This window comes from Ranitomeya imitator, chromosome 9, assembly GCF_032444005.1.
Source record: "Ranitomeya imitator isolate aRanImi1 chromosome 9, aRanImi1.pri, whole genome shotgun sequence".
Lineage (NCBI taxonomy): Eukaryota > Metazoa > Chordata > Amphibia > Anura > Dendrobatidae > Ranitomeya > Ranitomeya imitator.
The window spans coordinates 150427168-150491833 of record NC_091290.1 but is presented as its reverse complement, the minus strand read 5'-3'; the positions used below and the strand labels follow the sequence as shown (position 1 = coordinate 150491833).

General features: G+C 48.5%; 1 protein-coding gene across 1 annotated transcript; it reads right to left on the bottom strand.

The window, feature by feature from the left end:
* Window positions 1–9101: 9101 nt before the first annotated feature.
* On the bottom strand, window positions 9102–43696 carry CA5A (carbonic anhydrase 5A). Its single transcript, XM_069739405.1, has 7 exons — window positions 43460–43696; window positions 40136–40333; window positions 19805–19923; window positions 19499–19594; window positions 19357–19419; window positions 18429–18584; window positions 9102–12687 (listed from the first exon to the last, which is right to left on the bottom strand). The coding sequence occupies exons 1-7, from the start codon at window positions 43605–43607 to the stop codon at window positions 12520–12522; spliced, it is 948 nt and encodes a 315-aa protein (XP_069595506.1). The 5' UTR covers window positions 43608–43696; the 3' UTR covers window positions 9102–12519.
* Between the last annotated feature and the right edge of the window lie 20970 nt (window positions 43697–64666).

Genomic DNA, 64666 nt, shown 5'->3' with positions numbered 1-64666 from the left:
CAGGGAGGACCGCACAGGAAAACCGCACAGGGGAGGACCGCACAGGGAAAACCGCACAGGGGAGGACCGCACAGGGAAAACCGCACAGCGCCGACAGGTGAGGATGGGAGTACGGCACAGCTGGAGCCGGGGGGAACCGCGCAGGGAGAACCGCACAGGAAAACCGCACAGGGAGGACCGCACAGGGAGAACCGCACAGGGAGAACCGCACAGGGAGAACCGCACAGGGGAAACCGCACAGGGGAAAACCAACAGGGAGAACCGCACAGGGAAAACCGCACAGGGGAAACCGCACAGGGGAAAACCTCACAGGGGAAAACCTCATAGGGGAAAACCGCACAGGGAGAACCGCACAGGAAGAACCGCACAGGGGAAACCGCACAGGGAGGACCGCACAGGGAGAACCGCACAGGGGAAACCGCACAGGAAAACCGCAAAGGGAAAACCGCACAGGGAGGACCGCACAGGGAGAACCGCACAGGGGAAACCGCACAGGAAAACCGCACAGGGAAAACCGCACAGGGGAAAACCAACAGGGAGAACCGCACAGGGGAAAACCTCACAGGGGAGAACCGCACAGGGAGAACCGCACAGGGGAAAACCAACAGGGAGAACCGCACAGGGGAAAACCAACAGGGAGAACCACACAGGAAGAACCGCACAGGGGAAAACCAACAGGGAGAACCGCTCAGGAAGAACCGCACAGGGAGAACCGCACAGGAAGTACCGCACAGGAAGAACCGCACAGGGAGAACCGCACAGGGGAAACCACACAGGGAGAACCACACAGGGGAAAACCAACAGGGAGAACCACACAGGAAGAACCGCACAGGGAAAAACCAACAGGGAGAACCGCACAGGGAGAACCGCACAGGAAGTACCGCACAGGGAGAACCGCACAGGGAGAACCGCACAGGGAGAACCGCACAGGGGAAACCACACAGGGAGAACCACACAGGGAGAACCACACAGGGAGAACCACACAGGGGAAAACCTCACAGGGGAGAACCACACAGGGGAAACCGCACAGGGAGAACCGCACAGGGGAAAACCTCACAGGGGAGAACCGCACAGGGAGAACCGCACAGGAAGTACCGCACAGGGAGAACCGCACAGGGGAAACCGCACAGGGAGAACCGCACAGGGGAAAACCTCACAGGGGAGAACCGCACAGGGGAAACCGCACAGGGAGAACCTCACAGGGGAAAACCTCACAGGGGAGAACCGCACAGGGAGAACCGCACAGGAAGTACCGCACAGGAAAAACCGCACAGGGGAAACCGCACAGGGAGAACCGCACAGGGAGAACCGCACAGGGGAAAACCGCACAGGGAGAACCGCACAGGGGATAACCGCACAGGGGAAACCGCACAGGGAAAACCGCACAGGGGAAAACCAACACGGAGAACCGCACAGGGGAAAACCAACAGGGAGAACCGCACAGGAAGAACCGCACAGGGGAAAACCAACAGGGAGAACCGCACAGGGAGAACCGCACAGGAAGTACCGCACAGGAAGAACCGCACAGGGAGAACCGCACAGGGAGAACTGCACAGGGGAAACCACACAGGGAGAACCGCACAGGGGAAAACCTCACAGGGGAGAACCGCACAGGGGAAACCGCACAGGGGAAAACCTCACAGGGGAGAACCGCACAGGGAGAACCGCACAGGGGAAAACCAACAGGGAGAACCGCACAGGAAGAACCGCACAGGGAAAAACCAACAGGGAGAACCGCACAGGAAGAACCGCACAGGGGAAAACCAACAGGGAGAACCGCACAGGAAGTACCGCACAGGAAGAACCGCACAGGGAGAACCGCACAGGGGAAATACGCACACGGGAGAAGTCGGGCCTCGTTCACACTCAGTGTGCGGTCAGTGTTCTGCTTGTACAAGGCAAAACCAGGAGAGCAACTTACAGAGAAGAACCATAATGGAGAATTCAGCCTGGTCTGTTTTGGAGACATCCTGGTGTGAATAAGGCTCAGCTACACAGTGGTGTGTACACTGGAGGAGTGCATCTGCACACTGGGGGCTCTTATGGGGTGTTCCCGGTATACGGCAGGTCTTGTGGGGTGTTCCCGGTATACGGCAGGTCTTGTGGGGTGTTCCCGGTATATGTGGGTCTTGTGGGGTGTTCCCGGTATACGGCAGATCTTATAGGCTGTTCCCTGTATACGGCAGGTCTTGTGGGGTGTTCCCGGTATACGGCAGGTCTTGTGGGGTGTTCCCGGTATACGGCAGGTCTTGTGGGATGTTCCCGGTATACGGCGGGTCTTGTGGGCTGTTCTCGGTATACGGCAGGTCTCGTGGGGTGTTCCCGGTATACGGCAGGTCTCGTGGGGTGTTCCTGGTATACGGCAGGTCTTGTGGGGTGTTCCCTGTATACGGCAGGTCTTGTGGGGTGTTCCCGGTATAGGGCGGGTCTTGTGGGGTGTTCCCAGTATACGGTGGGTCTTATGGGCTGTTCCCTGTATACGGCAAGTCTTGTGGGATGTTCCCGGTATACGGCAGGTCTTATGGGCTGTTCCCTGTATACGGCAGGTCTTATGGGCTGTTCCCTGTATACGGCGGGTCTTGTGGGCTGTTCTCGGTATACGGCAGGTCTCGTGGGGTGTTCCCGGTATACGGCAGGTCTCGTGGGGTGTTCCCGGTATACGGCAGGTCTTGTGGGGTGTTCCTGGTATACGGCAGGTCTTGTGGGGTGTTCCTGGTATACGGCAGGTCTTGTGGGGTGTTCCTGGTATACGGCAGGTCTCGTGGGGTGTTCCCGGTATACGGCAGGTCTCGTGGGGTGTTCCCGGTATACGGCGGGTCTTGTGGGCTGTTCTCGGTATACGGCAGGTCTCGTGGGGTGTTCCCGGTATACGGCAGGTCTCGTGGGGTGTTCCCGGTATACGGCAGGTCTTGTGGGGTGTTCCTGGTATACGGCAGGTCTTGTGGGGTGTTCCTGGTATACGGCAGGTCTTGTGGGGTGTTCCTGGTATACGGCAGGTCTCGTGGGGTGTTCCCGGTATACGGCAGGTCTCGTGGGGTGTTCCCGGTATACGGCAGGTCTTGTGGGGTGTTCCCGGTATACGGCAGGTCTTGTGGGGTGTTTCTGGTATACGGCAGGTCTTGTGGGGTGTTCCTGGTATACGGCAGGTCTTGTGGGGTGTTCCCGGTATACAGCAGGTCTTGTGGGGTGTTCCTGGTATACGGCAGGTCTTGTGGGGTGTTCCCTGTATACGGTGGGTCTTGTGGGGTGTTCCCGGTATACGGCGGGTCTTGTGGGGTGTTCCTGGTATACGGCGGGTCTTGTGGGGTGTTCCTGGTATATGGGGGGTCTTGTGGGGTGTTCCCAGTATACAGCAGGTCTTGTGGGGTGTTCCCGGTATACGGCGGGTCTTGTGGGGGTTCCCGGTATATGACAGGTTTTGTGGGGTGTTCCTGGTATACGGTGGGTCTTGTGGGATGTTCCTGGTATACGGCAGGTCTTGTGGGGTGCTCCTGGTATACGGCAGGTCTTGTGGGGTGTTCCCGGTATACGGCGGGTCTTGTGGGGGTTCCCGATATACGGCGGGTGTTGTGGGGTGCTCCCGGTATACAGTGGTCTTGTGGGGTGCTCCTGGTATACGGCGGGTCTTGTGGGGGTTCCCGGTATATGACAGGTCTTGTGGGGTGTTCCTGGTATACTGCGGGTCTTGTGGGGTGTTCCTGGTATACGGCAGGTCTTGTGGGGTGTTCCCGGTATACGGCGGGTCTTGTGGGGTGTTCCTGGTATATGGCGGGTCTTGTGGGGGTTCCCGGTATATGACAGGTGTTGTGGGGTGTTCCTGGTATACTGCGGGTCTTGTGGGGTGTTCCTGGTATATGGCGGGTCTTGTGGGGGTTCCCGGTATATGACAGGTGTTGTGGGGTGTTCCTGGTATACGGCGGGTCTTGTGGGGGTTCCCGGTATATGACAGGTGTTGTGGGGTGTTCCTGGTATACTGCGGGTCTTGTGGGGTGTTCCTGGTATACGGCAGGTCTTGTGGGGTGTTCCCGGTATACGGCAGGTCTTGTGGGGTGTTCCTGGTATACTGCGGGTCTTGTGGGATGTTCCCGGTATACGGCAGGTCTTGTGGGGGTTCCCGGTATACGGAGGGTCCTGTGGGGTGTTCCCGGTATACGGCAGGTCTTGTGGGGTGCTCTTGGTATATGGCAGGTCTTGTGGGGTGTTCCCGGTATACGGCGGGTCTTGTGGGGGTTCCCGGTATATGACAGGTCTTGTGGGGTGCTCCCGGTATATGGTGGTCTTGTGGGGGGCTCCTGGTATACGGCGGGTCTTGTGGGGGTTCCCGGTATACGGAGGGTCCTGTGGGGTGTTCCTGGTATACGGCAGGTCTTGTGGGGTGTTCCTGGTATATGACAGGTCTTGTGGGGTGTTCCTGGTATACTGCGGGTCTTGTGGGATGTTCCCGGTATACGGCAGGTCTTGTGGGGTGCTCCTGGTATACGGCGGGTCTTGTGGGGGTTCCCGGTATACGGAGGGTCCTGTGGGGTGTTCCCGGTATACGGCAGGTCTTGTGGGGTGCTCTTGGTATATGGCAGGTCTTGTGGGGTGTTCCCGGTATACGGCGGGTCTTGTGGGGGTTCCCGGTATATGACAGGTCTTGTGGGGTGCTCCCGGTATATGGTGGTCTTGTGGGGGGCTCCTGGTATACGGCGGGTCTTGTGGGGGTTCCCGGTATACGGAGGGTCCTGTGGGGTGTTCCTGGTATACGGCAGGTCTTGTGGGGTGCTCTTGGTATATGGCAGGTCTTGTGGGGTGTTCCCGGTATACGGCGGGTCTTGTGGGGGTTCCCGGTATATGACAGGTCTTGTGGGGTGCTCCTGGTATATGGTGGTCTTGTGGGGTGCTCATGGTATACGGCGGGTACAGAAGAGTGACTGTTCCCCCATGACTGACTGGTTATGAGGGGACGGTGTGGGGGAGTCACATAAGTTGTCGCAGGTTTGATTTTAACCATCTCTCCCGTCCACTGTACACCCAGTGATCTCTGCAGCTCCTGTGGGACATCAGGGGTTAATCGTCGGGCTCTCGGGTGACGTTCACCCTGATTATACAGGGGACATTGTATAAATAATCGTATCATAATAAGCTGCGGTGACGTTCGGGCGCAGAGCAGATGGTGTGGGGAGCGCCCCCTGCAGGGAGAAGCCGGGACTCTAAAGGTGATAAGTAAGTAAAGGTTCTTTCAATATTATATCTGTTAAATTCCTTGTGCTGATGTTCCGGCTACACGTGACCACTGCAGGCAATCACTGACGTCCCTCATCTGCATCCATCACTGCACAGGCACCTGACTTCCTATATCTGTGCCTGCGGGGCCGGCGTCCCCACCAGGCAAGTGCCGGGTACCTGAGCTAGCGGGGGGCCCACTCGCCGTCGGGGACACCTGCACACTATGGGGCCCCCCATTGTTTAACCCCTTCACTACTGGAGGTATTTTCATTTTTGTGTTTTTGTTTTTCGCTCCCCTTCTTCTCAGAGCCATAACTTTTTTTTTTCGGTCAATATGGCCATGTGAGGGCTTGTTTTTAGCGGGACGAGTTGCACTTTTGAATGACAACATTAGTTTTTAACATGTCGTGTAATAGAAAATGGGAAAAAAAATTCCAAGTGTGGTGAAATTGCAAAAAAGTCCAATACCACAGTTTTTTTTTTACCATGTTCACTAAATGCTAACACTGCCCTGCCCCTATGATTCTCCGGGTCATTATGAGGTTGTAGATCCCAAACATGGGTAGGTTCTTTTCTATTTATCTATTACGCCCGATGTTGGACTCCCTCCCTTTGATGTGGGCTCTGGCACTGAGCCCACATCTTTCCCGGCACAGCCGCAGGTGGAATGCGATCAACCCACAACTATTAACTAGTTAAATGCCGCTGTCAATCTCTTTCAACGGCATTTAACGCACACTTCCAGGAAGCGCGCCAGAAATCCCGCCCGTCGGTGACCCTGTCACGTAATCACAGGTAACCGATGGGTTGGCGATCTTTTGATCACCCGTTATTGCAATGTCGCGGCGACCAAAAAAATGTAATTATGGCGATTTGATTTTTTTTCCGTTACGCCGTTTAGCGATCAGACTAATTCATTTTTTATATTGATAGATCGGGCAATTCTGAACTCTGCGAAACCAAACATGTGTACGGTATATTTGATTTTTGTTTTTTGCTTTTATTTTGAATGGGGCGAAACGGGGGTGATTTGAACTTTTTACAAATATTTTTTTAAAACATTTTTATTTTACTTTTCACTTCCTTCAATAGTATCCATTGGAAACTAGAAGCTGCACTACTTCGATCACATGTGCTATACACAGGTGATGATCAGATCTATTCTGCATGAAGCATTGTCTGGAGCCCATTATATTGTATGGAGCATTATATGGGGCCCATTATACTGTATGGAGCAATATATGGGGCCCATTATACTGTATGGAGCATTATATGGAGCCCGTTATACTGTATGGAGCATTATATGGGGCCCATTATACTGTATGGAGCATTATATGGGGCCCATTATACTGTATGGAGCATTATATGGAGCCCGTCATACTGTATTTTGCAATATATGTTGCCCTTTATACTGTTTGGAGCAATATATGGTGTCCATTATACTGTATGGGGCATTCTATGGGGCGCATTATACTGTATGGAGCATTATATTGAGCCCATTATACTGTATGGAGCATTATATGGGACCATTATACTGTATGGATCAATATATGGGACTCATACTGTATGGAGCAATACATGGAGCCTATTATTCTGTATGGAGCAAAATATGGGCCCCATTATAATGTATGGAGCATTACATAGAGCCCATTATACTGTATGGAGCAATATATAGAGCTTATTATACTGTATGGAGCATTATATGGGGCCCTTTATACTATATGGAGCATTATATGGGGCCCATTATACTGTATGGAGCAATATATGGGGCTCATTATTCTGTATGGAGCAATATATGGGGCCCTTTATACTATATGGAGAATTATATGGGCCCATTATACTGTATGGATCAATATATGGAGCCCATTATACTGTATGGAGCAATATATGGGCCCATTATACTATATAGAGCAATATATGGGGTCATTATTTTGTATAGAGCATTGTATGGGGCCCAATATACTGTATGGAGCAATATATGAAACCAATTATACTGTATGGAGCATTATATGGGGTCCGTTATAATGTATGGAGCATTATATGGGGCCCGTTATACTGTATGGAGCATTATATGGGGCTCGTTATACTGTATGGAGCATTATATGGGGCTCGTTATACTGTATGGAGCATTATATGGGGCCCATTATACTGTATGGAGCATTATATGGGGCCCATTATACTGTATGGAGCATTATATGGAGCCCATCATACTGTATTTTGCAATATATGTTGCCCTTTATACTGTTTGGAGCAATATATGGTGTCCATTATACTGTATGGGGCATTCTATGGGGCGCATTATACTGTATGGAGCATTATATTGAGCCCATTATACTGTATGGAGCATTATATGGGACCATTATACTGTATGGATCAATATATGGGACTCATACTGTATGGAGCAATACATGGAGCCTATTATTCTGTATGGAGCAAAATATGGGCCCCATTATAATGTATGGAGCATTACATAGAGCCCATTATACTGTATGGAGCAATATATAGAGCTTATTATACTGTATGGAGCATTATATGGGGCCCTTTATACTATATGGAGCATTATATGGGGCCCATTATACTGTATGGAGCAATATATGGGGCTCATTATTCTGTATGGAGCAATATATGGGGCCCTTTATACTATATGGAGCATTATATGGGCCCATTATACTGTATGGATCAATATATGGAGCCCATTATACTGTATGGAGCAATATATGGGCCCATTATACTATATAGAGCAATATATGGGGTCATTATTTTGTATAGAGCATTGCATAGGGCCCAATATACTGTATGGAGCAATATATGAAACCAATTATACTGTATGGAGCATTATATGGGGTCCGTTATAATGTATGGAGCATTATATGGGGCCCGTTATACTGTATGGAGCATTATATGAGGCTCGTTATACTGTATGGAGCATTATATGGGGTCCGTTATAATGTATGGAGCATTATATGGGGCCCGTTATACTGTATGGAGCATTATATGAGGCTCGTTATACTGTATGGAGCATTATATGGGGCCCGTTATACTGTCTGGTCTATATTGGACAACATCTGCAAGGAGTTTGTATGTTCTCCCCATGTTTGCATGGGTTTCCTCTGGGTTCTCCAGTTTCCTCCCACACTCCAAAGACATAGTGATAGGGAATGTAGATTGTGAGCCCCATTGAGGACAGCGATGATAATGTGTGAAACCTGTAAAGCGCTGCGGAATATGTTAGCGCGATATAAAAATAAAGATTATTATTATTATTATATTGATAAGTTTACAGTCGCACTGCGCTGTGTGGATTCACCGGGGTCTGAGCCATTGTAGAATTTACAACAGATATCACTTACATAATGTAATTAGTGAATCATGTTAAAGGGGCCACGGAGACTCTTTTGCCTGTAGTCCAGGAAAATCTGGAGCCGGCCCTGCGTGCCTGTACAGAACGTGACCCGTTACTGCCCAGCGCAGGAGTGGATGCAGCCACGAAAGTAAGGAGTGTGTCCGCCGCCATCTTTGGTCAGACGCGAGACTGACTACTTGGAGCCCGTCCGCAGGCAGCGGGGTCTTCAGCCACAGGGTGGGGAGTTCTGGCCATTATTATGTGGTCGACTCTTCAACGTTTTCCTCCTTCCTTTGGGGTCCAGACACGACGCTGAGCGTTACTTCTTGTGGCGCAGGGATAATATTTGTCTGTTATATGGAATGTGAGCGACTACTTCAAAGCCCCACGTGCACGGCGCCCCCGGGAAGTTCCAACCACAAGATTACATCATAAAAAGTGATGAAATAATCCAACTGTCTCCATGAGGGTTAGTAGCGGGCATCGCAGCCTCGTACCCACACGTGGGGGGCGCGAGACATCGGAGACAGAAGCAGCGGACACCACCATCTCATAACGTACAGTTTATTTCCGAATGTTAGACAGAATCCACATTTATATTGTATCACTATGATATTAAAAATCATTACACAGAGAACAGCAGACACGGGAAAGTGCAGAAAACATGAAAATCCTGCAGAACCGGGAACAAAAGACACAAAGTTCCAGAGACAAAGGCAAAAGGTTACAAAGTGGCACCAATGTCTTAGAGAGAAATCGCACCAAAAATAACTCGGCAGCCCTGCGCTAGTCAGATCCTCTGTCTCCAGAGATCCCAGGATCCGGTGGGGCGAGAGCTGTGCTGAGCTCCATGGTCCCTTCACCAGCAGATCCCAACCAAAGGGATGGGTGAGGACGAGGCATGTTGGAGATCAGCGGCATCAGACCTGTCTAGCAGCCCCTGATCCCGCCTGTGAAGTAGCGGTTATTTTATGTGGATGGACGACATTAGCCTCCAGCAGACGAAGGGTTAACCACGGTCAGCATTACGGGAAGAATAGATTCTTCCCCCACCCCGTCACATTCAGGTCTGTTCAGATCACACAGGGCAATAATTAGAATAACAATGACGTGCCTACGTCGGACCCCAGGAACAGGCGGCCCCTTTATGGCCATCCTATGGGAACCAGTGGTCAACCGGGAACTGCTGCAGAACAGATTGTGATCGGCGAGATTCTGCTGCAGGAATTTCCAGCTCCGTCAGCACAACAGGACGGCCCGGACAATGCCCCCTGTGACGCCCCTGTGTGTCCGAGCCCTGCAGGCATGGTCACTAATATTCCCAGACTTCTGGACGCATTGCTCCAAATGGGCAAGAGGCTCTGCAGCAGCTGTGCCAAGAGCCATTGTGCACCAGGACCTGTTGTGTACTGACAACCTCCATGGGGAAGAGGACCCCACCATGTCATTAACCAAACCCCCCAATCTCATTGGCCGCCCGATTCCCCCAGAAATAACTTTATTTATAATCTGCATTAACCCCTTTCTCCCTGGTCAGTCCATGAACTAACGACCCCGGTAATTGGCTCATAAGTGGCAGTGGGTCCGGGATCGCTCTATAGACCCTACGGCAGGGTCCGCCGCGGCTCCACGGTCCCCTCTAATTATCTCCTCGTGAAATAAAAGCCGGAGGAAGCGGCTAATCCTCGCCGGGAGAACACTGAATGGCCGAATTGTTACAAGGGAACAAACAAGCCGGATTGTCTGGTGTATGGGAACCGGGGGCTGCGCCTCGTGGGATTGTGAGCGGAAAGGTCTACTTAAAGGGACGGCGCACCTTGGTCGCTCTGCACCTGTTCTATGGAGGATAAGCGCCCACCGGACAAGTCTGAGCCGCTGATCTCCAGAAGAACATGGACTAAGGTTTGTAATCCTCCTGTGAGATCCGGAGAGAGAAGAAATCACATTGACCTGAAACTTCATCAGATTAAATGAAAATGATAAAAAAAAAAAATTTTCTTCAAATGTCGAGACCAACGAGAAAAAATGAAATCCATCTTGCGATGTGCTGGGTTCCAGCAGTATATCCTTTATCCTGGCATTTCCAACTGATCTCCTCTTCCTAAACTGAAATGGCTGATAACAGAGAGCAACAGCGTGCAGTCCCCTGCCCTACTGTCCAAATACAGGTTTCCTGTGCCTTTAAGAAAACGGGGGAAAAAAATTTACTACTACTTATCAACTAGGACACCCAGCGGACAACATGCTGGTGAGGATGACGGCACCATGGCTGCTCCAACGTAACAGGACACAGCACACAACGAAAGCTGCACCCGCCACCCACCGCGAAAGATATGTAAACTAACATGGCGGCACGACGCAGTCCAGGGGTGCTAGGTAGCATCAGTTGTAAAGTCACATGACTGGACACGGCGGTGCCCCCTACAGGCTGAAGCCGCCCAATGTTATACTAAGGTCACATGACCGGACACGGCGGTGCCCCCTACAGGCCGCAGCTGCCCAATGTTACTCTAAGGTTACAAGACCGGACACGGCGGTGCCCCCTACAGGCTGAAGCCGCCCAATGTTATACTAAGGTCACATGACTGGACACGGCGGTGCCCCCTACAGGCCGCAGCTGCCCAATGTTACTCTAAGGTTACATGACCGGACACGGCGGTGCCCCCTGCAGGCCACAGCCGCCCAATGTTATTCTAAGGTTACATGACCAGACACGGCAGCGCCCCCTGCAGGCCGCAGCCGCCCAATATTACAGTAGGGTTACAAGACCGGACACGGCGGCGCCCCCCGCAGGCTGTATCCGCCCAATATTATTCTAAGGTCACATGACTCGACACGGCGGCGCCCCCCGAAAGCTGCAGCCGCCCATTATTATTCTAAGATCACATGACCGGACACGGCGGCGCCCCCCGCAGGCTGCAGCCACCCAATGTTATTCTAAGGTTACATGACCAGACACTGCAGCGCCCCCTGCAGGCCGCAGCCGCCCAATGTTACTCTAAGGTCACATGACCGGACACGGCGGCACCCCCCCCCCGCAGGCTGCAGCCACCCAATGTTATTCTAAGGTTACATGACCAGACACGGCAGCGCCCCCTGCAGGCCGCAGCTGCCCAATGTTATTCTAAGGTCACATGACCGGACACGGCGGCGCCCCCCCCGCAGGCTGCAGCCACCCAATGTTATTCTAAGGTCACATGACCGGACACGGCGGCGCCCCCCCCCCGCAGACTGCAGCCACCCAATGTTATTCTAAGGTTACATGACCGGACACGGCGGTGCCCCCTGCAGGCCGCAGCCGCCCAATGTTATTCTAAGGTCACATCACCAGACACGGCGGCGCCCAATGTTATTTTAAGGTTACATGGCCGGACACGGCAGCGCAGGCCACAGCCGCCCAATGTTATTCTAAGGTCACATGACTGGACACGGCGGCGCCCCCCGCAGGCTGCAGCTGCCCAATGTTATTCTAAGGTCACATGACCGGACACGGCGTTGCCCCCTGCAGGCTGAAGCCGCCCAATGTTATTCTAAGGTCACATGACTGGACACGGCGGCGCCCCCCGCAGGCTGCAGCTGCCCAATGTTATTCTAAGGTCACATGACTGGACACGGCGGCGCCCCCCGCAGGCTGCAGCTGCCCAATGTTATTCTAAGGTCACATGACTGGACACGGCGGCGCCCCCCGCAGGCTGCAGCCACCCAATGTTATTCTAAGGTCACTTAAAACCAATCACATTTTCACTTTAAAAACTAAAAAAACAAAGACTATAAAATAAGGCAGCGATGCTCAGCTGTGAAGTGCCTGCAAAAGGTAAAAGGAGACCGAGAAAAAGGTGGAAAAAAGTATAAAACCAGGATCCGAGTGTGCGGATCAGAGGCAGAATCTGGTCTATGGTAGAAATCATCACTACGTCGTGCGCAGCCGGTGGGAGCCGCGTCATCAGCTCCACAGGGGGGTCCGCACTTTACCCGGCCTGAACATCGGCCTTTTTCAAGTCGGACATTTTCAGTGCTGGTTGGAAGGTGGAATGGACAGTGCGATTCATGAGAGGCTGAAGAGGACGGAAGTTGTCCACCATGTTCTTCTCTTCTTCGCCCACCGCAGAGTAGAGCAGACTGCGAAATACCGCCAGCTGGAAGGGGGACGAGAGAATTACTGGCGGCAAAATGTATACACACATCTATATAACCTCTGTACAAACATTACCTGTCCATATTATACCCCAGAGCTGCACTCACTATTCTGCTGGTGCAATCACTGTGTACATACATTACATTACTGATCCTGAGTTACATCCTGTATTATACCCCAGAGCTGCACTCACTATTCTGCTGGTGCAGTCACTGTGTACATACATTACATTACTGATCCTGAGTTACCTCCTGTATTATACCCAGAGCTGCACTCACTATTCTGCTGGTGCAGTCACTGTGTACATACATTACATTACTGATCCTGAGTTACCTCCTGTTTTATACCCAGAGCTGCACTCACTATTCTGCTGGTGCAGTCACTGTGTACATACATTACATTACTGAACCTGAGTTACCTCCTGTATTATACCCCAGAGCTGCACTCACTATTCTGCTGGTGCAGTCACTGTGTACATACATTACTGATCCTGAGTTACATCCCGTATTATACTCCAGAGCTGCACTCACTATTCTGCTGGTGCAGTCACTGTGTACATACATTACATTACTGATCCTGAGTTACCTCCTGTATTATACCCAGAGCTGCACTCACTATTCTGCTGGTGCAGTCACTGTGTACATACATTACATTACTGAACCTGAGTTACCTCCTGTATTATACCCCAGAGCTGCACTCACTATTCTGCTGGTGCAGTCACTGTGTACATACATTACTGATCCTGAGTTACATCCCGTATTATACTCCAGAGCTGCACTCACTATTCTGCTGGTGCAGTCACTGTGTACATACACTACATTACTGATCCTGAGTTACATCCTGTATTATACCCAGAGCTGCACTCACTATTCTGCTGGTGCAATCACTGTGTACATACATTACATTACTGATCCTGAGTTACATCCTGTATTATACCCCAGAGCTGCACTCACTATTCTGCTGGTGCAGTCACTGTGTACATACATTACATTACTGATCCTGAGTTACCTCCTGTATTATACCCAGAGCTGCACTCACTATTCTGCTGGTGCAGTCACTGTGTACATACATTACATTACTGATCCTGAGTTACATCCTGTATTATACCCAAGAGCTGCACTCACTATTCTACTGGTGCAGTCACTGTGTACATACATTACATTACTGATCCTGAGTTACCTCCTGTATTATACCCCAGAGCTGCACTCACTATTCTGCTGGTGCAGTCACTGTGTACATACATTACATTACTGATCCTGAGTTACCTCCTGTATTATACCCAGAGCTGCACTCACTATTCTGCTGGTGCAGGCACTGTGTACATTACATTACTGATCCTGAGTTACATCCTGTATTATACTCCAGAGCTGCACTCACTATTCTGCTGGTGCAGTCACTGTGTACATACATTACTGATCCTGAGTTATATCCTGTATTATACTCCAGAGCTGCACTCACTATTCTGCTGGTGCAGTCACTGTGTACATACATTACTGATCCTGAGTTATATCCTGTATTATACTCCAGAGCGGCACTCACTATTCTGCTGGTTCAGTCACTGTGTACATACATTACTGATCCTGAGTTACATCCTGTATTGTACCCCAGAGCTGCACTCACTATTCTGCTGGTGCAGTCACTGTGTACATACATTACTGATCCTGAGTTATATCCTGTATTATACCCCAGATCTGCACTCACTATTCTGCTGGTGCAGTCACTGTGTACATACATTACTGATCCTGAGTTACATCCTGTATTATACTCCAGAGCTGCACTCACTATTCTGCTGGTGCAGTCACTGTGTACATACATTACATTACTGATCCTGAGTTACCTCCTGTATTATACTCCAGAGCTGCACTCACTATTCTGCTGGTGCAGTCACTGTGTACATACATTACATTACTGATCCTGAGTTACCTCCTGTATTATACTCCAGAGCTGCACTCACTATTCTGCTGGTGCAGTCACTGTGTACATACATTACATTACTGATCCTGAGTTACATCATGTATTATACCCCAGAGCTGCACTCACTATTCTGCTGGTGCAGTCACTGTGTACATACATTACATTACTGATCCTGAGTTATATCCTGTATTATACCCCAGATCTGCACTCACTATTCTGCTGGTGCAGTCACTGTGTACATACATTACTGATCCTGAGTTACATCCTGTATTATACTCCAGAGCTGCACTCACTATTCTGCTGGTGCAGTCACTGTGTACATACATTACATTACTGATCCTGAGTTACCTCCTGTATTATACTCCAGAGCTGCACTCACTATTCTGCTGGTGCAGTCACTGTGTACATACATTACATTACTGATCCTGAGTTACCTCCTGTATTATACTCCAGAGCTGCACTCACTATTCTGCTGGTGCAGTCACTGTGTACATACATTACATTACTGATCCCGAGTTACATCATGTATTATACCCCAGAGCTGCACTCACTATTCTGCTGGTGCAGTCACTGTGTACATACATTACATTACTGATCCTGAGTTACATCCTGTTTTATACTCCAGAGCTGCACTCACTATTCTGCTGGTGCAGTCACTGTGTACATACATTACATTACTGATCCTGAGTTACATCCTGTATTATACCCCAGAGCTGCACTCACTATTCTGCTGGTGCAGTCACTGTGTACATACATTACTGATCCTGAGTTACATCCTGTTTTATACTCCAGAGCTGCACTCACTATTCTGCTGGTGCAGTCACTGTGTACATACATTACATTACTGATCCTGAGTTACATCCTGTATTATACCCCAGAGCTGCACTCACTATTCTGCTGGTGCAGTCACTGTGTACATACATTACTGATCCCGAGTTACCTCCTGTATTATACTCCAGAGCTGCACTCACTATTCTGCTGGTGCAGTCACTGTGTACATACATTACATTACTGATCCTGAGTTACATCCTGTATTATACTCCAGAGCTGCACTCACTATTCTGCTGGTGCAGTCACTGCGTACATACATTACATTACTGATCCTGAGTTATATCCTGTATTATACTCCAGAGCTGCACTCACTATTCTGCTGGTGCAGTCACTGTGTACATACATTACTGATCCTGAGTTATATCCTGTATTATACTCCAGAGCGGCACTCACTATTCTGCTGGTGCAGTCACTGTGTACATACATTACTGATCCTGAGTTACATCCTGTATTATACTCCAGAGCGGCACTCACTATTCTGCTGGTGCAGTCACTGTGTACATACATTACATTACTGATCCTGAGTTACATCCTGTATTATACCCCAGAGCTGCACTCACTATTCTGCTGGTGCAGTCACTGTGTACATACATTACATTACTGATCCTGAGTTATATCCTGTATTATACTCCAGAGCTGCACTCACTATTCTGCTGGTGCAGTCACTGTGTACATACATTACTGATCCTGAGTTATATCCTGTATTATACTCCAGAGCGGCACTCACTATTCTGCTGGTGCAGTCACTGTGTACATACATTACTGATCCTGAGTTACATCCTGTATTATACTCCAGAGCGGCACTCACTATTCTGCTGGTGCAGTCACTGTGTACATACATTACATTACTGATCCTGAGTTATATCCTGTATTATACTCCAGAGCGGCACTCACTATTCTGCTGGTGCAGTCACTGTGTACATACATTACTGATCCTGAGTTATATCCTGTATTATACTCCAGAGCGGCACTCACTATTCTGCTGGTGCAGTCACTGTGTACATACATTACTGATCCTGAGTTACATCCTGTATTATACTCCAGAGCGGCACTCACTATTCTGCTGGTGCAGTCACTGTGTACATACATTACATTACTGATCCTGAGTTACATCCTGTATTATACCCCAGAGCTGCACTCACTATTCTGCTGGTGCAGTCACTGTGTACATACATTACATTACTGATCCTGAGTTATATCCTGTATTATACCCCAGAGCTGCACTCACTATTCTGCTGGTGCAGTCACTGTGTACATACATTACATTACTGATCCTGAGTTACATCCTGTATTATACCCCAGAGCTGCACTCACTATTCTGCTGGTGCAGTCACTGTGTACATACATTACATTACTGATCCTGAGTTATATCCTGTATTATACTCCAGAGCGGCACTCACTATTCTGCTGGTGCAGTCACTGTGTACATACATTACTGATCCTGAGTTACATCCTGTATTATACTCCAGAGCGGCACTCACTATTCTGCTGGTGCAGTCACTGTGTACATACATTACTGATCCTGAGTTATATCCTGTATTATACTCCAGAGCGGCACTCACTATTCTGCTGGTGCAGTCATTGTGTACATACATTACATTACTGATCCTGAGTTACATCCTGTATTATACCCCAGAGCTGCACTCACTATTCTGCTGGTGCAGTCACTGTGTACATACATTACTGATCCTGAGTTATATCCTGTATTAGACTCCAGAGCTGCACTCACTATTCTGCTGGTGCAGTCACTGTGTACATACATTACTGATCCTGAGTTATATCCTGTATTATACTCCAGAGCTGCACTCACAATTCTGCTGGTGCAGTCACTGTGTACATACATTACTGATCCTGAGTTACATCCTGTATTATACTCCAGAGCGGCACTCACTATTCTGCTGGTGCAGTCACTGTGTACATACATTACTGATCCTGAGTTATATCCTGTATTATACTCCAGAGCGGCACTCACTATTCTGCTGGTGCAGTCACTGTGTACATACATTACTGATCCTGAGTTACATCCTGTATTATACTCCAGAGCGGCACTCACTATTCTGCTGGTGCAGTCACTGTGTATATACATTACTGATCCTGAGTTATATCCTGTATTATACTCCAGAGCGGCACTCACTATTCTGCTGGTGCAGTCATTGTGTACATACATTACATTACTGATCCTGAGTTACATCCTGTATTATACCCCAGAGCTGCACTCACTATTCTGCTGGTGCAGTCACTGTGTACATACATTACTGATCCTGAGTTATATCCTGTATTAGACTCCAGAGCTGCACTCACTATTCTGCTGGTGCAGTCACTGTGTACATACATTACTGATCCTGAGTTATATCCTGTATTATACTCCAGAGCTGCACTCACTATTCTGCTGGTGCAGTCACTGTGTACATACATTACTGATCCTGAGTTATATCCTGTATTATACTCCAGAGCTGCACTCACTATTCTGCTGGTGCAGTCACTGTGTACATACATTACATTACTGATCCTGAGTTATATCCTGTATTATACTCCAGAGCTGCACTCACTATTCTGCTGGTGCAGTCACTGTGTACAGACATTACATTACTGATCCTGAGTTACATCCTGTATTATACTCCAGAGCTGCACTCCCTATTCTGCTGGTGCAGTCACTGTGTACATACATTACATTACTGATCCTGAGTTACATCCTGTACTATACTCCAGAGCTGCACTCAGTATGCTGCAGTTTCAGAGTATTCTCGGTGCCCCCTCAGCTGTCAGGATGCATGTGGCCGTCACTCCTCACAGCTGCGCTCCTACAATGCGGGGCGGCTGGTTTCTTACGTTCCCAGGGACGCTGCGGACGGTGTGACTGCCCAGAGGATGGTGACTGTGAGAACACAAGGTGCCGTTCTCAGACAAACCAGAAACCACGGAGGTCACATTTCTGGGGGTGAGAGGTCAGGTCATCGGGTCGCACCATGGAATTTAATAACAATAGCGAGCGATCACCTGACTGTGGTCGACTTCAATCGGCTTCTTCATTATAATCCAAGTCACGGACTCGGTCAGCGGCGGGGTGGTCAGCGAGCCGGAGTACGTCCAGTAATCACTGCAGGTCGGCAGAAGGCAGGAGGGGTCGAAATAATTAAACTCTGTCAGAGCGTCCTGAAAAGAAAGTGTATACATTATAGCAGAAAAATCCTACAAATCTGCAAGATTATAGAAACGGAGCTCCACCTGGTGGTAGCAGTGAGGAACTACAGCCTGCAAAAACTATTCTAGACTTAGAAAAACAATAAAATTACTGGGGGAAAAATAAATAATAAAAAAAAACATCAGTGTTCGACATTATTAAATATTAGGCTGCAATTTGTATTTCATATTCATTCTGCATATTATACTTTCTACATACATCATATACACACATTATATAGTGTTACGTCGCCGTCTTGTGGCAAATCAACAGATTACACTCAGAGGTAAAGTGTATAGGATTCCAATTATCCCCTTTGTGACGCAAAATGTTCTGTTTTCTCCTAAAATTAGTTGATGAGGCAATTTTCTAAAGCCCTGAATATATATTTTTTATTTCTCTGTATCTAGCGCTGTGTGTCCCGAGCTGTATTTTGTATTGACACTATATTGGCAATTCTGTCATTTAGAGTTTTATTCTTTATGCAATTAATTATTTTTAAAATGTTTCTTGTATGAATGTGACAATTCCAACTAGATGTTTTTTTTTTTAATTCTTTACATTAGAAATTAGAGAAAAAAAACTAAACAAATAATAAAAAATAAAAAACTTTAATAGTACCAATTTTCACCTATTTTTAATAGCCAGTAGCGGACGTGATTCTATATAATTAACACTACAATCCTCCCTTGGAGCAGATCCACAGGGGGACCAAGATGGCGGCAAGTGCAGTGGGCTCCGTACCTTATACCTGACGGAAGGCAAGATGTCCACCAGCTTCTGCAGCTTCTCATTGTGCCTCCCGAGCTGTGGAGAGAGAACATCGGCATCACCATGGGAGGAGGTCAGGAAGAGACGTTTTCCCGCACGGACGAGGGATCATTACCTTTAGGAATATGCCGATAACCGCCAAGCCGTTGTCCTCCATGATGGCCTCCTCGAACGTCCGGTACCGGGTGCAGTTCCAGTGCACCAGGTGGAGCTGAAATCAGAGAGGGACCCGGAGTCATTACACAGGGACTACGGACCCTGGAGATGGAAAACCCCTTTAAATGCATTTTACCCTTCTGTAGAAACCAATTATTAGGATGAGGGATGTTCAATTATGTGAATGAGCCCCCGATATAATAGGAACCACTAAGGTCGGCACGGAGTTCAGTGGGTGATGGCACTGGGGGGCTCAGCGTCTCACCTCTGCAGGAAACACCTTGCTGTCCACCGTGTGCTCCGAGCCCCAGTTATTATCGGCCCCCCAGTGGAAATGGAACTGCTTGAGTCTGAATGGGTTCTCCAGGGGTCCGCCGCTCACCACTGTGACCAAAGAGAGACAGAGACAGGTCAGAAATCTGCAGATCGGAGGAGACGGCGCAAATTCTCTGCACAGCTGAAGGCGACTGTGCAGGGTCCTGGACCTCCACCGATCACAATGAAAAAAGGGGCTGATGTGCCTTTTCGATGCACAGTGTGAACAGAGTCCATGCTGACTGCACCCAGGCCGATCACTGTGCGGCTGCTCATCACGGTGCCATAAATGTGCACGCAGGCCGATCACTGTGCGGCTGCTCATCACGGTGCCATAAATGTGCACACAGGCCGATCACTGAGCGGCTGCACATCACGGTGCCATAAATGTGCACACAAGCCGATCACTGAGCGGCTGCTCATCACGGTGCCATAAATGTGCACACAGGCCGATCACTGAGCGGCTGCTCATCACGGTGCCATAAATGTGCACACAGGCCGAGCACTGAGCGGCTGCACATCACGGTGCCATAAATGTGCACACAGGCCGATCACTGAGCGGCTGCTCATCACGGTGCCATAAATGTGCACACAAGCCGATCACTGAGCGGCTGCTCATCACGGTGCCATAAATGTGCACACAGGCCGATCACTGAGCGGCTGCTCATCACGGTGCCATAAATGTGCACACAGGCCGATCACTGAGCGGCTGCTCATCACGGTGCCATAAATGTGCACACAGGCCGATCACTGAGCGGCTGCACATCACGGTGCCATAAATGTGCACACAAGCCGTTCACTGAGCGGCTGCACATCACGGTGCCATAAATGTGCACACAAGCCGTTCACTGAGCGGCTGCACATCACGGTGCCATAAATGTGCACACAAGCCGATCACTGAGCGGCTGCTCATCACGGTGCCATAAATGTGCACACAGGCCGATCACTGAGCGGCTGCACATCACGGTGCCATAAATGTGCACACAAGCCGATCACTGAGCGGCTGCACATCACGGTGCCATAAATGTGCACACAAGCCGATCACTGAGCGGCTGCTCATCACGGTGCCATAAATGTGCACACAGGCCGATCACTGAGCGGCTGCTCATCACGGTGCCATAAATGTGCACACAAGCCGATCACCGAGCGGCTGCACATCACGGTGCCATAAATGTGCACACAGGCCGAGCACTGAGCGGCTGCACATCACGGTGCCATAAATGTGCACACAGGCCGATCACTGAGCGGCTGCACATCACGGTGCCATAAATGTGCACACAGGCCGAGCACTGAGCGGCTGCACATCACGGTGCCATAAATGTGCACACAGGCCGATCACTGAGCGGCTGCTCATCACGGTGCCATAAATGTGCACACAGGCCGATCACTGAGCGGCTGCTCATCACGGTGCCATAAATGTGCACACAAGCCGATCACTGAGCGGCTGCACATCACGGTGCCATAAATGTGCACACAGGCCGATCACTGAGCGGCTGCTCATCACGGTGCCATAAATGTGCACGCAGGCCGATCACTGTGCGGCTGCTCATCACGGTGCCATAAATGTGCACACAGGCCGATCACTGAGCGGCTGCACATCACGGTGCCATAAATGTGCCCACAAGCCGATCACTGAGCGGCTGCTCATCACGGTGCCATAAATGTGCACACAGGCCGATCACTGAGCGGCTGCTCATCACGGTGCCATAAATGTGCACACAGGCCGAGCACTGAGCGGCTGCACATCACGGTGCCATAAATGTGCACACAGGCCGATCACTGAGCGGCTGCTCATCACGGTGCCATAAATGTGCACACAAGCCGATCACTGAGCGGCTGCTCATCACGGTGCCATAAATGTGCACACAGGCCGATCACTGAGCGGCTGCACATCACGGTGCCATAAATGTGCACACAAGCCGTTCACTGAGCGGCTGCACATCACGGTGCCATAAATGTGCACACAAGCCGATCACTGAGCGGCTGCTCATCACGGTGCCATAAATGTGCACACAGGCCGATCACTGAGCGGCTGCACATCACGGTGCCATAAATGTGCACACAAGCCGATCACTGAGCGGCTGCACATCACGGTGCCATAAATGTGCACACAAGCCGATCACTGAGCGGCTGCTCATCACGGTGCCATAAATGTGCACACAGGCCGATCACTGAGCGGCTGCTCATCACGGTGCCATAAATGTGCACACAAGCCGATCACTGAGCGGCTGCACATCACGGTGCCATAAATGTGCACACAGGCCGAGCACTGAGCGGCTGCACATCACGGTGCCATAAATGTGCACACAGGCCGATCACTGAGCGGCTGCTCATCACGGTGCCATAAATGTGCACACAGGCCGATCACTGAGCGGCTGCTCATCACGGTGCCATAAATGTGCACACAAGCCGATCACTGAGCGGCTGCACATCACGGTGCCATAAATGTGCACACAGGCCGCTCACTAAATGTGCACACAGGCCGATCACTGAGCGGCTGCTCATCACGGTGCCATAAATGTGCACACAGGCCGATCACTGAGCGGCTGCACATCACGGTGCCATAAATGTGCACACAGGCCGATCACTGAGCGGCTGCTCATCACGGTGCCATAAATGTGCACACAGGCCGAGCACTGAGCGGCTGCACATCACGGTGCCATAAATGTGCACACAGGCCGAGCACTGAGCGGCTGCTCATCACGGTGCCATAAATGTGCACACAGGCCGATCACTGAGCGGCTGCTCATCATGGTGCCATAAATGTGCACACAGGCCGATCACTGAGCGGCTGCTCATCATGGTGCCATAAATGTGCACACAGGCCGATCACTGAGCGGCTGCTCATCATGGTGCCATAAATGTGCACACAGGCCGATCACTGAGCGGCTGCTCATCACGGTGCCATAAATGTGCACACAGGCCGCTCACTAAATGTGCACACAGGCCGATCACTGAGCGGCTGCTCATCACGGTGCCATAAATGTGCACACAGGCCGATCACTGAGCGGCTGCTCATCATGGTGCCATAAATGTGCACACAGGCCGATCACTGAGCGGCTGCTCATCATGGTGCCATAAATGTGCACACAGGCCGATCACTGAGCGGCTGCTCATCATGGTGCCATAAATGTGCACACAGGCCGATCACTGAGCGGCTGCTCATCACGGTGCCATAAATGTGCACACAGGCCGATCACTGAGCGGCTGCTCATCATGGTGCCATAAATGTGCACACAGGCCGATCACTGAGCGGCTGCTCATCATGGTGCCATAAATGTGTACGCTCACAAACAGCGACAGTCACACGGACATTGCAGTCACCGGTAGACAGAACCAGGAGTGAGTGTGCTGTATCCCAGCACTAGACAGGTACTGTGACAGCGCGCTCCCCGCAGAGGACATCCGGCTCCTGATCAGGACCCGCACTAGGTCACATATAGGAAGCTGAGATATGAGGAGCTATTTGCAGGTTGCAGAGGTCATCAGCAGTGGACACAAGATTGCAGCTCCGCAGGAGAGTCCCTTACAGCAGGTGGAAAGACGGCGTGGCCACATCTGCCGCGTACACACATCCGGAGATCAGACGTCCTCCGGCCACAGTGCACAGCACCCAACGTCTCCGCCAGCCTCGGCCGCCGCCATTCACAACCTGTCACTTCCCATGAAATTCCAAATTATACAAGGTGCCCTCATTAGAGATCCTGCTCCGCGCAGATGGAGCGGAATGTAGTGGCCGAAAGCCAAAAGGAAAAGCCGCTTATTAGACCCAAAAATCACAATGAGAACAACCGACTAATGCGGATGTAAATGCCGGAGGAGAGCGTCAGCAAGGAGGCGAGAGCGACAGGGAAACACTGCAGAGGATGGACTGGAAACACGGCGAAGGTCACCAGCGTCATCACAAGAGGGATCGTCCCCACAGGAATCAGTGACAAAGGGCTGGAGAGAGGTGACAAGCTAGTACTCCCTGTTATCAGCCATTACTGGGGGAGGACTACAAGCTAGTACTCCCTGTTATCAGCCATTACTGGGGGAGGACTACAAGCTAGTACTCCCTGTTATCAGCCATTACTGGGGGAGGACTACAAGCTAGTACTCCCTGTTATCAGCCATAACTGGGGGAGAGGACTACAAGCTATTACTCCTGTTATCAGCCATTACTGGGGGAGGAGACTACAATCTATTACTCCCTGTTATCAGCCATTACTGGGGGGGAGACTACAATCTATTACTCCCTGTTATCAGCCATTACTGGGGGGAGACTACAAGCTAGTACTCCCTGTTATCAGCCATTACTGGGGGAGGACTACAAGCTAGTACTCCCTGTTATCAGCCATTACTGGGGGAGGACTACAAGCTAGTACTCCCTGTTATCAGCCATAACTGGGGGAGAGGACTACAAGCTATTACTCCTGTTATCAGCCATTACTGGGGGAGGAGACTACAATCTATTACTCCCTGTTATCAGCCATTACTGGGGGGGAGACTACAATCTATTACTCCCTGTTATCAGCCATTACTGGGAGGAGACTACAGTCTATTACTCCCTGTTATCAGCCATTACTGGGGGAGGAGACTACAATCTATTACTCCCTGTTATCAGCCATTACTGGGGAGGAGACTACAGTCTATTACTCCCTGTTATCAGCCATTACTGGGGAGGAGACTACAATCTATTACTCCCTGTTATCAGCCATTACTGGGGAGGAGACTGCAATCTATTACTCCCTGTTATCAGCCATTACTGGGGAGGAGACTACAATCTATTACTCCCTGTTATCAGCCATTACTGGGGGAGGAGACTACAATCTATTACTCCCTGTTATCAGCCATTACTGGGGAGGAGACTACAGTCTATTACTCCCTGTTATCAGCCATTACTGGGGGAGGACTACAATCTATTACTCCCTGTTATCAGCCATTACTGGGGGAGGAGACTACAATCTATTACTCCCTGTTATCAGCCATTACTGGGGAGAGGACTACAATCTATTACTCCCTGTTATCAGCCATTACTGGGGAGGAGACTACAGTCTATTACTCCCTGTTATCAGCCATTACTGGGGGAGGACTACAATCTATTACTCCCTGTTATCAGCCATTACTGGGGGAGGACTACAATCTATTACTCCCTGTTATCAGCCATTACTGGGGGAGGACTACAATCTATTACTCCCTGTTATCAGCCATTACTGGGGGAGGAGACTACAATCTATTACTCCCTGTTATCAGCCATTACTGGGGAGGAGACTACAATCTATTACTCCCTGTTATCAGCCATTACTGGGGAGGAGACTACAGTCTATTACTCCCTGTTATCAGCCATTACTGGGGAGGAGACTACAATCTATTACTCCTGTTATCAGCCATTACTGGGGGAGAGGACTACAAGCTATTACTCCCTGTTATCAGCCATTACTGGGGGAGGACTACAATCTATTACTCCCTGTTATCAGCCATTACTGGGGAGGAGACTACAATCTATTACTCCCTGTTATCAGCCATTACTGGGGGAGGAGACTACAATCTATTACTCCCTGTTATCAGCCATTACTGGGGAGGAGACTACAATCTATTACTCCCTGTTATCAGCCATTACTGGGGGGGGAGACTACAATCTATTACTCCTGTTATCAGCCATTACTGGGGGAGGAGACTACAATCTATTACTCCTGTTATCAGCCATTACTGGGGGAGGAGACTACAAGCTATTACTCCCTGTTATCAGCCATTACTGGGGAGAGGACTACAATATATTACTCCCTGTTATCAGCCATTACTGGGGAGGAGACTACAATCTATTACTCCCTGTTATCAGCCATTACTGGGGAGGAGACTACAATCTATTACTCCCTGTTATCAGCCATTACTGGGGGGAGACTACAATCTATTACTCCCTGTTATCAGCCATTACTGGGGGAGGAGACTACAAGCTAGTACTCCCTGTTATCAGCCATTACTGGGGGAGAGGACTACAAGCTATTACTCCTGTTATCAGCCATTACTGGGGAGGAGACTACAAGCTATTACTCCCTGTTATCAGCCATTACTGGGGAGGAGACTACAATCTATTACTCCCTGTTATCAGCCATTACTGGGGAGGAGACTACAATCTATTACTCCCTGTTATCAGCCATTACTGGGGGGAGACTACAATCTATTACTCTCTGTTATCAGCCATTACTGGGGAGGAGACTACAATCTATTACTCCCTGTTATCAGCCATTACTGGGGGGAGACTACAATCTATTACTCCCTGTTATCAGCCATTACTGGGGAGGAGACTACAATCTATTACTCCCTGTTATCAGCCATTACTGGGGAGGAGACTACAATCTATTACTCCCTGTTATCAGCCATTACTGGGGAGGAGACTACAATCTATTACTCCCTGTTATCAGTCATTACTGGGGGAGGAGACTACAATCTATTACTCCCTGTTATCAGCCATTACTGGGGGAGGAGACTACAATCTATTACTCCCTGTTATCAGCCATTACTGGGGAGGAGACTACAATCTATTACTCCCTGTTATCAGCCATTACTGGGGGAGGAGACTACAATCTATTACTCCCTGTTATCAGCCATTACTGGGGGAGGAGACTACAATCTATTACTCCCTGTTATCAGCCATTACTGGGGAGGAGACTACAATCTATTACTCCCTGTTATCAGCCATTACTGGGGAGGAGACTACAATCTATTACTCCCTGTTATCAGCCATTACTGGGGGAGGAGACTACAATCTATTACTCCCTGTTATCAGCCATTACTGGGGGAGGAGACTACAATCTATTACCCCCTGTTATCAGCCATTACTGGGGAGGAGACTACAATCTATTACTCCCTGTTATCAGCCATTACTGGGGGAGGAGACTACAATCTATTACTCCCTGTTATCAGCCATTACTGGGGAGGAGACTACAATCTATTACTCCCTGTTATCAGCCATTACTGGGGGAGGAGACTACAATCTATTACTCCCTGTTATCAGCCATTACTGGGGAGGAGACTACAATCTATTACTCCCTGTTATCAGCCATTACTGGGGGGAGACTACAATCTATTACTCCCTGTTATCAGCCATTACTGGGGGGAGACTACAATCTATTACTCCCTGTTATCAGCCATTACTGGGGAGGAGACTGCAATCTATTACTCCCTGTTATCAGCCATTACTGGGGGAGGAGACTACAGTCTATTACTCCCTGTTATCAGCCATTACTGGGGGAGGACTACAATCTATTACTCCCTGTTATCAGCCATTACTGGGGAGGAGACTGCAATCTATTACTCCCTGTTATCAGCCATTACTGGGGAGGAGACTACAATCTATTACTCCCTGTTATCAGCCATTACTGGGGAGGAGACTGCAATCTATTACTCCCTGTTATCAGCCATTACTGGGGAGGAGACTACAATCTATTACTCCCTGTTATCAGCCATTACTGGGGAGGAGACTACAATCTATTACTCCCTGTTATCAGCCATTACTGGGGGGAGACTACAATCTATTACTCCCTGTTATCAGCCATTACTGGGGGGAGACTACAATCTATTACTCCCTGTTATCAGCCATTACTGGGGAGGAGACTGCAATCTATTACTCCCTGTTATCAGCCATTACTGGGGGAGGAGACTACAGTCTATTACTCCCTGTTATCAGCCATTACTGGGGGAGGACTACAATCTATTACTCCCTGTTATCAGCCATTACTGGGGAGGAGACTGCAATCTATTACTCCCTGTTATCAGCCATTACTGGGGAGGAGACTGCAATCTATTACTCCCTGTTATCAGCCATTACTGGGGAGGAGACTACAATCTATTACTCCCTGTTATCAGCCATTACTGGGGAGGAGACTACAATCTATTACTCCCTGTTATCAGTCATTACTGGGGAGGAGACTGCAATCTATTACTCCCTGTTATCAGCCATTACTGGGGAGGAGACTGCAATCTATTACTCCCTGTTATCAGCCATTACTGGGGAGGAGACTACAATCTATTACTCCCTGTTATCAGCCATTACTGGGGAGGAGACTACAATCTATTACTCCCTGTTATCAGCCATTACTGGGGAAGGTGACTACAATCTATTACTCCCTGTTATCAGCCATTACTGGGGGAGGTGACTACAATCTATTACTCCCTGTTATCAGCCATTACTGGGGAAGGTGACTACAATCTATTACTCCCTGTTATCAGCCATTACTGGGGAGGAGACTGCAATCTATTACTCCCTGTTATCAGCCATTACTGGGGGAGGAGACTACAATCTATTACTCCCTGTTATCAGCCATTACTGGTGAGGAGACTACAGTCTATTACTCCCTGTTATCAGCCATTACTGGTGAGGAGACTACAATCTATTACTCCCTGTTATCAGCCATTACTGGGGAGGAGACTACAGTCTATTACTCCCTGTTATCAGCCATTACTGGGGAGGAGACTACAATCTATTACTCCCTGTTATCAGCCATTACTGGGGAGGAGACTACAATCTATTACTCCCTGTTATCAGCCATTACTGGGGAGGAGACTACAGTCTATTACTCCCTGTTATCAGCCATTACTGGGGAGGAGACTACAATCTATTACTCCCTGTTATCAGCCATTACTGGGGGAGGAGACTACAGTCTATTACTCCCTGTTATCAGCCATTACTGGGGGAGGAGACTACAATCTATTACTCCCTGTTATCAGCCATTACTGGGGAGGAGACTACAATCTATTACTCCCTGTTATCAGCCATTACTGGGGAGGAGACTACAATCTATTACTCCCTGTTATCAGCCATTACTGGGGGAGGAGACTACAGTCTATTACTCCCTGTTATCAGCCATTACTGGGGAGGAGACTACAATCTATTACTCCCTGTTATCAGCCATTACTGGGGGAGGAGACTACAATCTATTACTCCCTGTTATCAGCCATTACTGGGGAGGAGACTACAATCTATTACTCCCTGTTATCAGCCATTACTGGGGGAGGAGACTACAATCTATTACTCCCTGTTATCAGCCATTACTGGGGGGAGACTACAGTCTATTACTCCCTGTTATCAGCCATTACTGGGGAGGAGACTACAATCTATTACTCCCTGTTATCAGCCATTACTGGGGGAGGAGACTACAATCTATTACTCCCTGTTATCAGCCATTACTGGGGAGGAGACTACAATCTATTACTCCCTGTTATCAGCCATTACTGGGGGAGGAGACTACAATCTATTACTCCCTGTTATCAGCCATTACTGGGGGAGGAGACTGCAATCTATTACTCCCTGTTATCAGCCATTACTGGGGGAGGAGACTACAATCTATTACTCCCTGTTATCAGCCATTACTGGGGAGGAGACTGCAGTCTATTACTCCCTGTTATCAGCCATTACTGGGGGGGAGACTACAATCTATTACTCCCTGTTATCAGCCATTACTGGGGGAGGAGACTACAATCTATTACTCCCTGTTATCAGCCATTACTGGGGGAGGAGACTGCAATCTATTACTCCTGTTATCAGCCATTACTGGGGGGAGACTACAGTCTATTACTCCCTGTTATCAGCCATTACTGGGGGAGGAGACTACAGTCTATTACTCCCTGTTATCAGCCATTACTGGGGGAGGACTACAATCTATTACTCCCTGTTATCAGCCATTACTGGGGAGGAGACTACAATCTATTACTCCCTGTTATCAGCCATTACTGGGGGAGGACTACAATCTATTACCCCCTGTTATCAGCCATTACTGGGGGAGGACTACAAGCTATTACCCCCTGTTATCAGCCATTACTGGGGGAGAGGACTACAATCTATTACTCCCTGTTATCAGCCATTACTGGGGGAGAGGACTACAATCTATTACTCCTGTTATCAGCCATTACTGGGGGAGGACTACAAGCTAGTACTCCCTGTTATCAGCCATTACTGGGGGAGGAGACTACAGTCTATTACTCCCTGTTATCAGCCATTACTGGGGGAGAGGACTACAATCTATTACCCCCTGTTATCAGCCATTACTGGGGGGAGACTACAATCTATTACCCCCTGTTATCAGCCATTACTGGGGGAGGAGACTACAATCTATTACTCCCTGTTATCAGCCATTACTGGGGAGGAGACTACAAGCTATTACTCCCTGTTATCAGCCATTACTGGGGGAGGAGACTACAATCTATTACTCCCTGTTATCAGCCATTACTGGGGAGGAGACTACAATCTATTACTCTCTGTTATCAGCCATTACTGAGGGAGGAGACTACAATCTATTTCTCCCTGTTATCAGTCATTACCGGGGGAGGAGACTACAATCTATTACTCCCTGTTATCAGCCATTACTGGGGAGGAGACTACAATCTATTACTCCCTGTTATCAGCCATTACTGGGGGAGGTGACTACAATCTATTACTCCCTGTTATCAGCCATTACTGGGGAGGTGACTACAATCTATTACTCCCTGTTATCAGCCATTACTGGGGAGGAGACTACAATCTATTACTCCCTGTTATCAGCCATTACTGGGGGAGGAGACTACAATCTATTACTCCCTGTTATCAGCCACTACTGGGGAGGAGACTACAATCTATTACTCCCTGTTATCAGCCATTACTGGGGGAGGAGACTACAATCTATTACTCCCTGTTATCAGCCATTACTGGGGGAGGAGACTGCAATCTATTACTCCCTGTTATCAGCCATTACTGGGGGAGGAGACTACAGTCTATTACTCCCTGTTATCAGCCATTACTGGGGAGGAGACTACAATCTATTACTCCCTGTTATCAGCCATTACTGGGGGAGGAGACTACAATCTATTACTCCCTGTTATCAGCCATTACTGGGGGAGGAGACTACAATCTATTACTCCCTGTTATCAGCCATTACTGGGGAGGTGACTACAATCTATTACTCCCTGTTATCAGCCATTACTGGGGGAGGAGACTACAATCTATTACTCCCTGTTATCAGCCATTACTGGGGGAGAGGACTACAATCTATTACTCCCTGTTATCAGCCATTACTGGGGGGAGACTACAATCTATTACTCCCTGTTATCAGCCATTACTGGGGAGGAGACTACAATCTATTACTCCCTGTTATCAGCCATTACTGGGGAGGAGACTACAATCTATTACTCCCTGTTATCAGCCATTACTGGGGAGGAGACTACAATCTATTACTCCCTGTTATCAGCCATTACTGGGGAGGAGACTACAATCTATTACTCCCTGTTATCAGCCATTACTGGGGGGAGACTACAATCTATTACTCCCTGTTATCAGCCATTACTGGGGAGGAGACTACAATCTATTACTCCCTGTTATCAGCCATTACTGGGGAGGAGACTACAATCTATTACTCCCTGTTATCAGCCATTACTGGGGAGGAGACTACAATCTATTACTCCCTGTTATCAGCCATTACTGGGGGGAGACTACAATCTATTACTCCCTGTTATCAGCCATTACTGGGGAGGAGACTACAATCTATTACTCCCTGTTATCAGCCATTACTGGGGAGGAGACTACAATCTATTACTCCCTGTTATCAGCCATTACTGGGGAGGAGACTACAATCTATTACTCCCTGTTATCAGCCATTACTGGGGGAGGAGACTACAGTCTATTACTCCCTGTTATCAGCCATTACTGGGGGAGGAGACTACAGTCTATTACTCCCTGTTATCAGCCATTACTGGGGGAGGAGACTACAGTCTATTACTCCCTGTTATCAGCCATTACTGGGGGAGCCTACAATCTATTACTCCCTGTTATCAGCCATTACTGGGGGAGGAGACTGCAATCTATTACTCCCTGTTATCAGCCATTACTGGGGGAGGAGACTACAATCTATTACTCCCTGTTATCAGTCATTACTGGGGGAGGAGACTACAATCTATTACTCCCTGTTATCAGCCATTACTGGGGGAGGAGACTACAGTCTATTACTCCCTGTTATCAGCCATTACTGGGGGAGAGGAGACTACAATCTATTACTCCCTGTTATCAGCCATTACGGGGAGAGGAGACTACAATCTATTACTCCCTGTTATCAGCCATTACTGGGAGAGGAGACTACAATCTATTACTCCCTGTTATCAGCCATTACTGGGGGGGGAGACTACAATCTATTACTCCCTGTTATCAGCCATTACTGGGGGAGGAGACTACAATCTATTACTCCCTGTTATCAGCCATTACTGGGGGAGGAGACTACAATCTATTACTCCCTGTTATCAGCCATTACTGGGGGAGGACTACAATCTATTACTCCCTGTTATCAGCCATTACTGGGGAGGAGACTACAATCTATTACTCCCTGTTATCAGCCATTACTGGGGAGGCGACTACAGTCTATTACTCCCTGTTATCAGTCATTACTGGGGGAGGAGACTACAATCTATTACTCCCTGTTATCAGCCATTACTGGGGAGGCGACTACAGTCTATTACTCCCTGTTATCAGCCATTACTGGGGAGGAGACTACAGTCTATTACTCCCTGTTATCAGCCATTACTGGGGAGGAGACTGCAATCTATTACTCCCTGTTATCAGCCATTACTGGGGGAGGACTACAATCTATTACTCCCTGTTATCAGCCATTACTGGGGAGGAGACTACAATCTATTACTCCCTGTTATCAGCCATTACTGGGGAGGAGACTACAATCTATTACTCCCTGTTATCAGCCATTACTGGGGGAGGAGACTGCAATCTATTACTCCCTGTTATCAGCCATTACTGGGGGAGGAGACTACAATCTATTACTCCCTGTTATCAGCCATTACTGGGGAGGAGACTGCAATCTATTACTCCCTGTTATCAGCCATTACTGGGGGAGGAGACTACAATCTATTACTCCCTGTTATCAGCCATTACTGGGGAGGAGACTACAGTCTATTACTCCCTGTTATCAGCCATTACTGGGGAGGAGACTACAATCTATTACTCCCTGTTATCAGCCATTACTGGGGGAGGAGACTACAATCTATTACTCCCTGTTATCAGCCATTACTGGGGGAGAGGACTACAATCTATTACTCCCTGTTATCAGCCATTACTGGGGAGGAGACTACAATCTATTACTCCCTGTTATCAGCCATTACTGGGGGAGGAGACTACAATCTATTACTCCCTGTTATCAGCCATTACTGGGGAGGAGACTACAATCTATTACTCCCTGTTATCAGCCATTACTGGGGGAGGAGACTACAATCTATTACTCCCTGTTATCAGCCATTACTGGGGGAGGAGACTACAATCTATTACTCCCTGTTATCAGCCATTACTGGGGAGGAGACTACAATCTATTACTCCCTGTTATCAGCCATTACTGGGGAGGAGACTACAATCTATTACTCCCTGTTATCAGCCATTACTGGGGGAGGAGACTACAATCTATTACTCCCTGTTATCAGCCATTACTGGGGAGGAGACTACAATCTATTACTCCCTGTTATCAGCCATTACTGGGGAGGCGACTACAGTCTATTACTCCCTGTTATCAGCCATTACTGGGGGAGGACTACAATCTATTACTCCCTGTTATCAGCCATTACTGGGGGAGGAGACTACAATCTATTACTCCCTGTTATCAGCCATTACTGGGGGAGGACTACAATCTATTACTCCCTGTTATCAGCCATTACTGGGGAGGAGACTACAATCTATTACTCCCTGTTATCAGCCATTACTGGGGAGGAGACTACAATCTATTACTCCCTGTTATCAGCCATTACTGGGGGAGGAGACTACAATCTATTACTCCCTGTTATCAGCCATTACTGGGGAGGCGACTACAGTCTATTACTCCCTGTTATCAGTCATTACTGGGGGAGGAGACTACAATCTATTACTCCCTGTTATCAGCCATTACTGGGGAGGCGACTACAGTCTATTACTCCCTGTTATCAGCCATTACTGGGGAGGAGACTACAGTCTATTACTCCCTGTTATCAGCCATTACTGGGGAGGAGACTGCAATCTATTACTCCCTGTTATCAGCCATTACTGGGGGAGGACTACAATCTATTACTCCCTGTTATCAGCCATTACTGGGGAGGAGACTACAATCTATTACTCCCTGTTATCAGCCATTACTGGGGAGGAGACTACAATCTATTACTCCCTGTTATCAGCCATTACTGGGGGAGGACTACAATCTATTACTCCCTGTTATCAGCCATTACTGGGGAGGAGACTACAATCTATTACTCCCTGTTATCAGCCATTACTGGGGAGGAGACTACAATCTATTACTCCCTGTTATCAGCCATTACTGGGGGAGGAGACTGCAATCTATTACTCCCTGTTATCAGCCATTACTGGGGGAGGAGACTACAATCTATTACTCCCTGTTATCAGCCATTACTGGGGGAGGAGACTACAATCTATTACTCCCTGTTATCAGCCATTACTGGGGGAGGAGACTGCAATCTATTACTCCCTGTTATCAGCCATTACTGGGGAGGAGACTGCAATCTATTACTCCCTGTTATCAGCCATTACTGGGGGAGGAGACTACAATCTATTACTCCCTGTTATCAGCCATTACTGGGGAGGAGACTACAGTCTATTACTCCCTGTTATCAGCCATTACTGGGGAGGAGACTACAATCTATTACTCCCTGTTATCAGCCATTACTGGGGGAGGAGACTACAATCTATTACTCCCTGTTATCAGCCATTACTGGGGGAGAGGACTACAATCTATTACTCCCTGTTATCAGCCATTACTGGGGAGGAGACTACAATCTATTACTCCCTGTTATCAGCCATTACTGGGGGAGGAGACTACAATCTATTACTCCCTGTTATCAGCCATTACTGGGGAGGAGACTACAATCTATTACTCCCTGTTATCAGCCATTACTGGGGGAGGAGACTACAATCTATTACTCCCTGTTATCAGCCATTACTGGGGGAGGAGACTACAATCTATTACTCCCTGTTATCAGCCATTACTGGGGAGGAGACTACAATCTATTACTCCCTGTTATCAGCCATTACTGGGGAGGAGACTACAATCTATTACTCCCTGTTATCAGCCATTACTGGGGGAGGAGACTACAATCTATTACTCCCTGTTATCAGCCATTACTGGGGGAGGAGACTACAATCTATTACTCCCTGTTATCAGCCATTACTGGGGAGGAGACTACAATCTATTACTCCCTGTTATCAGCCATTACTGGGGGAGGAGACTACAATCTATTACTCCCTGTTATCAGCCATTACTGGGGGAGAGGACTACAATCTATTACTCCCTGTTATCAGCCATTACTGGGGGAGGAGACTACAATCTATTACTCCCTGTTATCAGCCATTACTGGGGAGGAGACTACAATCTATTACTCCCTGTTATCAGCCATTACTGGGGGAGGAGACTACAATCTATTACTCCCTGTTATCAGCCATTACTGGGGGAGGAGACTACAATCTATTACTCCCTGTTATCAGCCATTACTGGGGAGGAGACTACAATCTATTACTCCCTGTTATCAGCCATTACTGGGGAGGAGACTACAATCTATTACTCCCTGTTATCAGCCATTACTGGGGAGGAGACTACAATCTATTACTCCCTGTTATCAGCCATTACTGGGGGAGGAGACTACAATCTATTACTCCCTGTTATCAGCCATTACTGGGGGAGGAGACTACAATCTATTACTCCCTGTTATCAGCCATTACTGGGGGAGGAGACTACAGTCTATTACTCCCTGTTATCAGCCATTACTGGGGAGGAGACTGCAATCTATTACTCCCTGTTATCAGCCATTACTGGGGGAGGAGACTACAGTCTATTACTCCCTGTTATCAGCCATTACTGGGGAGGAGACTACAATCTATTACTCCCTGTTATCAGCCATTACTGGGGAGGAGACTACAATCTATTACTCCCTGTTATCAGCCATTACTGGGGGAGGAGACTACAATCTATTACTCCCTGTTATCAGCCATTACTGGGGGGAGACTACAATCTATTACTCCCTGTTATCAGCCATTACTGGGGGAGGAGACTACAATCTATTACTCCCTGTTATCAGCCATTACTGGGGGGAGACTACAATCTATTACTCCCTGTTATCAGCCATTACTGGGGGAGGAAACTACAATCTATTACTCCCTGTTATCAGCCATTACTGGGGGAGGAGACTACAATCTATTACTCCCTGTTATCAGCCATTACTGGGGGAGGAGACTACAATCTATTACTCCCTGTTATCAGCCATTACTGGGGGAGGAGACTACAGTCTATTACTCTCTGTTATCAGCCATTACTGGGGAGGAGACTACAATCTATTACTCCCTGTTATCAGCCATTACTGGGGGAGGAGACTACAATCTATTACTCCTGTTATCAGCCATTACTGGGGAGGAGACTACAATCTATTACTCCCTGTTATCAGCCATTACTGGGGGAGGAGACTACAATCTATTACTCCCTGTTATCAGCCATTACTGGGGGAGAGGACTACAATCTATTACTCCCTGTTATCAGCCATTACTGGGGGAGGAGACTACAATCTATTACTCCCTGTTATCAGCCATTACTGGGGGAGGAGACTACAATCTATTACTCCCTGTTATCAGCCATTACTGGGGGAGGAGACTACAGTCTATTACTCCCTGTTATCAGCCATTACTGGGGGAGCCTACAATCTATTACTCCCTGTTATCAGCCATTACTGGGGGAGGAGACTGCAATCTATTACTCCCTGTTATCAGCCATTACTGGGGGAGGAGACTACAATCTATTACTCCCTGTTATCAGCCATTACTGGGGAGGAGACTACAATCTATTACTCCCTGTTATCGGCCATTACTGGGGAGGAGACTACAATCTATTACTCCCTGTTATCAGCCATTACTGGGGAGGAGACTACAATCTATTACTCCCTGTTATCAGCCATTACTGGGGGAGGAGACTACAATCTATTACTCCCTGTTATCAGTCATTACTGGGGGAGGAGACTACAATCTATTACTCCCTGTTATCAGTCATTACTGGGGGAGGAGACTACAATCTATTACTCCCTGTTATCAGTCATTACTGGGGGAGGAGACTACAATCTATTACTCCCTGTTATCAGCCATTACTGGGGGAGGAGACTACAGTCTATTACTCCCTGTTATCAGCCATTACTGGGGGAGAGGAGACTACAATCTATTACTCCCTGTTATCAGCCATTACGGGGAGAGGAGACTACAATCTATTACTCCCTGTTATCAGCCATTACTGGGAGAGGAGACTACAATCTATTACTCCCTGTTATCAGCCATTACTGGGGGGGGAGACTACAATCTATTACTCCCTGTTATCAGCCATTACTGGGGGAGGAGACTACAATCTATTACTCCCTGTTATCAGCCATTACTGGGGGAGGAGACTACAATCTATTACTCCCTGTTATCAGCCATTACTGGGGAGGAGACTACAATCTATTACTCCCTGTTATCAGCCATTACTGGGGGAGGACTACAATCTATTACTCCCTGTTATCAGCCATTACTGGGGGAGGACTACAATCTATTACTCCCTGTTATCAGCCATTACTGGGGAGGAGACTACAATCTATTACTCCCTGTTATCAGCCATTACTGGGGAGGCGACTACAGTCTATTACTCCCTGTTATCAGTCATTACTGGGGGAGGAGACTACAATCTATTACTCCCTGTTATCAGCCATTACTGGGGAGGCGACTACAGTCTATTACTCCCTGTTATCAGCCATTACTGGGGGAGGACTACAATCTATTACTCCCTGTTATCAGCCATTACTGGGGGAGGAGACTACAATCTATTACTCCCTGTTATCAGCCATTACTGGGGGGAGGAGACTACAGTCTATTACTCCCTGTTATCAGCCATTACTGGGGGAGGAGACTACAATCTATTACTCCCTGTTATCAGCCATTACTGGGGAGGAGACTACAATCTATTACTCCCTGTTATCAGCCATTACTGGGGGAGGAGACTGCAATCTATTACTCCCTGTTATCAGCCATTACTGGGGAAGAGACTACAGTCTATTACTCCCTGTTATCAGCCATTACTGGGGGAGGAGACTACAATCTATTACTCCCTGTTATCAGCCATTACTGGGGAGGAGACTACAATCTATTACTCCCTGTTATCAGCCATTACTGGGGGAGGAGACTACAATCTATTACTCCCTGTTATCAGCCATTACTGGGGAAGAGACTACAGTCTATTACTCCCTGTTATCAGCCATTACTGGGGGAGGAGACTACAATCTATTACTCCCTGTTATCAGCCATTACTGGGGAGGAGACTGCAATCTATTACTCCCTGTTATCAGCCATTACTGGGGGAGGAGACTACAATCTATTACTCCCTGTTATCAGCCATTACTGGGGAGGAGACTACAATCTATTACTCCCTGTTATCAGCCATTACTGGGGAGGAGACTACAATCTATTACTCCCTGTTATCAGCCATTACTGGGGGAGGAGACTACAATCTATTACTCCCTGTTATCAGCCATTACTGGGGAGGAGACTACAATCTATTACTCCCTGTTATCAGCCATTACTGGGGAGGAGACTACAATCTATTACTCCCTGTTATCAGCCATTACTGGGGGAGGAGACTACAATCTATTACTCCCTGTTATCAGCCATTACTGGGGAAGAGACTACAGTCTATTACTCCCTGTTATCAGCCATTACTGGGGGAGGAGACTACAATCTATTACTCCCTGTTATCAGCCATTACTGGGGAGGAGACTACAATCTATTACTCCCTGTTATCAGCCACTACTGGGGAGGAGACTACAATCTATTACTCCCTGTTATCAGCCATTACTGGGGGAGGAGACTACAATCTATTACTCCCTGTTATCAGCCATTACTGGGGGAGGAGACTACAGTCTATTACTCCCTGTTATCAGCCATTACTGGGGAGGAGACTACAGTCTATTACTCCCTGTTATCAGCCATTACTGGGGGGAGACTGCAATCTATTACTCCCTGTTATCAGCCATTACTGGGGAGAGGACTACAATCTATTACTCCCTGTTATCAGCCATTACTGGGGAGGAGACTACAATCTATTACTCCCTGTTATCAGCCATTACTGGGGAGGAGACTACAGTCTATTACTCCCTGTTATCAGCCATTACTGGGGAGGAGACTACAATCTATTACTCCCTGTTATCAGCCATTACTGGGGGGGAGACTACAATCTATTACTCCCTGTTATCAGCCATTACTGGGGAGGAGACTACAATCTATTACTCCCTGTTATCAGCCATTACTGGGGAGGAGACTACAATCTATTACTCCCTGTTATCAGCCATTACTGGGGAGGAGACTACAGTCTATTACTCCCTGTTATCAGCCATTACTGGGGAGGAGACTACAATCTATTACTCCCTGTTATCAGCCATTACTGGGGGGGAGACTACAATCTATTACTCCCTGTTATCAGCCATTACTGGGGAGGAGACTACAGTCTATTACTCCCTGTTATCAGCCATTACTGGGGAGAGGACTACAGTCTATTACTCCCTGTTATCAGCCATTACTGGGGGAGGAGACTACAAGCTATTACTCCCTGTTATCAGCCATTACTGGGGGAGAGGACTACAATCTATTACTCCCTGTTATCAGCCATTACTGGGGAGAGGAGACTACAATCTATTACTCCCTGTTATCAGCCATTACTGGGGGAGGAGACTACAATCTATTACTCCCTGTTATCAGCCATTACTGGGGGAGAGGACTACAAGCTATTACTCCCTGTTATCAGCCACTACTGGGGAGAGGACTACAAGCTATAACTCTCTGTTATCAGCCATTACTGGGGAAGACTTTAAGACTGGAGACTACAATCTATAACTCTCTGTTATCAGCCATTTTAGAAACTGTTGCGGTATACCAGTATACACGCAGTGACCTCTGACTGTCCCTTTAATAGCGCCAACTTGTACAAATCTTTACTTAGCTGCTGGATATGAACCAATGATTCTGAAGGGCATTTTGTGGAGGACACAGGAGTGAAATGTGGGGACATTTGGTGGCTCCACAAGTGTCCTATCCCAGAGCCATCTTTTCTCCATCCAAAGTGGGGGCCCCAGCAGCGCAGCCCCTCATTATACCCTCGTCATGTATTACATGGATGTGATTTATCTGGATTACAACATGTCCCCTGCAGAAGTCACACTAGCACAGCGCCACACACCGTAGTGGCCATTCTTGAGTACTGCAGCTCAGATCACATTCACTTCCATAGGAGTCGCCCCTCACCGGATTTGTTGGTGGAGTCATCGTACTCCACCAGGAAGGCGTATCCATTGTTCCAAATGTGAAGACACGTGTTGGGATCATACTGCGTAGAGATAGGCGCGAGATCCGGGTGAAAAACGCTGTCCCGCACACGAATGTCGATAGGGGACTGGCGGGATCCCCCGGGAATGTCTAAGGGTCCTTTCCACAGAGGGTGCACTGCAAAAAAGAGGAAAGCTGAAATTAATTCCTGGATGTAGCGGATACAGGACGTTCTAAGGGAGACAGAAGCTGGACACATTGCAACAGACCCTCAGCTGTGAGAAGTGTCGTCAGGTTATTGTAACTACTTGGAGACACGCAGAGAACAGATAAGAGATACAATGCAGACGAGTTAGACGGGATCCCCCACATGTCACCTGCCGCCCCCCGGGGGTCACCCAGCCCGTAAAACCTGACGTTCTATGGAAGATCTGGTGGTGCAGCCCTGAGGCCGCGGAATCATCACCAGCCGCACAGAACCCGGGGAACAAAAGGTTTACATAAGAAGCCGCAGATTATCTCACCGTCCCCGGGGCAGCTCTGCACAAAGGTTTATAGCGCAGGGACGCCGGCAATCATCCACAGCAAAGGGATTAAGAGAGGGCTCAGGGGCACCGCAATGGGCTCAGGGGCACCGCGATGGGCTCAGAAGGAAAACTCTGCATACAAAACCTGGGGCCGCTCTGCTACAGACCCAGTGACAGGACGGCTGCGCTACTATAGAAAGGCACAGGATCGGACCCCAGAGATCAAGGAGGTACAGGATGCTCTGTGGTGTCAGGGTTACAGGAGACGCAGGGTGGGGGAAGAAGGTATAGCGGGATCAAAGGTCACTGCAGAGAATACGCTCCCCCCGGGTACAGATAACGGCCCTCCTACCATCATATAGGGCGAGCCCCCCAGGTATCATCATACAGGGCGAGCCCCCCAGGTATCATCACACAGGGCGAGCCCCCCAGATATCATCACACAGGGCGAACCCCCCCCCAGGTATCATAATACAGGACGACCCCCCCAGGTATCATCATACAGGGCGACCCCCCCATGTATCATCACACAGGGCGACCCCCCCCCCCAGGTATCATCATACAGGGCGACCCCCCCATGTATCATCACACAGGACGACCCCCCCCCCCCAGGTATCATCACACAGGGCGACCCCCCCATGTATCATCACACAGGACGACCCTCCCCCCCAGGTATTATCATACAGGGCGACCCCCCCATGTATCATCACACAGGACGACCCCCCCCAGGTATCATCACACAGGGCGAACCCCCCAGATATCATCACACAGGGCGAACCCCCCAGGTATCATCATACAGAGCGAACCCCCCAACTATCATCACACAGGGCGACATCCCCAGGTATCATCATACAGAGCGAACCCCCCAGGTATCATCATACAGAGCGAACCCCCCAACTATCATCATACAGGGCGACCCCCCCCCCCCCAGGTATCATCATACAGGGCGAGCCCCCCAGGTATCATCATACAGGGCGAGCCCCCCAGGTATCATCATACAGGGCGAGCCCCCCAGGTATCATCATACAGGGCGACCCCCCCAGGTATCATCACACAGGGCGACCCCCCCAGGTATCATCACACAGGGTGACCCCCCCCAGGTATCATCACACAGGGCGACCCTCCCAGGTATCATCACACAGGGCGACCCCCCCCCCAGGTATCATCACACAGGGCGACCACCCAGGTATCATCACACAGGGCGACCACCCCAGGTATCATCACACAGGATGACCCCCCCCCAGGTATCATCACACAGGACGACCCCCCCCCAGGTATCATCACACAGGGCGAGCCCACCAGGTATCATCACACAGGACGACCCCCCCCCAGGTATCATAATACAGGACGACCCCCCCAGGTATCATCATACAGGGCGACCCCCCCATGTATCATCACACAGGGCGACCCCCCCCCCCCAGGTATCATCATACAGGGCGACCCCCCCATGTATCATCACACAGGACGACCCCCCCCCCCCAGGTATCATCATACAGGGCGACCCCCCCATGTATCATCACACAGGACGACCCTCCCCCCCAGGTATTATCATACAGGGCGACCCCCCCATGTATCATCACACAGGACGACCCCCCCCCAGGTATCATCATACAGGGCGACCCCCCCCATGTATCATCACACAGGGCGACCCCCCCCCAGGTATCATCATACAGGGCGACCCCCCCCCATGTATCATCATACAGGGCGACCCCCCCCATGTATCATCATACAGGGCGACCCCCCCATGTATCATCACACAGGACGACCCCCCCCCCCCCAGGTATCATCATACAGGGCGACCCCCCCCATGTATCATCATACAGGGCGACCCCCCCATGTATCATCACACAGGACGACCCCCCCCCCCAGGTATTATCATACAGGGCGACCCCCCCATGTATCATCACACAGGACGACCCCCCCCCCCCAGGTATCATCATACAGGGTGACCCCCCCATGTATCATCACACAGGGCGACCCCCCCCCCCCAGGTATCATCACACAGGGCGACCCCCCCCCCAGGTATTATCATACAGGGCGACCCCCCCATGTATCATCACACAGACACCACTGGCTCCACTATGGAGGTGACAGGTCGGAGCTGCGCCCTTTTTCTGCACCGGGCGAGGCAGGAATGTGGTGAACGTTATCCTTCAGGACAATCACATTTACGGGGGTCTCACTTTGTGGGTTTGTTCTTGGGGTGGTGACGAGATTCCACCGGACCCTCACAGCCGACTGCAGAGGGGCTATATCCCACTAGTGACAGATACAATGTATCACTGATCCGGGGCTACAGTGTAACGACACCTCTCCGCAGCTGGAGGCATTCGCTCCCACAGGACCCACCCTGGCGGAGACCCCTCACATCTGGGGACTGGTACAATGTGTCAGTGCAGGATAAATCACCAGCACTGGGGGCCAGCTGTGCCTCGGCACAGGGGTCTGAATGACCCCAGGTAGGAGCTGCAGGTCGCCCGCGGTCACATTCCCGGAGTCGCCCACCTCTGCGGACCACTATGTCCCCACAGAGCCAGGGATTGGGGCTATTGGACCCATGGTTCATGGTTTTGCTCCTCCAGGGCACTCAGCTTTCATACAGCCTGAGCTCACTGACGGCTCCCAGTTACCTCACAGCGGCCAGAGGAGCCACACGGGGCGACAGTATTAATTACATCCAATGCCAAAATTACTGACATTTATGTAAAAAACTGGAAAGTTGCAACAACCCCTTGTCCCCACCCTGCAGCCAGGACACGGCGCAGCTGTCACTCACAGTCCACATTTCTCAGCTTGTAGGAGCAGGCGGAGATATTGCACGCCCTGGAGGGCACCGGGCACGGGCTGCTCGGTCTGGGGGTCCTTCCCGTCCAGCCGGGGGCCAGCAGCTGTGCGAGGAGCCTCCTGCAGCCCCGAGTCGCCATGTCAGCCTCCCGCGGGACACTGGAGCCGCAGCGCCGCCAGCAACCACAAAAAACAACAACACCTGAGACCCCGCCCACCAGAGCTACGTCACGTTCAGCAACACGGTACAGGTCCTCGCATCTCAGCCAATCACAGCCATGGGCCAGATGGAACGCAAAAGAGACAACTAGCCAATCAGCGCAGGCGTTCAAATTCCTTCCCGTCACGTGCCGCGGAAGTCACCTGTGTGGTCGTGCCGCAGTGCATTACTGGGAGTAGTCACAAGAAATTCAGGCTGCTGGCAGTCAGAGCTTGCTGCTAGTGACGAGAAACATTCTTATTAGCGCTCATAAACAAGATTACTGACACGAGCGCTGCTACTTTTGCGGTAGAAGTGTAGGTTATGTGACATTTTATGCAGAAGACAACACATGTTTGACCTCGATTTGGAGGAGGAAGCCTGAACATGTGATCGGCGACGTATTTTTGCATTAAAAAAAATGTTTATTCTTCTGAACATTTCCTCAGCACTTTTATTGGCATTTTCTACCTAATAAATACGCAGTGTAAACACTTGTGAATAAAAGATCACTTTTGATTTGTGGAACATCCCTGTAATCCATTTATTCAAAGTGACGAAATACGTTTCCAATTTTTACATATTTTTGTAGTTATTGGTTAGACACAAAATACATGACAGGAGGAATTATCTGCCTTTTCCTTTCATTTGTATTATTTTTTTTATTTTAGTTGTCACGTGCACAGTTGTCAGCACGTGACTTGGAACCTCCGTACCACGCTGTAGACTGAGCATCAATCACACCCCAACACACGCGGCACACCCCGACACACGTGGCACACCCCGACACACGCGGCACACCCCGACACACGCGGCACACCCCGACACACGCGGCACACCCCGACACACATGGCACACCTCGACACACGCGGCACACCCCGACACACGCGGCACACCCCGACACACGCGGCACCCCGGACACACGTGGCACCCCCAACACACGCGGCACACCCCGACACACGCGGCACACCCCGACACACGTGGCTGGCACCCCCGACACATGCGGCACACCTCGACAGACGCGGCACACCCCGACAGACGCGGCACACCCCGACAGACGTGGCACACCTCGACAGACGCGGCACACCTTGACACATGCGGCACACCCCGACAGATGCGGCACACCCCGACACGCGGCACACACCCCGACACGCGGCACACACCCCAACACACGCGGCACACCCCGACACACGTGGTACACCCCGGCTTCTTATGCTGCCATCACTCATTTCGCCTATTTAAACGACACCCTCTATGAAGGGATGAGGAGCCACGTTGTGCCCCAAATATTCATTCTAGTACAGACCATTGCTGCCCCCTCTAAGCTCAGAATCTTCCTGAATTATTCCCATAGTCCTAAATCAGGCAGGCTGAAATCACTTCAGAGAATCAATAACATACATATTCGTTTGTGAGGCTATCACAAAAGAAAAAAGAAGTGAAGAGAATAGAATAGTATTAAAAAATAAGATATTTATTTAACAATGATAAAACGGTACACTTAATGACACCAAAAATTGGGGAGAAAAAGACAGGGGGGAATTTTATACACAAATCAGGGGAGACGGATCTGCACAATACCACCAAGGGTTAACACTGTAAAATTAACCAAAATATCACATATAGATGTATCGCTGGTGATATAACCACTTACTAAGCGGCAAAGCAGGGCACACAAAACTCATAGGTACATACCCACGGAAAATTAACCTAAGTTGGAGGCAAAGAGTATACTAGAAATACTGTGGCAGGGAGTACATATAATAGCCAGTAGTGCAACATAGTTGCTAACAAACTGGGAGGTAAACCCACTACAAGTAGTCAAAGAGAGCAACAGGTTCAAACCCGGAAAAGATCTCCTAAAAATGGTTAATTACCTGAGGTATGGATGACAGTACAAGTGGTGCCTGACGCAGGTGGTAAGGAGCAGCCCGGTCCCCAGCGCCCGACAAGCGCTGTTTCGCCGTAGCTTCTTCCAATAGGGGGCGAGGACAAGTTTGGAAGGTATTAGGGGTGGTTAAATAGACGGTGCAGTGTGACGCCGGATCCGGAGGTGTGCCAAAGAGCTTCGTAACTGCGCGCGCTTAAACAGTGCCGTCCCACCTTACCAAAGGGACTTCCAGGATTGCGCACCGTGACCCGCAGTGGAACGCACTGCGGTCACGTGGGTCGGCGCAACCCTTGTCTTGTGTATAAAATTCCCCCCTGTCTTTTTCTCCCCAATTTTTGGTGTACTTAAGTGTACCGTTTTATCATTGTTAAATAAATATCTTATTTTTTAATACTATTCTATTCTCTTCACTTCTTTTTTCTTTTGTGATAGCCTCACAAACGAATATGTATGTTTCAGAATCTTCAGTACCTAACAGATGTCACACAGAAAGGGACGGGTGATTCTTTCTGTTAGGCAGAGTGCACACAAGCGTAGAAAAATAATCTTCCAAATTTCACCCAGAAAAAAATAACGGATGATTTTCATTTCGATTTTATACATCTGCAGGTTTTAAAATGTACAACCCAGGTTCTTATGATAAAGAATGACAGTGTATCTGTTAATATCGGATTCTGGCCGCTTCATTCATGAGATCCTTTTTTTTTCCACAGTCAAAGACTCTTATTTGATACATGGAATAGAATAGTGCACGGTGTAAATATTTACACGCTCATATTTGGTCTGTGAAAAAAAACTCTCATATGAGCAGTTAAATTAAAGGGGTTGTCCTTGTCCACTACTTGGACAAAACCTTCTCAATCCATAGTTTTCCCCCTGCTAACTAATACTTCTACTCACCGCTGATGCTGTTATGGCAGCGTCGACACTGTCTCTCCGAGCGAGCACGTAACAGTGTGCGGTCACGCAGTTCTTCTCACTTTCACACACATTGCCGACATTGGAGAAGGTGAGCGCTGCTGCTGTCATTCTCCGGATGTCAGAAGTCGAGGACTGTGAAAGGCCGGGACAGACAGTGCTGACACCGCTGGAACGGCGCCGACACCAGAAAGGGGAAGGGAAACATGGATTGAGAAAAAGTTGTCACAGTAGTGAACAACCCCTTTAAATAACATTGGTCCTAGTACTGTCCGTGCTTGGTCAGTTTTTTCACTCGGGACCTGAGCGTTCAGCTGAATATAAATACAAGTACCGCACGCTCCGGTCCGAGTGCCGGCGGCAGGCCCGGGTATTGAAGTGAGAGACTCAAGTGAAGTTCTCGCATCACACTCGCAAGCCTCGGGTCTGTGTCACTAGTCCGCTCCGGAGTTTCTCCTATTCTCATCCTTTTAGCGGATCATACTCTGACATTAAAGTCTGCACTGATCCGTGAGACATTATTATTATAATTTATTTATTTTCTATATTTATATTATTATTTTTTATATATATGACACATAGATGAAATTAGGACGCCGGATTCTATACTCATTATCCATCAAATCAATGGATAAAAACATTGTTAAGAGTAAATGGATTAAAAGGTCCGAGCAGTTTATATTTGCTTTAGTAAAAAAAAGGATGAAAAAACTGGGATAGGACTAGGAGGACACCTAAGAAAACAATCAGTCCCTAGCCGACACACCTAGAGACACAGTGTCCCAGATCTGATCAATACTTATTGAATAGGTACATGTCCTTGTCCTCAGGCGACTGCTGGTGGTAGGTAGTCTGTACTCAGTCCGGAGGAGCAGACAGAGAGATGGCGCAGGAACCACTTATAATACCGCCTGCTGGAGTTCTGTCTGTACCGTGTAACAACTCCTGTGTCACCAAACATGTATAAGAAAGCTCAGGACGGAGAGAACAGGTGAACATTCAAGGCTGAGGCCGCTGTACATGAACTTTCTCCTAATTACTAGTAAACTCCCTGACCTGACACAGAGAAGACACAATGTTTACCCATAAAAAACAACGTATATTACCGTATACACAGTCATAAAGGAGAGAGATCCACATCATAATTGCCACAAATCACTGTTCAACTGCAAAAACTTTATTCATTCATACTACTGTCTGACATCTTTTCTACTACCCCCGATTTACAAGAATATAACTACTATAATACCGCCCTTATGTACAAGAATATAACTACTATAATACTGCCCCTATGTACAAGAATATAACTGCTATAATACTGCTCCCTATATACAAGAATATAATCCCTATAATACTGCTCCTATGTACAAGAATATAACTACTATAATACTGCCCCTATGTGCAAGAATATAACTACTATAATACTGCCTCCTATGTACAATAATATAACTACTAAAATACTGCTCCTATATACAAGAATATAACTACTATAATACTGCCCCTATGTGCAAGAATATAGCTACTATAATACTGCCCCTATGTACAAGAATATAACTACTATAATACTGCTCCTATGTACAAGAATATAACTACTATAATACTGCTCCTATATACAAGAATATAACTACTATAATACTGCTCCTATGTACAAGAATATAGCTACTATAATACTGCTCCTATGTACAAGAATATAACTACTATAATGCTGCCCCTATGTACAAGAATATAACTACTATAATACTGCCCCATGTACAAGAATATAACTACTATAATACTACTCCTATGTGTTATGACCTGGTGGTTAGGAGCACCCGACCTGACAGTTAAACTCATACAAGACGAGCTCTGGGATGTGGGAGCTCAGCTGATCGCAAGCACTAATCCTATCGCACACACTAAAAATAGCCGTGGAGCGCTCCTGACGCTCCCTAGGCGCCTCGTCACAGCCTAAGAACTATCTAGCCCTAGAGATAGAAAATAAAGCCTATCTTGCCTCAGAGAAATTCCCCAAAGGAATAGGCAGCCCCCCACATATAATGACTGTGAGTAAAGATGAAAGTCACAAACACAGGAATGAAATAGGTTTCAGCAAAGGGAGGCCAGACTTACTAAATAGACAGAGGATAGGAAAGGAATCATTGCGGTCAGCACAAAAACCTACAAAAGACCACGCAGAGTGTGCAAAAGGGTCCTCCGCACCGACTCACGGTGCGGGGATGCCACTCTGCATCCCAGAGCTTCCAGCTAGGAAGACAAATCAGGAAAACCAGCTGGACAAAGAAACAATTAGCAAAAATACCAATAAGGAACTTAGCTTCTGCAGGAGAAGACAGGTCACCAGGCAGATCCAGGAGCGAACTGAACCAATGCTAAAACATTGACAGCTGGCATGGAGTAACGATCTGAGTGGAATTAAATAGAGCAGCCAACCAAAGGATAAACCACGTCACCTGTGTAAGGAACCTCAGAAGCAGCAGCTTCACTCATAGCCACCAGAGGGAGTCCATGGACAGAACTCGCTGAAGTACCATTCACGACCACAGGAGGGAGTTCGACAACAGAATTCACAACAGTACCCCCCCCTTGAGGAGGGGTCACCGAATCCTCACCAGAGCCCCCAGGCCGATCAGGATGAGCCAAATGAAAGGCACGAACAAGATCGGCAGCATGAACATCAGAGGCAAAAACCCAGGAATTATCTTCTTGACCATAACCCTTCCACTTGACCAGGTACTGGAGTTTCCGTCTCGAAACATGAGAATCAAAAATCTTCTCCACCACATACTCCAACTCCCCCTCGACCAACACCGCGGCAGGAGGATCAACGGAGGGAACCATAGGCGCCACGTATCTCCGTAACAATGACCTATGGAACACATTATGGATGGCAAAAGAAGCTGGAAGGTCCAAACGAAATGACACAGGATTAAGAACTTCAGAAATCTTATATGGTCCAATGAAACGAGGCTTAAACTTAGGAGAGGAAACCTTCATAGGAACGTGACGAGATGACAACCAAACCAAATCCCCAACACGAAGTCGGGGACCAACACAACGCCAGCGGTTAGCGAAACGTTGAGCCTTCTCCTGGGACAATGTCAAATTGTCCACCACATGAGTCCAAATCTGCTGCAACCTGTCCACCACCGCATCCACACCAAGACAGTCCGAAGGCTCAACCTGCCCTGAAGAGAAACGAGGATGGAAACCAGAATTGCAGAAAAAAGGAGAAACTAAAGTAGCCGAGCTGGCCCGATTATTAACCCCTTCATGACCCAGCCTATTTTGACCTTAAAGACCTTGCCGTTTTTTGCAATTCTGACCAGTGTCCCTTTATGAGGTAATAACTCAGGAACGCTTCAACGGATCCTAGCGGTTCTGAGATTGTTTTTTCGTGACATATTGGGCTTCATGTTAGTGGTAAATTTAGGTCAATAAATTTTGCGTTTATTTGTGATAAAAACGGAAATTTGGCGAAAATTTTGAAAATTTCGCAATTTTCACATTTTGAATTTTTATTCTGTTAAACCAGAGAGATATGTGACACAAAATAGTTAATAAATAACATTTCCCACATGTTTACTTTACATCAGCACAATTTTGGAAACAACATTTTTTTTTGTTAGGAAGTTATAAGGGTTAAAATTTGACCAGCGATTTGTCATTTTTACAACGAAATTTACAAAACCATTTTTTTTAGGGACCACCTCACATTTGAAGTCAGTTTGAGGGGTCTATATGGCTGAAAATACCCAAAAGTGACACCATTCTAAAAACTGCACCCCTCAATGTACTCAAAACCACATTCAAGAAGTTTATTAACCCTTCAGGTGCTTCACAGCAGCAGAAGCAACATGGAAGGAAAAAATTAACATTTAACTTTTTAGTCACAAAAATTATCTTTTAGCAACAATTTTTTTATTTTCCCAATGGTAAAAGGAGAAACTGAACCACGAAAGTTGTTGTCCAATTTGTCCTGAGTACGATGATACCTCATATGTGGGGGTAAACCACTGTTTGGGCGCACGGCAGGGCTTGGAAGGGAAGGAGCGCCATTTGACTTTTTGAATTAAAAATTGGCTCCACTCTTTAGCGGACACCATGTCACGTTTGGAGAGCCCCCGTGTGCCTAAAAATTGGAGCTCCCCCACAAGTGACCCCATTTTGGAAACTAGACGCCCCAAGGAACTTATCTAGATGCATAGTGAGCACTTTGAACCCCCAGGTGCTTCACAAATTGATCCGTAAAAATGAAAAAGTACTTTTTTTTTCACAAAAAAATTCTTTTAGCCTAAATTTTTTCATTTTTCCATGGGCAACAGGATAAAATGGATCCTAAAATGTGTTGGGCAATTTCTCCAGAGTACACCAATACCTCACATGTGGGGGTAAACCACTGTTTGGGCACATGGTAAGGCTCGGAAGGGAAGGAGCGCCATTTGACTTTTTGAATGAAAAATTATTTCCATCGTTAGCGGACACCATGTCGCGTTTCGATAGCTCCTGTGTGCCTAAACATTGGCGCTCCCCCACAAGTGACCCCATTTTGGAAACTAGACCCCCCAAGGAACTTATTTAGATGCCTAGTGAGCACTTTAAACCCTCAGGTGCTTCACAAATTGATCTGTAAAAATGAAAAAGTACTTTTTTTTCACAAAAAAATTCTTTTCGCCTCAATTTTTTCATTTTCACATGGGCAGTAGGATAAAATGGATCATAAAATTTGTTGGGCAATTTCTCCCGAGTATGTCGATACCTCATATGTGGGGGTAAACCACTGTTTGGGCACTCGGCAGGGCTCGGAAGGGAAGGCGCGCCATTTGACTTTTTGAATGGAAAATTAGCTCCAATTGTTAGCGGACACCATGTCGCGTTTGGAGAGCCCCTGTGTGCCTAAACATTGGAGCTCCCCCTCAAGTGACCCCATTTTGGAAACTAGACCCCCCAAGGAACTTATCTAGATGCATATTGAGCACTTTAAACCCCCAGGTGCTTCACAGAAGTTTATAACGCAGAGCCATGAAAATAAAAAATAATTTTTCTTTCCTCAAAAATGATTTTTTAGCCTGGAATTTCCTATTTTGCCAAGGATAATAGGAGAAATTGGACCCCAAATATTGTTGTCCAGTTTGTCCTGAGTACGCTGATACCCCATATGTGGGGGTAAACCACTGTTTGGGCGCACGGCAGGACTCGGAAGGGATGGCACGCCATTTGGCTTTTTAAATGGAAAATTAGCTCCAATCATTAGCGGACACCATGTCACGTTTGGAGAGCCCCTGATGTGCCTAAACATTGGAGATCCCCCAGAAATGACCCCATTTTGGAAACTAGACCCCCAAAGGAACTAATCTAGATGTGTGGTGAGGACTTTGAACCCCCAAGTGCTTCACAGAAGTTTATAACGCAGAGCCATGAAAATAAAAAAAATATATATATTTTCTCAAAAATGATATTTTAGCCTGCAATTTTTTATTTTCCCAAGGGTAACAGGAGAAATTTGACCCCAAAAGTTGTTGTCCAGTTTCTCCTGAGTACGCTGATACCCCATATGTGGGGGTAAATCACTGTTTGGGCACATGCCGGGGCTCGGAAGTGAAGTAGTGACGTTTTGAAATGCAGACTTTGATGGAATGCTCTGTGGGCGTCACGTTGCGTTTGCAGAGCCCCTGATGTGGCTTAACAGTAGAAACCCCCCACAAGTGACCCCATTTTGGAAACTAGACCCCGAAAGGAACTTATCTAGATGTGTGGTGAGCACTTTGAACCCCCAAGTGCTTCATAGAAGTTTATAATGCAGAGCCGTGAAAATAATAAATACGTTTTCTTTCCTCAAAAATAATTATTTAGCCCAGAATTTTTTATTTTCCCAAGGGTTACAGGAGAAATTGGACCCCAAAAGTTGTTGTCCAGTTTCTCCTGAGTACGCTGATACCCCATGAGTGGGGGTAAACCACTGTTTGGGCACACGTCGGGGCTCAGAAGGGAAGTAGTGACTTTTGAAATGCAGACTTTGATGGAATGGTCTGCGGGTGTCACGTTGCGTTTGCGGAGCCCCTGGTGTGCCTAAACAGTAGAAACCCCCACAAGTGACCCCATTTTAGAAACTAGACCCCCCCAAGGAACTTATCTAGATATGTGGTGAGCACTTTGAACCCCCAAGTGCTTCACAGACGTTTACAACGCAGAGCCGTGAAAATAAAAAATCATTTTTCTTTCCTCAAAAATTATGTTTTAGCAAGCATTTTTTTAGATTCACAAGGGTAACAGGAGAAATTGGACCCCAGTAATTGTTGCGCAGTTTGTCCTGAGTATGCTGGTACCCCATATGTGGGGGTAAACCACTGTTTGGGGACACGTCAGGGCTCGGAAGTGAGGGAGCACCATTTGACTTTTTGAATACGAGATTGGCTGGAATCAATGGTGGCGCCATGTTGCGTTTGGAGACCCCTGATGTGCCTAAACAGTGGTAACCCCTCAATTCTACCTCCAACACTAACCCCAACACACCCCTAACCCTAATCCCAACTGTAGCCATAACCCTAATCACAACCCTATCCACAACCTTAATTCCAACCCTAACCCTAAGGCTATGTGCCCACGTTGCGGATTCGTGTGAGATATTTCCGCACCATTTTTGAAAAATCCGCGGGTAAAAGGCACTGCGTTTTACCTGCGGATTTTCCGCGGATTTCCAGTGTTTTTTGTGCGGATTTCACCTGCGGATTCCTATTGAGGAACAGGTGTAAAACGCTGCGGAATCCGCACAAAGAATTGACATGCTGCGGAAAATACAACGCAGCGTTTCCGCACGGTATTTTCCGCACCATTGGCACAGCAGATTTGGTTTTTCATATGTTTACATGGTACTGTACACCTGATGGAACACTGCTGCGAATCCGCAGCGGCCAATCGGCAGCCAAATCCGCACAGTGTGCACATAGCCTAATTCTAAAGGTATGTGCACACGCTGCGGAAAACGCTGCGGATCCGCAGCAGTTTCCCATGAGTTTACAGTTCAATGTAGACCTACGGGAAACAAAAATCGCTGTACACATGCTGCAGAAAAACTGCACGGAAACGCAGCGGTTTACATTCCGCAGCATGTCACTTCTTTGTGCGGATTCCGCAGTGGTTTTACAACTGCTCCAATAGAAAATCGCAGTTGTAAAACCGCAGTGAAATGCGCAGAAAAAAACGCGGTAAATCCGCCATAAATCCGTAGCGGTTTAGCACTGCGGATTTATCAAATCCACAGCGGAAAAATCCGCAGAGGACCAGAATACGTGTGCACATACCGAAACCCTAACCCTAACCCTAGCCCTAACCCTACCCCTACCCCTAACCCTACCCCTAACCCTAACCCTAACCCTACCCCTAACCCTACCCCTACCCCTAACCCTACCCCTACCCCTACCCCTAACCCTACCCCTAACCCTACCCCTAACCCTATTCTAACATTAGTGGAAAAAAAAAATTCTTTATTTTTTTATTGTCCCTACCTATGGGGGTGACAAAGGGGGGGGGGGGGTCATTTATTATTTTTTTTATTTTGATCACTGAGATATAATCTATATATATCTCATATATATATATATATATATATATATATATATAGCGCATGCGCCCGCCATTTTGGAGGATGGCGGCGCCCAGGGAGAAGACGGACGGGACCCCGGCTGGATCGGTAAGTATGATGGGGTGGGGGGGACCACGGGGGGGGGGATCGGAGCACGGGGGGGGAATCGGAGCGCGGGAGGGGTGGAACGGAGCACGGGGGGCGTGGAACGGAGCACGGGGGGCTGGAATGGAGCACGGGGGGGTGGAACGGAGCACCGGGGGGGTGGATCGGAGTGCAGGGGGGGTGATTGGAGCACGGGGGGGTGATTGGAGCACGGGGGGAGCGGACAAGAGCACGGGGGGGAGCGGAGCACTGGACGGAGGGGATCCGGAGCAGTGTACCGGCCAGATCGGGGGGCTGGGGGGGCGATCGGAGGGGTGGGGTGGGGGCACATTAGTATTTCCAGCCATGGCCGATGATATTTCAGCATCGGCCATGGCTGGATTGTAATATTTCACCCGTTATCATAGGTGAAATATTACAAATCGCTCTGATTGGCAGTTTCACTTTCAACAGCCAATCAGAGCGATCGTAGCCACGAGGGGGTGAAGCCACCCCCCCTGGGCTAAACTACCACTCCCCCTGTCCCTGCAGATCGGGTGAAATGGGAGTTAACCCTTTCACCCGATCTGCAGGGACGCGATCTTTCCATGACGCCACATAGGCGTCATGGGTCGGATTGGCACCGACTTTCATGACGCCTACGTGGCGTCATAGGTCGGGAAGGGGTTAAGGGCGAACTCAGCCAAAGGCAAGAAGGACACCCAATCATCCTGATCAGCAGAAACAAAGCATCTCAGACAGGGCTGCCACTAGAAATTTCGGGGCCCCATACTGGCAAAATTTTCGGGGCCCCCTTGAGACTCCGCCCAGGCTCCACCCCAGCCCCACCTCCAGGCTCCACCCCAGCCCCGCCTCCAGGCTCCACCCCTCGAACTGTCCACAGTCCCACCGCTCTCTCTTGGAAAAACTCCACTTCTCACCTATCACACATTGACAGTTCCCATCACCAGATCACACATATAGCCGGCAGCTTTTGTTTTGGCCAAAATATTTTTTAAGCCGCCACCATAACAAGGTAGACACTTTTGGCCGGGCCCTACTCTGCTGTAACCTATTAAATATTTGTTAAAATATGCAATACAATTTAGGTATATTTTTATTTATTTTTGAATTTTTAAAAGGAAGGAAGGAACAAATACCACAACACCATGACCAGATGACATATTACCACCACAGTGATCGAATAATATCACATAAAAGGAACAAATACCACAACACCATGACCAGACCACATATTACCACCACAGGGATCGAATAATATCACATACAAGGAACAAATACCACAACACCATGTCCAGACCACATATTACCACCACATAGTGACTGAATACTACAATTCTGATCAGTAATTTAAAAAAAAGCACCATACTATCACCATAAGTGCCATTATACACAGGAGATCTGTAATTAGTAAGCAGTGTCTGTGTACAGATAATATAGTGATCACTAGTGAAATTATACACAGGAGCTCTGTATACAGTATACAGTGTATAGTGTGAGTGTATAGGTAACACACTGACTCACCAGTGACGTCTCTAGGTGAAGTCCTTCATCTTTCATCCAGCACAGACCGCCATCATTTCATCCAGCCAGGACTTCTCTCTGCAGGAAATAACACAGTTATCTCGAGCTCCGCTTGCAGAACACATTACTTAATTTTTCACAACTTCTACATTACACCACATGAAGAAGGCGACATAGTATCACTCTATACAGTAACAGGACCGCCCCCCATTTAAAACAGTATACTCAAAAAATAAAATAAATACATCACTGCAGTAATAATATCCCTAAATTAGCCCCTATGGTATTAATAATATCCCCCATCCTGGCCCTGTGTGTCTCATTCCTGGCGTCAGCCAGATGTTCTCCCATCCTGCCCTCATGAGTATCCATTCTGCCCCATATGATCTCCCCATCCTGCCCCATATGATCGCCCCATGTGATCTCTCCATCCGGTCCCATCTGTCTCCATCATATCCATCCTGCCCCATGATCCTGCACGCTCTGTCTCCAATTCTGCCCCCAGTGTCTCCAATCAGGCCCCATGTCTCCATTCTGCCCCCTATGTCTCCAACCATGCCCCCATGTCTGCAATCCTGACACTTGTCTCCAATCATGCCCCCTGTGTCTCCATTCTGCCCCATCTGTCTCCAATCCTGCCCCATCTGTCTCCAGTCATGCCCCCATGTCTTTCATCCTGCCCCGTGTCTCCAATCATGCCCCGTATCTCCATTCTGCCCCGTGTCTCGCATTCTGCCCCAATGTCCAGCATACTGCCCCTGGGTCTCACAGTCTGCCCCTGTGTCCAGCATTCTGCCCCTGTCACTGTGTCCAGCATTCTGCCTCTGTCACTGTGTCCAGCATTCTGCCCCACTGTGTCCAGCATTTCTGCCCCTGTCACTGTCTCCAGCATTTTGCCCCTGTCACTGTCTCCAGCATTCTGCCCCACTGTCTCCAGCATTCTGCCCCACTGTCTCCAGCATTCTGCCCCACTGTGTCCAGCATTCTGCCCCACTGTGTCCAGCATTCTGCCCCACTGTGTCCAGCATTTCTGCCCCACTGTGTCCAGCATTTCTGCCCCACTGTGTCCAGCATTTCTGCCCCACTGTGTCCAGCATTTCTGCCCCACTGTGTCCAGCATTTCTGCCCCACTGTGTCCAGCATTTCTGCCCCACTGTGTCCAGCATTTCTGCCCCACTGTGTGTCCAGCATTCTGCCCCACTGTGTCCAGCATTTCTGCCCCACTGTGTCCAGCATTTCTGCCCCACTGTGTCCAGCATTTCTGCCCCACTGTGTCCAGCATTTCTGCCCCACTGTGTCCAGCATTTCTGCCCCTGTGTGTCCAGCATTCTGCCCCACTGTGTCCAGCATTTCTGCCCCTGTGTGTCCAGCATTCTGCCCCACTGTGTCCAGCATTTCTGCCCCTGTGTGTCCAGCATTCTGCCCCACTGTGTGTCCAGCATTCTGCCCCACTGTGTGTCCAGCATTTCTGCCCCTGTGTGTCCAGCATTCTGCCCCACTGTGTGTCCAGCATTTCTGCCCCTGTGTGTCCAGCATTCTGCCCCACTGTGTGTCCAGCATTCTGCCCCACTGTGTGTCCAGCATTCTGCCCCACTGTGTGTCCAGCATTCTGCCCCACTGTGTGTCCAGCATTCTGCCCCACTGTGTCCAGTATTCTGCCCCACTGTGTGTCCAGCATTCTGCCCCACTGTGTGTCCAGCATTCTGCCCCACTGTGTGTCCAGCATTCTGCCCCACTGTGTGTCCAGCATTCTGCCCCACTGTGTCCAGCATTCTGCCCCACTGTGTCCAGCATTTCTGCCCCACTGTGTCCAGCATTCTGCCCCACTGTGTCCAGCATTTCTGCCCCACTGTGTCCAGCATTTCTGCCCCACTGTGTCCAGCATTTCTGCCCCACTGTGTCCAGCATTCTGCCCCACTGTGTCCAGCATTTCTGACCCACTGTGTCCAGCATTTCTGCCCCACTGTGTCCAGCATTTCTGACCCTCTGTGTCCAGCATTTCTGCCCCTGTGTGTCCAGCATTCTGCCCCACTGTGTCCAGCATTTCTGCCCCACTGTGTCCAGCATTTCTGCCCCACTGTGTCCAGCATTTCTGCCCCACTGTGTCCAGCATTTCTGCCCCTGTGTGTCCAGCATTCTGCCCCCCGGGCCCCCCTGGATGCCGCTCTCAGAAAAAAAAAAAAAACACGACTTCTTACCTGGCCATGCTCCAGCGCCGGGCGAAGATCCCCCCAGGCTCCACACAGACGCACTCGCCGGGCCCGGCGGCTGACAATGACGTCAGACGCCGGCGACGCCGGCGAGTGCGCACTGCGGCCGGGGCCCTATTCAGCTGCCAGCCTCAGACTGGCTGGCGGCTGTTAACTATTGACGTGCGGGCGCGGGCCCGCACGTCAATAGTGTGCCGCCCGCAGCGCCTGCAGGGGGGGGCCCGGTGACCAGATGAGACGGGGCCCGATGCGGGCCCCCTCTGCTCACCGGGCCCCATACGCCAGTCACGGCTGTCATGCCCTGATGGCGGCCCTGATCTCAGATATGTCTCCAAAGTCTGATTAGTTCGTTCGGTTTGGCCATTAGTCTGAGGATGGAAAGCCGAAGAAAAAGACAAATCAATGCCCATCTTAGCGCAAAAGGACCGCCAAAACCTCGAAACAAACTGGGAACCTCTGTCCGAGACGATGCTCTCCGGAATGCCATGCAAACGAACCACATGCTGGAAAAACAATGGCACCAAATCAGAGGAGGAAGGCAGTTTAGATAAGGGTACCAAATGGACCATCTTAGAGAAGCAATCACAAACCACCCAAATGACCGACATCTTTTGAGAAACAGGGAGATCAGAAATAAAATCCATGGAAATATGCGTCCAGGGCCTCTTCGGGATCGGCAAGGGCAAAAGCAACCCACTGGCACGAGAACAGCAGGGCTTAGCCCGAGCACAAATCCCACAGGACTGCACAAAAGAACGTACATCCCGTGACAAAGAAGGCCACCAAAAGGATCTAGCCACCAAATCTCTGGTACCAAAGATTCCAGGATGACCAGCCAATACTGAACAATGAATCTCCGAGATAACTCTACTAGTCCATCTATCAGGGACAAACAGTTTCTCCGTTGGACAACGGTCAGGTCTATCAGCCTGAAACTTCTGCAGCACGCGCCGCAAATCAGGGGAGATGGCAGACAAAATTACCCCTTCTTTAAGAATACCCGCCGGCTCCGGAACACCCGGAGAGTCAGGCACAAAACTCCTTGACAGGGAGTCAGCCTTCACATTCTTAGATCCCGGAAGGTATGAAACCACAAAATCAAAACGGGAGAAAAAGAGCGACCATCGAGCCTGTCTAGGATTCAACCGTTTGGCAGACTCGAGATAAGTCAAATTCTTGTGATCCGTCAAGACCACCACGCGATGTTTAGCTCCTTCAAGCCAATGTCGCCACTCCTCGAATGCCCACTTCATGGCCAACAACTCCCGATTGCCCACATCATAATTGCGCTCAGCAGGCGAGAATTTTCTAGAAAAGAAGGCGCAGGGTTTCATCACCGAGCCATCAGAACTTCTTTGCGACATATCAGCCCCTGCTCCAATCTCAGAAGCATCAACCTCAACCTGAAACGGGAGCGAAACATCTGGCTGGCACAACACAGGGGCAGAAGCAAAACGACGCTTCAACTCCTGAAAAGCCGCTACAGCCGCAGAGGACCAATTGACCACATCAGCACCTTTCTTGGTCAAATCAGTCAACGGCTTAGCAATACTGGAAAAGTTAGCGATGAAGCGACGATAAAAATTAGCAAAGCCCAGGAACTTCTGCAGGCTCTTCACAGATGTCGGCTGAGTCCAATCGTAAATGGCCTGAACTTTAACAGGGTCCATCTCGATAGTAGAAGGGGAAAAAATGAAACCCAAAAATTAAACCTTCTGAACTCCAAAGAGACACTTTGACCCCTTCACAAACAAGGAATTCGCACAAAGGACCTGGAACACCATTCTGACCTGCTTCACATGAGACTCCCAATCATCCGAAAAGACCAAAATGTCATCCAAATATACAATCATGAATCTATCCAGGTACTCTCGAAACATGTCATGCATAAAGGACTGAAATACTGATGGAGCATTGGAAAGCCCGAATGGCATAACCAGGTACTCAAAATGGCCCTTGGGCGTATTAAATGCTGTTTTCCATTCATCACCTTGTTTAATTCGCACAAGATTATACGCCCCTCGAAGATCTATCTTGGTGAACCAACTAGCCCCTTTAATACGAGCAAATAAATCAGACAGCAGCGGCAAAGGATACTGAAATTTGACTGTGATCTTATTAAGAAGGCGGTAATCAATACAAGGTCTCAAAGAACCATCCTTCTTGGCCACAAAAAAGAACCCTGCTCCTAACGGTGACGACGACGGGCGAATATGACCCTTCTCCAAGGATTCCTTTACGTAACTCCACATAGCGGCGTGCTCAGGCACAGACAAATTAAACAGACGGCCCTTAGGAAACTTACTACCAGGAATCAAATTAATAGCACAATCGCAATCCCTATGCGGAGGTAGGGCACTGGATTTGGGCTCTTCAAATACATCCCGGTAATCTGATAAAAACTCTGGAACTTCAGAAGGAGTGGAAGACGAAATTGACAACAATGGAACATCACCATGTACCCCCTGACAACCCCAGCTGGACACAGACATGGATTTCCAATCTAATACTGGATTATGGACTTGTAGCCATGGCAACCCCAAAATGACCACATCATGCAGATTATGCAACACCAGAAAGCGAATATCCTCCTGATGTGCAGGAGCCATGCACATGGTCAATTGGGTCCAGTACTGAGGCTTATTCTTGGCCAAAGGCGTAGCATCAATTCCTCTCAATGGAATAGGATACTGCAAGGGCTCCAAGAAAAAACCACAGCGCCTAGCATACTCCAAGTCCATCAAATTCAGGGCAGCGCCTGAATCCACAAATGCCATAACAGAATAGGACGACAGAGAGCAAATCAAGGTAACGGACAAAAGAAATTTAGACTGTACCGTACCAATGGTGGCAGACCTAGCGAACCGCTTAGTGCGCTTAGGACAATCGGAGATAGCATGAGTAGATTCACCACAGTAAAAACACAGCCCATTCCGACGTCTGTGTTCTTGCCGTTCAGCTCTCGTCAAAGTCCTATCACATTGCATAGGCTCAGGCCCATGCTCAGATAGTACCGCCATATGGTGCACAGCTTTGCGCTCACGCATGCGCCGATTGATCTGAATGGCCAAGGACATAGACTCATTCAGACCAGCAGGCGTGGGAAATCCCACCATGACATCCTTAAGGGCTTCAGAAAGACCCTTTCTGAAAAATGCCGCCAGGGCACATTCATTCCACTGAGTAAGCACAGACCACTTTCTAAACTTCTGACAGTACACCTCCGCCTCATCCTGACCCTGACACAAAGCCAGCAAGATTTTCTCTGCCTGATCCACTGAATCTGGTTCATCATAAAGCAATCCAAGCGCCAGAAAAAAAAACACATCAACATCACGCAATGCAGGATCTCCTGGCGCAAGGGAAAATGCCCAGTCTTGAGGGTCGCCACGTAACAAAGAAATTATGATTTTTACTTGTTGAACGGGGTCACCAGAGGAGCGGGGTTTCAAAGCTAGAAACAGTTTACAATTATTTTTGAAATTCAAGAATCTAGATCTATCCACAGAAAATAAGTCAGGAATAGGAATTCTAGGCTCTAACATCGGATTCTGAACCACAAAATCTTGAATGTTTTGTACCCTTGCAGAGAGATGATCCATACAAAAGGACAGACCTTGAATGTCCATGTCTACACCTGTGTCCTGAACCACCCAAAGGTCTAGGGGAAAAGAAAGAAAAAACACAGTGCAAAGAAAAAAAAAATGGTCTCAGAAGTCCTCTTATCCCTCTATTGAGATGCATTAATACTTTGGGCCAGCTGTACTGTTATGACCTGGTGGTTAGGAGCACCCGACCTGATAGTTAAACTCATACAAGACGAGCTCTGGGATGTGGGAGCTCTGCTGACCGCAAGCCCTAATCCTATCGCACACACTAAAAATAGCTGTGGAGCGCTCCTGACGCTCCCTAGGTGCCTCATCACAGCCTAAGAACTATCTAGCCCTAGAGATAGAAAATAAAGCCTACCTTGCCTCAGAGAAATTCCCCAAAGGAATAGGCAGCCCCCCACATACAATGACTGTGAGTAAAGATGAAAGTCGCAAACACAGGAATGAAATAGGTTTCAGCAAAGGGAGGCTGTTGTGAGTTCTGTTTTTGGGCTCCCTCTGGTGGTTACTGATGGTACTGGGTGACTTGTCTTTCCTGGGTCTCTGGGTTCCACCTGTTCCATCAGGATATGGGAGTTTCCTATTTAACCTGGCTTTGCTGGCATTTCCTCGCCGGTTATCAATGTATCCAGTGTGTCTTGTTACATCTGCTCCCTGCTCCTAGAACCTTCTGGTCAAGCTAAGTTTGGATTTTCCTGTTTTGGTGTTTTGCTTTAATTGTTTTTTTAGTCCAGCCTGCAGATATGTGATTCTTTGCTGCTGGTTGCTCTAGTGGGCTGAAATTGCTCCTCATGTACCATGAGTTGGCACATGAGTTCAAGTAATTTCAGGATGGTTTTTTGAAGGGTTTTTCGCTGACCGCGCAGTTCACTTTTGTATCCTCTGCTATCTAGCTTTAGCGGGCCTCATTTTGCTGAAACTGTTTTCATACTGCGTATGTGCTTTCCTCTCATTTCACCGTCATTATATGTGGGGGGCTGCTATTTCTGTGGGGTATTTCTCTGGAGGCAAGAGAGGTCTGTGTTTCTTCTAATAGGGGAAGTTAGATCTTCGGCTGGAGCGAGACGTCTAGGATCATCGTAGGCACGTTCCCCGGCTACTTTTATTTGTGTGTTAGGTTCAGGGTCGCGGTCAGCTCAGGTTCCATCGCCCTAGAGCTTGTTTGTATCTGTGCTTGTCCTTTAGTGATCCCCTGCCATTGGGATCATGACAGTATAACCGGCCCACAAAGTGTTAATTGTATTGGCTGAAGTAGGAGGATAAGTAGTCTGAGGAAGTTTTTTTTTTTTTCTCTCTTTCCCTCAGAGTTTGCTGCCTAGCCTTATTGCAGCCTGGCTACTTCCTCCTCCTCTTAATCTTTGAATGGCTCTGATCCCAGCTGTTTATCATGGACGTCCAGAGTTTGGCTTCCAGCCTGAATAATCTTGCCGCTAAGGTTCAAAATATACAGGATTTTGTTGTACATGCTCCTATGTCTGAACCTAGAATTCCTGTCCCAGAGTTTTTTTCTGGAGATAGATCTCGTTTTCTGAATTTTAGGAACAATTGCAAGTTGTTTCTTTCTTTGAAATCTCGCTCCTCTGGAGACCCTGCTCAGCAAGTCAAGATTATTATATCTTTCCTGCGGGGTGACCCTCAGGATTGGGCATTTGCATTGGCACCAGGGGACCCTGCGTTGCTTAATGCGGATGCGTTTTTTCTGGCATTGGGTTTGCTCTATGAGGAACCTAACCAAGAGATTCAGGCTGAAAAAGCTTTGTTGGCCCTCTCTCAGGGGCAAGATGAAGCAGAAATTTATTGTCAAAAATTTCGGAAGTGGTCGGTGCTTACTCAGTGGAATGAGTGCGCCCTGGCTGCAAAGTTCAGAGATGGCCTTTCTGAGGCCATTAAAGATGTTATGGTGGGGTTCCCTGCGCCTACTGGTCTGAATGAGTCTATGACTATGGCTATTCAGATTGATCGGCGTTTACGGGAGCGCAAACCTGTGCACCATTTGGCGGTGTCGTCTGAACCGTCACCTGAGATAATGCAATGTGATAGAATTCAGTCCAGAAGTGAACGGCAAAATTATAGACGGAAAAAAAGGTTGTGCTTTTATTGTGGTGATTCAGCTCATGTTATATCAGCATGCTCTAAACGCACAAAAAAGGTTGATAAGTCTGTTGCCATTAGTACTTTACAGTCTAAGTTAATTCTGTCTGTGACTCTGATTTGTTCATTATCATCCATTTCCGTCGATGCCTATGTGGATTCAGGCGCTGCCCTGAGTCTTATGGATTGGTCATTTGCCAATCGCTGTGGGTTTAGTCTGGAGCCTCTGGAAGTTCCTATTCCTTTGAAGGGAATTGACTCTACACCTTTGGCTATGAATAAACCTCAGTACTGGACACAAGTGACCATGCGTATGACTCCTGTTCATCAGGAGGTGATTCGCTTCCTGGTACTGTATAATTTGCATGATGTCCTAGTGCTTGGTCTACCATGGTTACAAACTCATAATCCAGTCCTTGACTGGAAATCGATGTCTGTGTTAAGCTGGGGATGTCAGGGGGTTCATGATGATGCACCTCCGATTTCTATCGCTTCATCTACTCCTTCTGAGATTCCTGTGTTTTTGTCTGACTATCGGGATGTTTTTGAGGAGCCTAAGCTCAGTTCGCTTCCTCCTCACAGGGATTGCGATTGTGCTATAAATTTAATTCCAGGCAGTAAATTTCCTAAAGGTCGTTTGTTCAATCTGTTAGTGCCAGAGCATACTGCTATGCGGGATTATGTTAAGGAGTCCTTGCAAAAGGGACATATCCGTCCATCTTTGTCCCCTTTGGGAGCAGGTTTTTTTTTCGTGGCCAAAAAAGATGGTTCCTTGAGGCCTTGTATAGATTATCGTCTTTTGAATAAGATTACCGTAAAATATCAGTATCCTTTGCCATTGTTGACTGATTTGTTTGCTCGCATTAAGGGGGCTAAATGGTTCACTAAGATTGATCTTCGGGGTGCGTATAATCTTATACGAATAAAGCAAGGTGATGAGTGGAAAACCGCATTTAATACGCGTGAGGGCCATTTTGAGTATTTGGTAATGCCTTTCGGACTTTCTAATGCTCCTTCAGTCTTCCAGTCCTTTATGTACGATATTTTCCGTGAATATCTGGATAAATTTAT

What these genes read in the sequence shown, in the direction of transcription:
- CA5A (XM_069739405.1), bottom strand. Translation starts at nt 43,607, where the DNA reads ATGGCGACTCGGGGCTGCAGGAGGCTCCTCGCACAGCTGCTGGCCCCC. An exon ending in GCAAGGTGTTTCCTGCAGAG is followed by an intron (nt 19,595 to 19,804) that starts GTGAGACGCTGA and finishes CTCTGATTTCAG; the next exon opens with CTCCACCTGGTGCACTGGAA. An exon ending in TTATCGGCATATTCCTAAAG is followed by an intron (nt 19,420 to 19,498) that starts GTAATGATCCCT and finishes CTCTCTCCACAG; the next exon opens with CTCGGGAGGCACAATGAGAA.